This window comes from Plecotus auritus (genome assembly GCF_963455305.1).
Source record: "Plecotus auritus genome assembly, chromosome: 6".
NCBI lineage: Eukaryota > Metazoa > Chordata > Mammalia > Chiroptera > Vespertilionidae > Plecotus > Plecotus auritus.
In genome coordinates, this window is record NC_137773.1 from 116,266,855 (window position 1) to 116,338,943 (window position 72,089).

Below are 72,089 nucleotides of genomic sequence, written 5' to 3' on the forward strand. Positions count from 1 at the left end.
GGAGGTCCAGACTAGAATCCAGTGCCTAGTACTTTACTGGGGTCCAAATATGCAGGCTAGTCCATACCACCATTTCATATTCCAGAGGTGTGTCCCTGAACCAAACCTTCCTCCAGGGCCCAGAGTGCCTCCTAGTGAACAGACTTCACTCCCAGCGCCCAGACCTACAGCTGGGGCTCAATCCTACATCCGAGTCCCAGACCTTCATGGCAGGGCCCAGAATGCCATTCCGGGGCCCAGACCTCGAACACAGTGTCCAGTCCTATAATGGGGTCCAGACATCCACAATAGTGCAGACCACCATTGCATGATCCAGAGGTCCTGCCTGTGACCCAAACCTCCCATCTGGGCCCAAAGTATCCCCTAGTGACAAGAGCTCCCTCCCAGCACCCAGACCTACATCTGGGGTTCAGAATAGCATGGCGGCGCCAAGTAGGCCATCCTGGGGCCCAGGCATCAAACACAGAATCCCGTCTTGTATCAGGGGACCAGATCTCTATCCGTAATCCAGACCACCATTCCATAACCCAGATGTCCAGCTCAGGCACTTCCCCCTGGGTCACATACCTCCCTCCCGGGCCCATACTGCCCTCCCAGGTCCCAGACCTCCATCTGGGGCTCAAATCTACATCCGGGTCCCAGACCTTCATGGCAGGGCTAATAAGGCCATCCCGGGGCCCAGGCCTCAAACACAGAACCCAGTCTTCTATCAGGGGACTAGCTCTCCATCCATACCCCAGACCACCATTCCATAATGCAGATGTCCAGGTGAGGTACAAGATCTCCCCCTCTGGGCCCAGCCCTCTCTCTCTCTCTATGTAATTTTTATACACCAATAGTGAACTTACAAAAAGAGAGGTTTAAAAAATCCCATTTACCATTGCACAAAAAACATTAAGATACCTAGGATTAAACTTAACTGAGGAGGTAAAAGACCTGTACTCAGAAAACTACAGGACACTGAAAAAAGAGATAGAGGAAGACATAAACAAATGGAAGAACATACCGTAGAATCACCATCATTAAAATGTCCATACTACACAAAGCAATCTATAGATTCAATGCACTCCCCATTAAAATACTAAGAGCATATTTCACAGTCCTAAAACAAACTCGCCAAAAATTCATCTGGGAAAAAAAAAGACTCCAAATAGCTGCAGCAATCCTGAGAAAGAAGAACAAAGTAGAAGGGATCTCAATACCAGATATCCAGCTGTATTACAAACTCACTGCTCTCAAAACTCCCTGGGACTGGCACAAGAACAGACATAAAGATCAATGGAACAGAACAGAGAACCCAGAAATCGACCTAAGCCATTATGTTCAATTAATATTTGACAAAAGAGGCAAGAGCATACAATGGAGTCAAAACAGTCTCTTCAATAAATGGTGTTGGGGAAATTGGACAGATAAATGCAAGAAAATGAATCTAGACCACCAACTTACATCATACACAAAAATAAACTCAAAATGGACAAAGGACTTAAATGTAAGATAGGAAACCATAAAAATCTTAGAGGAATCCACAGGCAGAAAAATCTCAGACATATGCCAAAGCAGTATCTTCACTGATTTAGCTCCAAAGGAAATGGAAACTAAAGAGAAAATAACAAATGAGACTACATCAAAATAAAAAGCTTCTGCACAGCAAAAGAAACCATCAACAAAATAAGGAGAAAGCCCACTGCATGGAAGAACATATTTGCCAATGTTATCACCAATAAGAGTTTAATCTCCAACATTTACAGGGAACTCATAGAAATTAACAAAAGGAAGACAACCAATCAAAAAATGGGCAACAGATCTAAATAGATATTTTTCATAACAGGACAGAAGGAAGGCCAAGAGATATATGAAAACATGCTCAAAGTCACTAATAATCCGAGAGATTCAAATCCAAACAACAATGAGGTACCATCTCACACCTGTCAGAATGGCTATCATCAACAAATCAACAAATGACAAGTGTTGGCGAGGATGTGGAGAGAAAGGAACCCTCATGCACTGCTGGTGGGAATGCAGACTGATGGAGCCACTGTGGAGAACAGCATGGAGTTTCCTCAAAAAACTAAAAATGGAACTCCCATTTGACCCAGTAATCCCACTCCTAGGAATATATCCCACGAAACTAGAAACACCAATCAGAAAGGATATATGCACCTCTATGTTCATAGCAGCACAATTCACCATAGCTAAGATTTGGAAACAGCCTAGGTGCCCGTCAGCAGATGACTGGATCAGAAAACTATGGTACATCTACACAATGAAATACTATGCTGCTATAAAAAAGAAGGAATTCTTACCATTTGCAGCAGCATGGATGGAACTGGAGAGCATTATGCTAAGTGAAATAAGCCAGGCAATAAAAGAAAAATACCACATGATCTCACTCATTTATGGAAAATAAAGAACATTATAACCTGATGAACAAAAAGATAGATACAGAGGCAGTAAAGCATCGAACAGACGGTCAAATTACAGTGGGAAGGGTGGGGAGTATTGGAGAGTGGGGGAAAGAGATCAACAGAAGGACTTGTATGCATGTATATAAGCACAACCAATGGACACAAGACACTGCGGGGGGCCGGGGAGGTGGGATGAAGGCATGTGACAGGGGTAGGGGAGGCTGGCTGAAGGTCAATGGGGGCAAAAAAGGAGGTATATGTACTACTATGTGTAATACTTTAAACAATAAAATAAAATTTTTTAAGAAAGTCAGTGAAACCAAGAGCTGGTTCTTGAAAGAATAAACCATATTGATGAACCTCTAGCCAGACTCATCAAGAAGCAAAGAGAGAGGACCCCCAAAAAATAATAAAAAATAAAAGAGGTGAAGTAACAACTGACCCCACAGAAATACAATGGATAGTGAAACAACAACAACAAAAAACAACCTGTAAGTGACTTTATTCTAACAAATGGGACAACTTGGACAAAATGGGCATATTTCTAGGAAAATGCAACCTTCCAAAACTCAATCAGAAAAAATCAGAAAACCTAAATAGGCTGATAACTACTGATGAAATTGAAGCAGTAGGAAAAAACAAAAACAAAAACAAAAACTCCCAGCAAAAAAATCCCTAGACCAGATGGCTTCACAGGGGAATTTTACCAAACATTCAAAGAAGAACTAAAACCTACTCTCCTCAAACTATTCCAAAAAATTCAAGAGGAAGGAACACTTCCAAAATCTTCCTATGAGGCTAGCATTACCCTAATTCCAAAATCAGACAAAGACATGACAAAGAAAGAGAACATCAGGTCAATATTCCTGATGAACATAGATACTCAAATCTTCTCCATAATGTTATCAAATCAGATCTAGCAATATATTAAAAGGATCATACACCATGACCAAGTGAGATATATTCCCAGGATGCAAGGCTAGTACAATATTCCCAAATCAATAAATGTGATACATCACATAAACAGATTAAATGACAAAATCACATGATCATATCAATTGATGCATAGAAAGCGTTTGACAAAATCCAACACCTTTCTTGATAAAAACTCTCAGCAAAGTGGGAATAGAGGGATCATACCTCAACATACTAAAGACCATATATGATAAACCTACAGCCAACATCATACTCAATCATCAAAAACTAAAACAATTTCCCTTAAGAAAAGGAACAAGACAGATATGCCCTCTTTCACCATTCTTATTTAACATAGTACTGGAAGTCCTGGCCATAAGTATCAGACAAGAAAAAGAAATAAAAGACATCTACGTTAGAAAGTAGGAAGTAAAACGCTTATTATTTGCAGATGACATGATACTGTACATATAAATGCCAAAATACTCCATCAAAAAACTACTAGACTTAATAAATAAATTCAGAAACATAGCAGTGTACAAAATTAACACCCAGAAATCTATCATATTTTTATACACCAATAGTGAATGCACAGAAATATAAACTAAAACAACAATTCTATTTACCATTATAACAACAAAATTAAGATACTGAGGAATAAACTTAATCAAGGAAGTAAAAAAACTGTACTCTGAAAACTATAGGACATAGAAAAAAGTGATAGAGGAAAATATAAACAAGTGGAAGAATATACCATGTTCATGGATTGGTAGGATCAACATCATTAAAATGTCCATATTATCCAAAACAATCTGTAGATTCAATGCAATATCTATTAAAATATCAACATGTTTCAAAATTCTAGAACAAACACTCCAAACATTTACATGGAACAACAACAACAACAACACCACCAACAACAACAAAAGACCCTGAAAAGCTACAGCAATCTTGAGAAAGAAGACTAAAGTTGGAGGAATCACAATAGCAAATATCAAGTTTACATTACAAAGCCACTGTAATCACAGAAATCAACCCAAGCCACTATGCTCAATTAATATTTGACAAAGGCGGCAAGAGCATACATTGGAGCAGAGACAATCTCTTCAATAAATGGTGTTGGGAATATTGGACAAGTACATGCAAAAAAATGAAACTAGACCACCAACTTACACCATACAGAAGAATAAAGTCAAAATGGATAAAAGACTTAAATGTAAGATGTGAAACCATAAAAATCCTAGAAGAAGCCCTAGGCACCAAAATCTCAGAGATCGCTCATAGCAATGTGTTTACCGATACATCTTCTAGGACAATGGAAACGAAGGAGAAAATAAACAAATGGGACTACATGAAAACAAAAAACTTGAAGGGGCTGCCAAACCAGGAAGTCTTAGACAGCAGAGCCCTGCTCCCAACATGGACACTCCGGGGCGGCCAGCTTGGGCACAGAAACCACGCCATCTTGAGAAACAGAGCTGCTTGATATTTTAATAGATATTGCATTGTATCTATAGATTTGTTCTGATGTTGATCCTACCTGGCCTCAGCACCACCCAGTCTGGTCTCAGTCATAAACCAGGACCCTGCAGCCATTGTGGACAGAGACCTGTGACCACAGCTGCAGACCCACAGACACCAAGAATCCAGACATCCTGGCTGCAGATTTCTGTGAGTCACGAACCCTATCTCCTCCCTGCAGGCTTGCGGGCAGCACCATAGTAACTAATAGACCCATCCCTTACACAGGCCGCAGATCCGCTACAGGAATTTGAGCCTGGGAGCGTGCAAACACTGGGAATATGTTTGCCACAATCAGGCGACCAAACCCAAAGCCCACGCAGGGCGGCAGAGCCACCTGACTTCGATTCTGGGAAAGCACACACAGAAGTCTGTTTTCTGCAGCGCAGGAGCGGACCTCCTGCTTACACAGTGCTACTGTGCAACCCAGTCCCCCAAGCTGTCCAGGACTCTGATTCTCCAGGTGGGAGGCTGCACTAAGCACCAGTGACTTGACTCTGTTTTGTATCGCGTGCGCCTGGGATCCCTGACACCCAGTGCATTCACACTAAGAGCCAGTGACTCAAATACTTGGAGCATGTGCACAGGGACCCTGATTCTCAGTGCGAGGCCGCACGAAGCAACAGAGACTCTGATACTGGATTCTTGTTGCAGGCACAGGGGAACTCTGACTCCTGGCATGTGCTAGGGGGCTCTGATTTTTGGCACACGACAGTGGGATCTCTGTTTCAGCGTGGTGCAGGCAGGGTCCCTGATTCTAGGTGCGCACACGAGGCAACACTGAGCACTGGTAACGCTGACTCTCGGCAAGCTGGGTTCCCACCAATCCACGGCAGCCACACATCTTAGTATTGGAGCTCTTCAGTGACACTCAGGTGGTGCGAAGCTCCCACTGCACACAGCCGAGGCCCACGAAACTCGACATTTGAACTTTCTAGTGATAGTCATAATGGGGAGACAACACAATCCCCAGAGGAAGGAAAACGAGGAGTTGCCTAGAAAGGATATTAATGAAATTGAAGCATGCAACATGACAGAAAAAGAATTCAGGGTAATGGTTGTACAATTCATTCACTGGATGGATGAGAAAATCAACAACCTATGCAAGAATCAGGAAGAAATGAAAAGCGATACAGCTAAAATCAAAAACACCATGGAAGCTTTCAACAGTAGACTAGAAGAAGCAGAGGACCGAATTAGTGAGTTAGAAGATAAGGTAGAGAAACAAGCTCAATCTGAACAGCAACTGGAGAAAAAAATTCAAAAGCAGGAGGAGAGCCTAAGGGAGCTTTGGGACAACACAAAATGAAGTAATGTACATATAATAGGGCTGCCAGAAGGACAAGAAGAGCAGCAAAGATTAGAAAATCTATTTGAAGAAATAAGGACAGAAAACTTCCCAGATATGAGGAAGAAAAAAGTTACACCAATACAGAGAGTCCCAAGCAAGATAAATCCCAAAAGACCCATACCAAGACACGTCATAATTACAATGGCAAATGTTCACGACAAAGAGAGAATCTTAAAGGCTACAACAGACAGAGAGTTACCTACAAAGGATCCCCATCAGATTATCAAGTGACTTCTCAACAGAAACACATCAAGCTAGAAGGGAATGGAAGGAGGTATACAAAGTGTTGCAAAGCAAAGGACTGAATCCAAGAATACTCTATCCAGCAAGACTATCAATCAAAATTGAAGGAGAAATCAGGAGCTTCGCAGACAAAAAAAAAATGCTAAGGGAGTTTATCACTACCAAGCCAGCAATGCAAGAAATGCTAAAGGGAATGCTGTAAAAAGAAGAAATAAAAAGGTAAGAAAGAACACAGGCACAAAAATAGAAATAACTATAAACAAGTAGCTTTCAATAATAAGTTTAAACATAAACTGACTAAACTCCAATCAAAAGACATTGAGTGGCTTAATGGATAAAAAAACATGACCCATCTCAGAACAAGGGACTCACACAGACTGGAAGTGAAGGGATGGAAAAATATCTTTCAGGCAAATGGAAATGAAAAAAAAAAAGCTGGGGTACCAATACTTATATCTGACAAAATAGTCCTCAAAGTGAAGGCCATACAAGAGATAAGGAAGGTAATAAATAACCTAACCCTACAACTCAAAGAGTTAGAAAGAGAGCAACAAGAAAGGCCTAGTGTAACTAGAAGGAAGGAAATAATAAAGATCAGATCAGAGATAAATGACATAGAGACAAAAAAAAACAAAAACCAAAAAACAAAAATAATACAAAAGATCAACAAAACCAAGAGCTGGATCTTTGAAAGGATACACAAGATTGATGAACCTCTAGCCAGGCTCACCAAGAAGCAAAGAGAGAGGACCCAAATAAACAAAATCAGAAATTAAAGAGGTGAAATAACAACAGATCCCGCCAAAATACAAAGGATTGTTAAAAATTACTATGAACAACTTTATTCCAACAAACTGGACAACCTGGAGGAAATAGACATATTCCTAGAAAAATACAAAACCTTCCAAAACTAAATCAGGAAGAATCTAAACATCTCAATAGGCTAATAACTATGGAAGAAATGGAAGCAGTCATCAAAGAGCTTCCGGCAAACAAAAGGCCGGGATCAGATGGCTTCACAGGGGAGTTTTACCAAACATTCAATCACCAGTTGAGTGGATTTCTAAACTGTGGTACCTCTATACAATGGAATACTACGCTGCAGTAAAAAAGAAGGAATTCTTACCATTTGCAGCAGCATGAATGGAACTGGGAGGGCATTATGCTAAGTGAAATAATCCAGTCAGAGAAAGATAAATACCTCATGATCTCACTCATTTATGGAATATAATGAACAACATAAACTGATGAACAAAAACAGATCCAGAGACAGAGAAGCAACGATCAGACTGTTAAATCTCAGAGGGAAGATAGGGGAGGATGGGGATATGCGGGAGAGATCAACCAAAGGACAGACAACAGGGGGGTGAGGGCATGAGTGGGGAGGGAGGTTTGGGGGGTTAATGTGGGGATGAGGACACATATGTAATACCTTAATCAATAAAGAAATTAAAGATTGAAACAAACAAACAAACAAACAAAAAAACTTCTGCACAGCAAAAGAAGCCATCAGCAAAATAACAAGAGAGCCCACTACATGGAAGAACATACCAGTATTTGCCAATGATACATTCTATAAGGGGTTAATCTCCAAATTTATAGGGTACTCATACAATTTAACAAATGGAAGACAAAAAATTCTGCTGGAAGCCACCCATTGTCTACACTCGTGGTCAGCAAACTGCGGCTCATGAGCCACATGTGGCTCTTTGGCCCCTTGAGTGTGGCTCTTCCACAAAATACCACGGCCTGGGCGAGTCTATTTTGAAGAAGTGGCATTAGAAAAAGTTTAAGTTTAAAAAATTTGGCTCTCAAAAGAAATTTCAATCGTTGTACTGTTGATATTTGGCTCTGTTGACTAATGAGTTTGCCGACCAGTGGTCTACACTATGAGGAAAGTGTAAACAAGGAACCCAGAAGGCTGATGGATCTTGAACTTTGGAAAGGGCTAAAAGCTTTGCACCGATTGTTTAGTCGAGACAATGTGACTCAAGCAATTTCCTGACCTAATAGTTTCAAAGTAAATCTTTACTAATATTTACTGACCTTTAAGATAGTCTGTCTGCTACTGGAATTGCCTGCCTGAATAAAGGTAATATGTGTATCCAAAATTGAATATAAAGCTGGCAGGGACTGGGCACCAGTGAAGCCCTTCCACTTGAGCTTGGTCTCTGCCTGGCCCCCTGTGCTTTCCAAATTCATATTTCTTGTCTAGTCTCTTAATTTGTGTGCAGCCCTTCTCCAGGCCCCAAATCCAAGCCAAGCAGGATGTGGCTATCACAACTTTCACACAATCCAATTTAAAAATAGGCAAAGGACCTATATAGACACTGGTCCAAAGGGGACATACAGATGGCCAAGGGACATGAAAACATGCTCAAAGTCACTAATCATATGAGAGATGCAGATCAAAGCGACATGAGGTTTCACCTCACACCTGTCAGAATGGCTACCATCAACAAATCAACAAATGACAAGTGTTGGTGAGGATGTGGGGAAAAGAGAATCCATCCTTGTACACTGCTAGTGGGAACGCAGACTGGCACAGTGACTATGGAAAACAGTATGGAGTTTCCTAAAAAAAAATAAATAAAATAAATAAAGGAACTCCCATTTGACCCAGTGATCCCACTTCTAGGAATATATCTAAGAAACCTGAAACACTCATCAGAAAAAATATATGCACCCCTACATTCATAGCAGCGTCATTTACAATAGCTAAGTTCTGGAAACAGCCCAAGTGCCCATCAGCAGATTAATGGATAAAAAAAAACCAACTTTGGTACATATCATTTGCAACAGCATGGAGGGACCTAGAGAGTATAATGCTGAGCGAAATAAGCCAGTCAGAGAAAGATAAGTATTACATGACCTCACTCATATGTGGAATCTAATGAACTAAATAAACTGATGAACAAAAATAGACCCAGAGACACAGAAGCATGAACAGACTGTTGAACCTCAGAGGGAAGGCAGGGTGGGACGAGATCTACCAATGAACTTGTATGCATATATGCATCACCCTTGGACACAGACAATGAGGTGGTGAGTGCCTGGGGTGGGGAGGGGAGTGGCTGGAAGAGGTTAATGGGGGGAAAGGAGACCTATGAAATACTTTCAACAATAAAGATTTTTTTTTAAAGGTGGGATGCAGAGTTTGATAACTTGATAAGGTGGCTCCCACTAGATTTATACATTATTTAAAAATACTTTGAATTTGTTAACAGTCTATTTATTCCCCAATTAACTTGCACTCAATGCTATAGACCCAATGATAATACTTGCCTGAATAAATTATGTTATTAGTGAGTGAAAAAAAGTGATTTTATAATATTATCATTAATTACACATTTTTTTCACCCAACAGTCTTCTGAAAAAGCAGCTTTTACTTTTCCCTCTCTTCTCTCATTTTTTTGTGTGGATTGGTACACTTTTTGTTGTTCAATGTGCTAAAATCCATAGTAAGCAGGTTGTTTTGATGTTTAAATTCCTCGAGGTTGGACAGTAGATTCCCTCAATGCCTTCACCAGTCTCTATGCACTTCCTTGCTTTCTGGCACATTAACTCACCTGTACCTTCTCTCACCCAAAGCTTTATCAGTTCTTTCTCCAAAGAGGCCAGTTCCTTTTACTGCGAAATGAATTAGGAACAGAGAATTATCTAATTCTCTAGCATTCCAGAGAAATTGCTCTACTTCCATGTATTCTCCATCTGTATATTGCCATCCTCCTTTTCTGATGTTTTGTGGTATCTAAGAAAAGGCCACAGGTTGGCCTTTCTGAAAATCGTGTTTGTAATGAGGCTGTTATAATATTTGGGTAGGCCATTAGCTCAAGAATATCGTGAGAGAGGGTTTGGGAGCAGGTTATAGCTTTTTTAAATGTTTGTCTATCTTTTGCCCTGGCCGGTGTGGTTAGGTGGTTAGGGTGTCGGCCTGAGCACCGAAGAGTCACAGGTTCAATTCCCAGTCAAGGGCATGTACCTGGGTTGCGGGTTCACTCCCTGACCCCAGAAGGGGTGAAGGGGTGAGTGGGGGAGGCAACCAGTCAGTCCATGTTTCTGTCTCACATCTGTTAATGTCAAAAAACCATTGAAACCTGTAAAGAATTTTTGTGAGTTTATTTGAGCCAATATGCCAGGAAGCAGAACCTCAAGGAATTGAGATAATGCTCCAGAGAATGGCAGGTTACATTTGTATTTATACATTGCAGCCAAAGGAGGGACATAGGTGGGTTACATGAAATTCATTGGTGATGGATTAAGGAGGTGGGATAAAGCAAAGCGGGGGTGGGAAACCCCTGGGATTGGATAAAAAGTAAAATGATGGACACATACTTAGGTGGGTGCAGGAACAATTAACATGATAATGAAGGAATTTGTGGTATCTGTCCTGGTGCCCACCACATTTGGTTGTGCCCCAGGGGCTCCAGAAAAAGGGAAGTTACAAGTTACTCAGACATTTCAAGGGTATGTTATCATAGATGCAAAAAGACAGATAGGCTCAGTTAAGGTAAAGGTTGACCTTGTCAGTGAAGATACCGGCCTAGGATGTAACTGCCCACCATAACTGCATTTAGTTAAAGTTTAATTTCAGACCATCCTTTGTGGTGACTTTAGGTCTCTGCGTTTGCAAGACTGTCATGCAGGCCTCCCCTGAGCTTGTCAGGTCAGCATGTGGCCCCTTTCGTCCACATATTAATATTTCTCCCTCTCCCTCTCCCTCTCCCTCTCCCTCTTCCTCTCCCTCTCCCTCTCTCTCTCCCTCTCCCTCTCCCTCTCCCTCTCCCTCTCCCTCTCCCTCTCCCTCTCTCTCTCCTCTCTCCCTCCCAACTCCCTGAAAAGCAATGGGAAAAAATATCCTCTAACAACAAAAAATGTTTATGTTTATGTTTACTCCACACCCAGTCTATTTCAAAAAAGCATTGAGGTGCCTTAAAATGTACAAGAGATTGTAAAAATGTTTTTACACAATGCAAAGAGCACTAAAGGCCAAAGAGTGAAATAGAAGCTGAGATAGGTTGTTCCCTGATGTTCATGCCCAGAACCCTTCATCCCACTGCAGGTCAAGTGCATCATCCCAGCTGGCTCGTAACTGTCAGGAACAGGGAGGCAGGGCTCCTTAATCCAGTGTTACAGGCGAGGAACCTCTCAGGAGCTTCAAGATTTTCCCAAGTAAAGAGGCGGCAGATCTACTAGCAAATGTCCCACCTTCTGCCCGCCCCAGGGTTTCCGATGCCCGGACCTCAGCAGGGTGACCCTGGAAGCAGGGGTGGCTCATGAACTCTGTTCTGACTTGAGGTCCAGCCCCTGTGCTGTTGGGGCTCCCAGCGCCCCTGCCAACACCGAGGCCACCCTCCCCTCCGCCCTCACCCCACTGGTCCCGCTGAGCCTGTTCCCCCTAGAGCAGTCACTCCAGGCCTGAAGCACAGCCTGTTGTCAGGTCCCTCGGGGCTAATGCTTGGCCTGAGGCCCTGAGGAGTGGGGCGCTGAAATTCTGTATTGTTACCCAAGTGCCCAGGCCAGAACCTCAGGGCTTGTTCTCAGGTCTAGACAGAGAAGTAACTGGGGAGACAGGCAGTGAGAGGGGGCAGTAGGGCCCCCGCTCTCCAGGGGAGGGGGCAGTAGGCCCCCAGCGCACCCAGGTGGCACCCTGTGATGTTCCTGTGGCACCTGCTGCCAGTCCCACCAGCCTCCCTGCTTCAGTGGGCGGGTGGGAGGGAGGGGCCGCTCCTCAGGCTTTCCAGGTGCAGGTGCCATAGGAAACAGGGAAACCAGGCTTGCAGTGGAGGGCTCCCGAGTCTGAGGCAGGGTGTGTCCCATTCACTGTGTGTGTGTGTGTGTGTGTGTGTGTGTGTGTGTGTGTGTATTAATGCAAATCATGAATCAAAGGCCATAATGATAAGGAACAATGCCTTGGTCTCAATAAAATAAAAACCCTTCTAATAACAGGGCTGTCTATGCCCTGAATGGATTGGTCACGTGTGAGGAGCAATGGGAGAGGGGGGGCTCCCACCCCTGCAGCAGCCCCCAGACAGGCTGGTGCCCACTGGTGCCCGCCTGCCAGGGGCGCCGCGTGGGGCTCCTCAGCTCCACTGGCTGGTAGAGGCTCTGCCTCTGCTTCCAATGCCTCTGGATGCAGGGAGGCCCCTTGTGTGCCTGCCCCATGCAGACTTGGCTACGTGTCCCAATAGTGGGGCGCCTGTTCACTCTCCCTTCAGCCTGAATGAAACATCAAGCAGGGCAGCCCTCCTGTGAACATGATCTCCTTTCTGACATTTCTCACCTCTCCTCTCCTCCTGGGCCTTGGGGGATAAAGCTTTAGGCCTTTGGAGAGACCGCCGTCTCAAAAAGATTGCTGTTGGGAGGCAGAGGAGGCAGCCTTTTTGCGTTTTCATCTGTGCTGTAGTTTAGACAGTTGCTATTTCCATGTCTCCCAGTTCACAAATCTCTTGTTTCCACAACACGCAACTTATTGTTGAGCCCATCAACAGGCATAAGGTTTTGGATTTTATATTTTTCACACATACATTCTTCTTTTCTTTCATTTTTGTTTATTTTTATGTTTGTTATAAACACCTGAATGTACTTTTAAAATGCTGGGGTGGTTTATCATCAAACCTGTCATTCTGTGTTGATTTCTACTATTTTCTCTTGATGATCAATCACATGTTGGCTTCTTCGCGTCTAGTGTTTTGTTGGGTGCTGGACACCACGCTTTCCATCCTGAGGCAGCCGTATCTGGATGGGTTTCCATAGATCTTGTGCTTCATTTGGCAACAACTTATTAAATTTCAGACAGATGTGGTCCGTCTGAGGCTTGCTTTTAAATAAGTCCAGGTGTCTCTCTAGAGCAGCCATGACCAGTCCCAGCTCTCTTCTGGGGGACTCGTCTTCAGGGAGTCTCTGCGGCCGGGGCCCGCAAGGAGGGATTCCCGAGCCTGAGGGCTCCCGCCTCCCAGAAGAGGCTCGGTCTTCAGTCGTGTCCTTCCAGGCCTCTTGGGATCTCATCCATGTATGTGCAGCTTGGTGCTCAACCAAAGAATCAAGAAGAATCTTCATGACATTTCAGAGACTTTTTCTGCTTAAAACCCTCCTCTCTGGTGCTCACCCCGCAAACACCAGCCATCTTACCATTACCACTCCTACTCCCTGCCTCCAGCATGTTTTGTTTTGTTATGTTTTAAGTGATTTTAGAGAGAGAGGAAGGGAGAGAGGAACATCGATAGAAACACCAATGCGCTGCCTCCCATACGCCCATACCGGGGACCAAGCCTGAACCCGGGCCATGCCCTGACCAGGAAGGGGACTGGGCTCCTGATGACAGGACGATGCAGCTCTTGAGCCACGGGCTAGGCTCCTCCGGGGGTTGGAATCCGTGCTCCTGGCCACAGCACGGGTCTCCTTCCGCCCAGCCCCTTCCTGAGGCCTCACCTACCCAGAGCTTCCTGGCGGCTCCAAGTGGAGCCCAGGCCCTTACTGGGCAGGGCCTGAGCCCGACAGCACAGAGCCCGCTTCTGGCCCCACCACCTCCCAGCTGTGCAGCTTCAGGCAGAGAAACGGAGCCTCAGTCTCCCTGTCAGAGGGGACAAAGCTCCCTCTGGGCGGCTGGTGGGACGCAGTGAGGTGGTGCCTTTGGCTGCTGCCCAGCTTGCGACCAGCACTCTCCTCCCCTCCCTTCTTAGTCCTTCCTTCCTTCCATGGCAAATAAACCCAGAGGTTAGCAAATAGTCTCCTTTCAGCAGAATGCACTCTCCTATTGGGGTCCGAATGGCCAGTTCCCCTAGGCACCAGCTCCCATACCCATGCTGACTCCATCCTCAGGACAGTGCTGACCATGCCTCTCTGGTCCTCACACCCTGCTCCTCTGCCCACCCTGTCCTGCCTCAGCTTGGCCAGCACCACGCTTGCCAGCCATCCCACTGCCCGGCTTCCTGTCCCCTCTGTCCAGTCCCACCTCCACACTGTGACCAGCCGACCTTTCTAAGTTAGGATCGACTCCTGTCACTTTGCGTGTGTAAGAGCTGCCCACATGCAGTCCCTGCGGGCTGCACAGCATGGACCCTGGCAGCACATTTCTCCCCTGCTCCCATGTCCTAGCATCACACCCCAACCAGTTGGAAGACTGGAGAGTAATTAAAAGAGGTGTCAGGACTGAGACTGAGCCTTGACTGTGGGAGCCTAAATGAAATGTAGACTTAAGTTGACAATAATGTACCAATATTTGTTCATTAACTGTAACAGTTCTGTAGAAAACTAGAAAGAGGAGAAATTAAAAGTAAAATAAGAGAAACCTATTGCATAAACCTGGAAACCTGGAGGACTTGGGTGATTTCCTAGTAAAAATACACATTAATAAAACAGAACATAAAATGAAGACACTACAAACAGACCAATTAGCTACCTGGACAAAGCTGTATCCTCTCCTCCTTCCTCTGCTCTCACCCCCTCAGGCCTACAGGACACAGAGCACCAGGGAGCTCTCTGTACTCTCAGGGGATGGCGGGAGGGTTTAAGCTGACCAGCCTCTGGGGTTCACCTGATGCACGCATGTGGCCGCGATGGAGGTGCGGCTGGAATTGGGCAGTACAGCCTGCTCACCGGCCCTTGAGGAACAGAGAAAATAGGCTCTACTCACAAACATACTGCACTTACACTCTCACTCCCTTTCTATTCCTTTAGAAACATATTTTCTTAGAGATATTTATACCAAAGTGTCTTCTGCAACACAGAAGTTCAGTAGTGAGATTTCTCCAAGTTTACTTTGTGTACATGGTGTGTCCTTAAAGAGGGCTGTGTGTGAATGCGATGTGTGGTTGGCCATTTCTGTGAAATCAGAGGCACAGAGGGCAGAGCAAGCCTGTATTAGTGCGACTGCCACAGTTCCTGGAGTTTTCGCACCTTTATCTCCAGACTCAGGGCCAGGAAACAAAGGAACACGGACTTCACACTCACAATGACCGCAGGAATCTGCAAAACCACGTTCTTATAGGAGCTAAAGGGCAGGGACATGGGCAACCAGAGGGAGGCTAACAGCTCACCAGGAGCAGGTGCACGGCCATGTCTGGGCAGCCCACCTTCTCCACCTGCAAGAACCAGCACCACCACAGCCTGTCCCCCAGTCCTGATGCTTTAAGCCACGGCTTTGGTGTGGTTTGTTACTCAGTAGCAGGTAACTGGAACTGTAGCTTCAGTAGGTAAGGAAGCAAGAAGAAATATTTTACTGGCTGACACATTACCTGCTTATATTGTGCTTTTATTCTAAAGGGCGTATTAGCTCATCTGAAAAGAGATGGCAAAATATCATAATCATTAATGCCTTGGATTGATGAGTATTATTTAACATATGTTGAATAACCATAAACTATGATATTATCTTTAAACTAGATAAAGTGATACTTATCTAATAAACCTTTTGAAATTTTTATAAAACTCAACATTGCTACAAATATAATCTCAGTAGACACACTACCTTTTATAGTATAAGACGAGTAATTGCGATCAGCTGTAATACCCTCAAATGAGGTCTAAAACAGATAGAGAAGCCATAAAAAGAAGTAAAGCAAGAAAAAAAGTATACTAATAATTTTACATAGACAATAAAGAAACCTTACTTGTCAAAAATATATTCCTATCTAATAAAAGGGTGATATGCAAATTAACTGTCACTCTGTCACAAAGATGGTGGTGCCCATAGCCACAAGATGGCGGCGCCCAGTTCCCTCAGCCCTGCCAGAGTCCCCGGTCCTGTCAGCCCCATTGCTGGAGTCCCCGGTCCTGTCAGACATACCGGGGGTGGGGGTGGGTTGGGGGGCGCGTGGCAGGTGAGTGGCGCAGCTGGATCCATCCTTAGGCAGATCCAGCCACGCTGCTCATCCCCCGCTGGACAGAGAACAGACAGCAGGGCGTGGCGGCTTTGCTCCCATGGTGGTGGTGAAGCCCCCAGGCCCTGCAGACAGAGAGAGGACAGCAGGGCGTGGTGGCTTCGTTGCAGCGGCAGCAGCAAAGCAGCCAGGCCCTGCAGAGAGCAGAGAACCGCGGGGAGTGGGCCTAAGCTATCAGTAAAAGGGCAGAGACTCCATTTTTGTGCTAGGCCCTTCCTCCTGTCCCCAGAATAACCTCCCTTCCGAGAAAAACTACAAGAAAGCAGCTAGGCCCAAATTGGGCTAATACTGTAGCATGCTCCTTCACCCATCAGGTGCCAGGGCCAGCCTGACAGGTTGAACCGGGCTGAGGTAGGGAGGTGGGAATTGAGAAAAGAAAGAAAGACAGGAGAGCAGGATCGGGAGGACTACAGAGACTGCAGCAAGTTTATTAACTGCGTAATGCCTTTTGTGCACAAAACACTGAATAGGAGGTCTGTCAAGAGAAATGTATTCTTTGTTCCTCTTAATCTCTAAGGGAGAGACAGAGCAGAAGGACAAATTCTCAGTACAGCAAATCTCAGTAAATAGTTACAGACTTCTTGGTAAGCTATGAAAGGTTGCTCTCATTCTACTGATAACCGCCATCCAAACAAGCCTGGGAAAACTGTGTGGGTAGGGGACAGCCTTGCTAGTCCCTTCAGGTGACCTGGAACTGACCAATCGGGGTCAGCCAACTCAGGGGACCCTCCCCCTGCCCCAGACCCCTATAAAACCTTTGTCCTGTTGAAGCTCTCTCTCTCTCTCTCCACCTCGCCGCTGCGCCAGTGTGTGTGTGTGTGTGTGTGTGTGTGTGTGTGTGTGTGTGTGTGTGTGTGTGGACTGAGCTCGAGCTATAGCTCTAATAAAGGCTCTTTGCTTTTGCATTGTACTCGGCTCCCTGGTGGTCTTTGGGGATCACGAAATCTGGGCATAACATCAGTAGGACATCCCCTGATGGCTCCTGGATTGGAGAGGGTGCAGGTAGGGCTGAGGGACCCCCGCCCCTCCCATGCACAAGTTTCATAGCACCAGGCCTCTAGTGAAATAAAAAAACCATTGGTCAGTCCCATGTCAAAACTGTCATCTTCATCCAAAAATCAAGAAATGTTCTTAACTTTTCTTTTTTTTTCTCTTAACTTAGACTTAAATTGTCTAAGTCAGTGGTTCTCAACCTTCCTAATGCTGCGACCCTTTAATACAGTTCCTCATGTTGTGGGGCCCCACAACCATAAAACCATTTTCATTGCTACTTCGTAACTGTAATTTTGCTACCGTTATGAATTGTAATGTAAATAAATATCTGTGTTTTCCGATGGTCTTAGGCGACCTCTGTGAAAGGGGTCGCAACCCAGAGGTTGAGAACTGCTGTCAGGGGTCGCCCAAGACCATCGGAAAACACAGATATTTACATTATCATTCATAACAGTAGCAAAATTACAGTTATGAAGTAGCAATGAGAATAATTTTATGGCTGTGGGCCACCACAACATGAGGAACTGTATTAAAGTGTCGCGGCATTAGGAAGGTTGAGAACCACTGACTTAGACAATTCTTTTAGTGAGATTCTATGTCTGTGTGGGATTTGTTCATATACTCCTTTGCTTATTGATTTGGCAAATAGTTATTAATCACTTATTACTGTGCCAGACATTGTGTTAGGTGCTGGAGATGTCCTGGTGAATTAGGCGTGGTTTCTGTCCACAGTCAAGATTGGTGGGTAATTAAAATGTGGACACACTGTTACCAAAGAGTGTGACTGATGACAGGACAGGACACTATAGTAATATGATTTTGTTGATTCTTCTTAAAAGTTTCTTTAGCTCAATAGATTCCAGGCTGTGGCTGTTAAAACATTGCTGTTTATTTTCTAAATCAAGCATGTCAAACTCGCGGCCCACAACGAATATTTTTGCGGCCCAGCCAATATAACAGTATGTAAGAAATGTTTCAATAAAAATTTCGTAATTTAATTTTTACAATATCCTATTATACATAATTAATAACAAACTACCACATTCACTAATGACTAATTACTACAATCGTGTTGCATTCATTTCCCTTACGTGCTTAAGTGCAGGCGCACCATTTCTCTCCACTAATACTAGCAGTGAATATTTTAGCAGCCGATGGCCACGTCATTAGTCTTGGATTGACTTGTTTGGTGTGCGCAACAGGAAATATTTTGCTTTTGGAGAACAAGAAAAATAGTTTTATTTGTGTTACGCTTATTAATTTGTGCAGTTATTCAGTGTCTGGTAAGTTAATGTTCAAGAAAAATATTAATTTTTATTAAAATGTTCTATTATTTTATGTTAATGATGACTCATTTATTTCAGCCCTTTGTATTCAGTATGTCTCTATCGGAATAAACTTATTTTCTATGGAAATCAAAGCTTTTAGCTTTTGTTTGTTTGTGGCCTGCATAAACTTACACCTCGTTTATTTGGCCCCTGTTAGTCTTTGAGTGTGACATGCTTGTTCTAAATAGTTCGCTTTTGCTGGGTGTGCTCGACTTGACCCCTCACTCCCTGTGCCATTGGCCTTGCACCGTATCAGAGGAGGACCCTTTTGTTACACTGTGTCCTGATGCTGCTGACCCACAAAAGAGAACACATGAGAAACACCATGCATTGCCTTTCCTTTAAGGCTTCAAGCTGATGCCTAAGTGCACTTTTTGAAAGAAAGAGTATCTTCAGAGAGCAACATGAAGACCATTCTTTTTTTTAAATATATTTTTATTGATTTCAGAGAGGAAGGAAGAGGGAGAGAGATAGAAACATTAATAATGAGCGAGAATCATTGATGGCTGCCTTCTGCACATCCCCTACTGGGGACCGAACCCACAACCTGGGCATGTGCCCTTGATTGGAACCGAACACGGGACCCTTCAGTCCTCAGGCCAACACTTTATCCACTGAGCCAAACCAGCTAGGGCTGAAGATGCTTCTTAACAACACAGAAGTAATTTCAATTGTCTACAGTCTGCTTTTCCTCACACAGCTTTAGATCTATGGCTGGGACTTTGACCTGCCTTATTCACCTTTGTAGACCCTGTGAGCATATAATACATGTTTGCTGAATGATTCACTGAAGAAAAAATGACTATTCAAGATCATTACTATGTTCCAATTGTGTGAGGTTTTTTTTGTTGTTTGTTTTTTTTTTAAATCTGGGCATGTTCAAAACTTTGATTTTTTCCAAAATATATTTTTATTGATTTGAGAGAGAGGAAGGGAGAGGGAGAGAGAGAGAGAAATATCAATGATGAGAGAGTCCCCTGAATATAGAATTGAACTGTGACCATCCTGGTTCATGAGTTGATGCTCAAACACTGAGCAACACTGGCCTGGCCAAATCTTTGATTTTTAAACCACTTTAGCAAACTACCAAAAAAGAAAAAAAAATAAAGACAGAAAGCAGGACAAGCATGGTGCCCAGCTGTTTTGTTTTGTTTTGTTTTTTTTACTCTTTTACATGTGAAAGATATTTTAAAGCATTATCTCAAGAAAATAGTTTTTCATTTCTTATTCATAAACTTCATTATTGTCTATGTGTCAGGCACAATTTAGTACAAGAACAAAACTAAATTATTAACCTATTTTGTGAAATGAAACCTAAACCAATTTGCATTTTTTCAATAAGCCATTGTTAGTAGAGTGCCAAACAGATATTAAACAATTAACAAAACATTACCAAAAATTTATTTCCCTTTAGATGACAGATCATCATTGAAAATGACTGGAAAATGATTTTCTAGCAAAAGAAGCGGCCCCAGGAAAAAAAAAAACGATCGCTGGAGGAATAAGCTGCGAAAGTGACAGCAAGGACCCCTCCCAGGAGGGCTGAGCTGACCCCTGAGCACCGCCTCCTGGGGTCCAGACTGAGGCTCTCCTCTGACCCCCAGGTCTCTCTACAGGAGCCACAACTTGGGGAGGAGGGCTGCAGCCCCTCCTTCCCGCCCCACCCCTGTGGGTCACTGCTCCCGGCCCCCGCCTCCCGGGTCCCGCCTCCCTCCCTCCCAGCGGCAGGTGCCTGTCCAGCAGCATGGCCATGGCCATCACCTCCTCGGGCGCCCCAGCAGCCATGGCTGCAGATGGGAGGGATGAGCGCTCACCTCTGCTGTCCGCCCGCCACTCGGGACACGTCACCCCCACCGCCCTGCCAAGCTTACCGGAAAGCAGCCCGCGAGGTGAGACTCACATTGCCCTTCCCACCCGCGGGCCCAGTGGGAGAGGGCGCTGTCCCCTGGGGGAGAGGAGCATTGTCAGGGAGAGGAACGGAGGGGGGGAAGAGGGACTCTGTCCGGGGTGGGGGCGGGGGGGTGGGAAGAGGGGCGCTGTCCGGGGTGGGGCGGGGAGAGGGGGGCTGGCCGAGGGGGGGTAGGGGAGGGAAGGGGGGAGGCGCGCTGTCCCGGGGTGGAGGGGGAAGAGGGACACTGTCCCCAGCGGGAGAGGAGCTCTGTGGATGGGGGGCAGGGGCGCTGTCCCAGAGGGGAGAGGAGCATTGGGGTGGGGGAGGGGGGAGGCGCGTTGTCCCGTGGTGGGGGTGGGGAGAGGGGAGGGGGCGCCGACTGCTTGTGGCTGCAGGCTTTCTGGTGTGTGTGAGAGTGTGTGCGCGCCCCCGCCCTCTGACCTGGGTGCGGGGCGCCATGGGCATGGGGAGCCGGCCTCTCTGATTCAGAGTGAACTCAGGCCATGGGGAGGCGGGGCGCTGCGGGTTGGCACAAACCCTTTCAGCTGAGGAGGAGCCTGGGCGCGCTGCTCCACCTTGGCTTTTATCCTTGAAAAGCTTAATTTGAAAAAGGTGCGTCTGCTAGATTCACCCACCAATACTCGGGTCAGTCCGGGGAATTGCCTTAACAACGGGACAGAGTTAATCAATTTTCCTGTTAGGCCCAGGATTCCTGCCTCTCCTTGTTACTGCTGCTTGGGAATGAGGAGGGAGAGACGGAAGATGGGGTGTTTTTGATGTATATCTAGGTGAGATTGAAATTAACTTTAATAAGTAACCCAAGTTAATACTGTGTATATGTCTATCCATTTTTCTTCTCTAGATAGAATCCAAAAAGAATTGATAGCTGTTTGGGAACTGGAGAAAGAAGGAGCTATTTACCAAATTATCAAATTTATTCAAAGATCTTTGTTGTAAGCCTTTTAGTTCACTTGTGTGGGTAAAATAAGGTGGGGTCAGGAGTATAGAAAATGGAAGGCAATACTTAAAAAAAAAACACTTAAGAGTAGTGAAATTGGTCAAAAATGGCTCTTGCAAATGTAGCTTAAGTGCATCTGTCTTTTCCAGATGAATGTGAGAGGTTTAAAAACCCTAGGAGGTACATGTCAATGTTTTTGACAATCTGGGCAGATCGTGTTTCTTGTACACACTTTTTCCAAGTCCCAGCTGGAATTGGAGCGGCTGTGGAGCAGGTTAGACTTGTGTAGTATTTAAACATTTTTACTTAACACATGATAGCTTGAAAAGCAACTACTGAGATCTTAATCCACACTTAGCAAGAAGCAGGAAAGTGAAAAGAAGTTTAGCTGTGAATATTTCAACGTGATCAATGAGTGAGAAATAAGGTACAAAATCGAACAGAAACTCACCCGAGAAAGCACACGGTCCTGCTCTGGGTCAGCATTAAACTCTGTCAGAGGATGCCAAGTGGAGAACTTCCTTAAATGGGCACATTTGATATTAATATCTCACTGTTAGCTAAATATTATGGTCTAGATCTAGAATATGTTTAACTACTTACCAATTAATGTTTCAACTTTATCAAGCCACCCTTTTAACACAAAATATTTGACAGTTTGTTAAGAGGAGGAGTTTGGGTTTAATGAACTTCCTATAATATATTTCATGTCCTCTATGTCGCATCTATGTTTTTGATCAAATACTGGCGAGATTATTCCACCAAATGGTCATACTCATAGATCTGCCTGTAGACTTCATCATTTGTCATATATTTGTTTAATCTGATAAGGCTCCTCAAACTGCAAAATAAGGTACAACTTTCAGTTCAGCCACTGAGAAAAAGAAGTTTCATTCCAGAAACTTTTAAGAACCAAAGAAATTCAAGTGTTAAAAAACAGAATTGGACTGAGTACATTTTAAAGATACTGGCTTTATTCAATGATTCTGGCAGCATCCCATCCAGCCAATAGAAGGGAGTTCTGAGGAGCTGTGCCAATGAGAGACTGTTCTAGGTAGAAGGAGGCAGGAACAAGGAAGTCATATAGCAAAGCGTGGACTGGCTGTGACCTGGACACTTTCCTCGGGGATGACAGATGACCTCACAGTGCTGGCCCGGCAGCTCCGCAAGGACTAGTTAACCCTCCCATTTCCAGGAGAGGCTGCACATGTGATTGTCTCCTTTTGGTGACATGGGGCTGACCATAAGTTGCTCCATGTGGGGCCTGTTGTCTTGTTTTTAATAACTGCAACAGACAGCCCACTTTACTGCAGATCACCTACTTATCCACTAATGGGAGAGCAACCCCAGCTGTAATAAGCATTAGTATAACCAGCGCCCTCATGACATTGATTGTTCTTATCCTATTAACTATTCTAGAATTTGCGAGTAGCTCTAAATATGTATTCACCTTACTGGTTAGTCTTCATCTACATGACAATGGTTAGTGACCCACCAAATGCACGCATACCACATAGTCAACTCAAGCCCCTTATGACTTACAGGAGCCCTATCAGCCCTTGTCATAACAGCAGGCTTAGTTATATGATTTCACTTTAACTCACCATTATTATTAAATGTAGGCCTGGTTACTAATATATTAACCATTTACCAGTGATGATGAGATATTGTTTGAGAAAGGACATTTTAAGGCCACCATACACCCATTGTACAAGAAGGACTCCATTATGACATAATTTTTTTATTTATCGTCTCTGAAGTATTTTTCTTTTCAGGATTTTTCTGAGCTTTCTATCATTCAAGGCTAATCCATACTCCAGAACTAGGTGAATATTGATCCCCATCAGGCATCAATCCTCTTAATCCCTTAGAAGTACCTCATCTAAATACATCTGCTCTGGCATCTCTATCACTTCAGCTCATCATAGTTTAATATTAGGGAGTTGCAAGCACATGGTTCAAGCACTAATCATTATGATTTGTGTAGGCTTGTAGTTCACATTACTTCAAATCTCAGAATATCACGAAACATCATTTTCTATATCAGACGGTGTCTACAGGTCAACGTCCTTTATAGCCACAGGATTTATTGGCTCTACCTTCCTTATTGTATGCCTCCTATACCAACTAAAATTCCACATCACATCTCATCATTTTGGATTTGAAGCTGCTGCCTGATATTGACACTTTGTAGATGTCATATGACTATTCTTATATGTCCCTAGCTATCGATGAGGATTTATTCTTTTAGTATTATTTAGTACAACTGACTTCCAATAAGTCAGTTTTGGTAAAATCCAAAAAGGAATAATTAATCTTGTACTTACTTTATTTATCAATACTAGCATCTTTACTTGTAATAATCACATTTTATCTTCCCCAAACAAATGTTTATGCCAAAAAATCAAGCTGTTATGAATGTGGTTTTGACCTAAGAAATGCTAAAGGGGCTACTGTAAAAAGAAGAAATAGAAAGAGAGGGAGGAACACAGGCATAAAGAATAAAAATGGCAACAAACAAGTACCTATCAAGTACCTTAAATATAAATGGATTAAATGCTCCAATCAAAAGACACAGGGTAGCTAAATGAATACAAAAACATGACCTACACATATGCTGTCTACAAGAGACCCCCCTTAGATAAAAGGACTCCCACAAACTGAAAGTGAAGAGATGGGAAAAATATTTCCAGGAAAATAGAAATGAAAAGAAAGCTGCGGTAGCAATACTCATATCTGACAAAATAGACTTCAAAGTGAAGGCCATAATAAGAGATAATGAAGGCCACTTCATAACACTAAAGCGATTGATGCAACAAGAAAATATAACTCTGGTAAACATATATGCACCCAATACAGGAACACCCAAATACATTAAAAAAAACAAAAACACTCCTGGATGAGATCAACAGTAATACAATATAGAAGGGGACTTTAACACCCCACTGACATCACAGGATAGATATTCTAGACCAAAAAAATCAATAAGGAAATAGGACCTTAAATGACACACTAGATCAGATGGAATTGATTGACATTTTCAGGACATTTAATTCTAAAGCTAAAGAATAAAAAAAAATAAAGCTAAGGAATATACATTCTTCTCAAGTGCACATGGGACATTTTCAAAGATAGGCCACATGTTAGGACACAAGCTAAGTCTCTACAAATTCAAGAATACTGAAATTATATCAAGCATCTTCTCAGACCACAATGGCATGAAATTAAAAATCAGCTACAATAAAAACACTAAAAAACAATCAAACACATGTAGACTAAATAGCATGCTATTAAACAATAAATGGGTTACCAAAGAGTTCAAAGAAAAAATAAATCATACTGGAAACAAATGAAAGTGAACACACAACAAACCCAAATCTATGGGACACAGCAAAAGCAGCCTTGAGAGGAAAGTTCATAGCACTACAGGCCAACCTGAAAAAAAAAAAAAAAAGAGAGAGAAAAAGAGAGAAGGAAAAATTAGTAATCAATTCTCTAACCCTAAAATTTAAAGAATTAGAAAGAGAACAACAAGAAAAGATCAGAGTAAGTAGAAGGAAGGAAATACTAAAGACCAGAGCATAAATAAATGACATAGAGACTAAAACAAAACAAAACAAAACAAACAAAAGATCAATAAAACCAAGAGGTGGTTCTTTAAAAGAATAAACAAGATTGATGAACCTTTAGCCAGACTCATCAAGAAACAAAGAGAGAGCCCAAATAAATAAAATCAGAAATGAAAGAGGTGAATTAACCACTGACCCCACATAAATACAAAGAATCATAAAAAATACTATGAATGACTTTATTCCAAAAAATGGACAACCTGGACAAAATGGACATATTCCTAGAAAAATTCCAATCTTCCAAAACTCAATCAGGAAGAATCAGAAAATTCTGATAGGCCAATAATGACTGATGAAATTGATGCAGTAATAAAATAAAAATAAAAAAAAACTTCCAGCAAACAGAAGCCCTAGCCCAGATGGCTTCACAGGGGAATTTTACCAAACATTCAAAGAAGAACTAACACCTATACTCCTCAAACTATTCCAAAAAATTAAAGAAGAAGGAACACTTCCAAGCACTTTCTATGAGACCAGCATTACCCTAATTCCAAAACCAGATAAAGATGCTACAGAGAAAGAGATCTACAGACCAATATCCCTGATGAACATAGATGCTAAAATCCTCAACAAAATATTAACAAATTGGATCCAGCAATACATTACAAAGATCATACACCATGACCAAGTAGGATTTTTCCACTTAGGTATGCAAGGTGGTACAATATTCACAAATCAATAAATGTGTTGCATCACATAAACAGATTGCAAGACAAAAATCACATGATCATATCAATTGATGCAGACAAAGCATTTGACAAAATCCAACACCCTTTCTTGATAAAAACTCTTGGCAAAGTTAGAAGAGAGGGATCATATCTCAACATAATAAAGGCTATATATGACAAACCTACATCATACTCAATGAACAAAAACTAAAACCATTTCCCCTAACAACAGGAACAAGATATGGATGCCCACTTTCACCACTCATAGTATTAGAAGTGCTAGCCATAGCGATTAGACAAGAAGAAGAAATAAAAGGGATCTAAATTGGAAAGGAGAAAATAAACTGTCATTATTCGCAGATGACATGATATTGTACATAGAAAACCCTAGACTCCATCAAAAATGACTAGATTCAATACATAACTTCAGAAATATAGCAGGATACAAAATTAACACCCAGAAATTGATGACATTTTTATACACCAACAATGAACTCTCAGAGAAAGCAAGAAAACAATCCCAAAAAATTAAGATAATTAGGAATAAACTTAACCAAGGAGGTAAAAGACCTGTACTCAGAAAACTATAGGACATTGAAAAAAAAAAAAGATATAAACAAGTGGAAGAATATACCATGTTCATGGATTGGTAGAATCAACATATTAAAATGTTCATACTACCCAAAGCAATCTGTAGATTCAATGCAATTACTATTAAAATACCAAATACCTATTAAAATACAAAGAAAGTGAAAGAGAAACAGCACGAGCCCTGGCCTGGTGGTTCCACCGCCCCCTCCGCCCTCCCACTGCAGGCAGGAGCAGCGCCTCTCCAGTACTAATAATTTTTTTATTTTTTATTTTTATTTTTTATTGATTTTACAGAGAGGAAGGAAGAGGGATAGAGAGTTAGAAACGTCAATGAGAGAGAAACATCAATCAGCTGCCTCCTGCACACCTCCGACTGGGGATGTGCCCGCAACCAAGGTACATGCCCTTGACTGGAATCGAACCGGGGACCCTTCAGTCCACAGGCCAACGCTCTATCCACTGAGCCAAACCAGTTAGGGCTCCAGTACTAATTACTTTTAAAACTCTTTTTGTAAGGACAGAGATTAAATTTTGGAGGTATTTCAGGATCCATTGGATTAACTTAGTCATTTTTTCGTCAATTAAAAAGTCTCTTAAACTTTCAATTTGGAAAGGTTGTAAAACAAGCTTCTATAATAATAAAAGCTTCACATGCTAAGTAGACCAGATGTCCTTCCAGACAACCTTCCGGATGAAGCCAGGGCTGCAAGGGAAGTCTGGGTTCCAGGTGCCACAGGGAAGCCAGTGATGGCAGCCAGGAGAAGAAAGGCCTACTCTTGCATGAATTTCGTGCATTGGGCCTCTAGTAATTAATTATTATGATATACATTTTGTAAAAACTGGGTAAGACACCAATTAAACTTTAAAATAGTGTGAGTATTAAATATTTTATCCAGACTACAAGATTTTGTTTAATTTACATAAGTATTTAATTTTTTTAAGCCAGTAAATTATTATATCCTGTAATGCCATCTGGAGAGAAAAAATGCACAACACATAATACAAAGATGAATACATATCATACAAACACTACAGACCATGTACATAATTCAAGAGTAACTCACCTTTTTTCCTTAAATATATATTTCCATTATTTTTTAATCCTCACCTGAGGAGTGAGGATATTTTTTCCATTGATTTTTAGAGAATGGAAGGGAGAAGTGAGGTGGGGAGAGAGATGGGAGAGAGGGAAACATCAATGTGGCAGAGACACATCTCCCACACGTGCCCTGACTGAGAGTGGGATCGGACCTGCATCCCAGGTACGTGCCCTTGACTGGGAATCAAACCTGCAACCCTCTGATGTATAGGACAATGCTGTAACCACTGAGCACAACCAGCCATGGCTGTATTTTCATTTTTTAAATTAAAAGTAATTTAGTGTATGAGAATTTTTAATTTTTGGAAACCTCAATTTTCAGTGATAATGAAAAATTAAGCAATCAGTATTTCCTACAACTTTTATTAACATATTTTATTATTTTAAATTTAGGCACCCAAAGACCGCTGCAATCTGGCCATTTTAAAATGAGATTTCTAGAGAGATCTTCCTATTTCTGTAAAGCAATTACCAGTAACAGGATTTCTATCAGGAGTATTAATGAGAGCTGGGATCTGGAAGTTTCTGGCCTTGGAGACACAATTTCCCATGTTAACTGTAGTGGGGTTTTTTGAAACATTGGCAGGCTGAGTAAATTCTCTAGGGAGGTAATGTTAGTGGGTCAAAGTCTGCTGCTTATGAGTACCATGGGGCTCTTAGTCCTCAAGTGTCAGTCAACCTTCTTACATGCCTTGGTTTCTCTCTCTGGCTGTCTCATACAGCTGTGAGTGAGGACTCGGAGCACTAGGTGACCAACATTTATACGGCCATCACTGGATTAATCAATTTCTTAATTACAGTTGAGTTGGGGACCCTACACGTCATGGGGAATGACCTCTGACGCCTCCATAAAGATTCTTAGTCATCTAAGAGCACCTGAGATTTGTGCTGGAGGGATGACTTACCCCTTATCTTTAGACCTGAATGAGTTCAGCTCTCATTTATAATGCAAAGGCATTTGCTCAGATTCCCAGAAAGCAATTCCAATGGAAAAGGGAAATTTAAATACCAGCCAACCATTTTTCCTCCTGTCTCACCTTGTAGACTGGGTTCTGTTAACCCTTAACCTTGTCAGGTTAGCATGTGGCCCATTTTCATCCACATAGTGAAACAAAGGAGGAATTAAAATAGAAGAAACAAGATCAAGGGGGCCCTGGAGACAGGTTCAAGGGTTAGCCCAGGACAAGCTGCCACTGCCCACTGATCCCCTGGTTGCAAGTCTCCTAGGGACCTTTATAGCTCAGGAGAAACAAAGTAAAAGTAGGAAATAAGAGAAAGGAACACACCGGTGTAAGGAGCAACACACCTTTGTCTTAAGGTTTTACCTGTTTCATTTGTTTGACTTTTTAAATATTATTTTGTTGATTTTAGAGAGAGAGGAAAAAAGAGAGAAACATCATTGATGTGAGAGATATATCAATCAGTTGCCTCTTGTTGAACCCACAACCTGGACATGTGTCGAAACCTGGAAATGAACATTTGACCTTTTGATGCATGGGACAACATTTAGTGAAGGGAGTCACAATGGCCAAGACTAAGATTTTACCTGGTGTTTAACAGTGGCAATTTTAGAGGAGGTCTCAATGGAATATCTCAATAGAATATTCATCAACTCTCCAGGTGTGTCATTTGATATGCTGATGTATTACAATGAATCTATACAGTGATGTGGGTCATTCTCTGATCAGTTTCAACTTAAAAAATATCACTGGAAAGGGATTTGAACCAACATTGGTCTGCTGGGCATGGTCTGGAACATGTAACCCCTTTGCTCCTAAGCAGCCTAGGTTAGGGAAGATAAGTTCTTGTGATTTAGTAGTTGTGCCTATAAATTACTAGTCCCTGTTAGAGTCTCAGATTTCCCATTCCACTTGTCAAGGAATTTTCCTAGCTTTTTAGTAACATGCCTCAACTCTATAAACTTGGGGACTCTTGTTAGTATTGAATTCATCACAATGACCATCAGTTGACAGACACTAGACACCAGAGCCAAAATTAGGACCCCAAACACACACCCTGGACTCCAGAAGCTGTACCCTACAGCGAACACAAACCAAAAGCTGGACCCTGGCCCTGGGAATCAAACTCGAAGCGATTCCCCTGACTCAAGCATACTATGCAGCACAAAAGCCAGAAACCAGATGCCAGAAACTGATAGCTAATTCTTAAGAGCAGATTCCATACACCAGAACGTGAATCTATAGCTGCACTTGGACCCCACACAAGAACCCAGGAAACAAAGTCATACCCAAAAAGACCCAAAACACCAGACACACAGCCGAATACATATTTGATCCAAAACCACAGAACCTGGACATATAACAGGGTTCTATAACTAAGAAGCCATAGCCACAATGTGGAATTGGAGACAGACCCTCACGTTGTACACAAATCCATGATTCAATAAAGAGAACCCATGTCACTCTAAGCCCAAGCAGCTAGTTTCACAAATACTTTTTGTATGCCAATGTGAATGTATAAGAGGAAAAAGTAACTTGCAGAACTTCAAAATTCTACCAAACCCTGCAGTACTACACACAAAAAAGGCTAACATAATTGAAAAATAATAATACTGCTTACCTTTGCTGGCAGGTGTCCATGATCTCTCGGCTGCAGTGGTGCCAGAAGTTAACCATATCACAGCTGATAATTTCACAAGTCAGGCTCTTCACAATTGTGGGGGATTTTAAAAGCAATTATTTACCTCATACCTTGTAAATTCTAACAGCTGGGCTAATAACCAAATTGACATCATCAAATTAACAAGAGATGTACAATGCTTAATCCATGCACAAGGAAAAGTCACATACTTATGAATACCAAAGACAATGAGGTAATATTAGGAACAGAAAATGTTGGAAAATGGGGAAACAGGGTCTTAGATTGTAGAGGTGAAATGGGTAATATTTAGGAAAACTACAGGATATGTGGCATGTTAATTTTAGTTAGGTAATCCCAAAAAGTATATGATGAGGGGGATAAAATAGGCATATCAAGAAACTCCTGGTAGCCTGGCTGGTCTGGCTCAGTGGTGGAGCATCAACCCATGAGCCAGGAGGTCATGGTTCGATTCCCTGTTAGTGTACATGTCCAGGTTTTGGGCTTGATCCCCAGTGTGGGGCATGCAAGAGGCAGGCGATCTCTCATCATTGTTTCTACCTGTCCCTCTCCCTTCTCTGAAATCAATAAAAATATATTTTTTAAACAAACTCCTGACCTCCCCCACACACAGACAGCACCTTTGCTCAGGATGCGCTCCACCCCCAGCTTCCGCACAGAGCTGTCACACAGCACATGCCATACCCTGAGCCCAGGTCAGAGCTGCTGGTGTGACCTGGTATGCTCAGCCACAGGTCACAGGACCATGCTGCATGTGTACTGCGAGAGGGTCCTAGGGCACCATCCTGCCTTGAGTGCTGGGGCTACATAGTGAATTGCATGCCACCGGGCTCTGGGCCCTCACGGGGATTTGCACGCCAGAGGAACTGTGCATGCACCCCGACCATCCCGAGAATCTGAAGTGGACAACTGAAAGACCAGAATCAAGAGAAGGAAGTACAACTCAGAGCGGACGATCAAGATGTGAAACTCAAGGCACACCCAGCCTCTGGTCTAGTGAGTGCCAGATCATTGGACCACTAGGGGATTCAACCCCTTGGATCCCAAGCAGGGATCCAGGGCCAGAAAGAGGAGACAGCAAAAAGGAGGAGACAAAGAAAAACCCTCAATGGAAAGAAAAGGAGAAATGACCAGAAAAGGCACTAAATGAAATGGAGGCAAGCAATATGTCAGAGAAATAAATCAGAGTAAGGGTCATGCAGTTCCTAAACCAACTGGATGAGAAAATTACCAACATATGTAAGAATCAAGAAAAAATGAAGAATGATATAGCAAAAATAAAAACCACATTGGAAGGTTTCACTAGTAGACTAGCAAAAGCAAAGGACTGAATCAGTGAATTAGAAGACAGGGTTTAAAACATACCCAATCAGAACAGCAATTGGAGAAAAACTATTAGAAATCAGGAGAAGAGCCTAAGGAAGATTTGGGACAACATGAAATGAAGCAACATCTATATAATAGGGGTGCTAGAAGGAGAGGAAGAGGAGTAAGGATTAGAAAACCTATTTGAAGAAATAATGACAGAAAACTTCACTATCTTAGGGAAGAAAAAAGACACACAAACAAAGAGAGTCCCAAACAAGATGAACCCCAAAAGACCCACACCAAGACACATCATAATTACAATGGCAATTGTTAGAGACAAAAAGAGAATCTTAAAGGCTGCTAGAGAGAAAGAGAGTTACCAACAAGGGATCTCCCATTAGACTATCAACTTACTTCCCAACAGAAACACATCCGGCCACAAGGGAATGAAATGAAGTATACAAAGTGATACAAAGCAAGGGATTGACTCCGAGAATACTCTTTAAAGTGAGGCTATTATTTAAATTGAAAGGGAAATCAGGAGCTTCACAGACAAGAAAAGGCTAAAGAAGTTTATTACTACCAAGCCAGCAATGCAAGAAATGCTAAAGGGACAAAGGAAGATGGATGCTGATGGGAAGGCAGACTGCAAGATAGTGCAAGAGTGAGAGAATGAAGGGACAGTGTGTGGACACACGGGGAGTGTTTGTGAGTTGAGGGACAGCTATTCTCCAGGGGACTCTGGGGGATTGCTGAACAGGGTTCCCCTGACCGGGCAGCCTCCACTGCTGCTGGGATCCCTCCCGGAGCTACTGGCTCTGATGTGGAGACTGCGCCATCTTGAAGGGGAAAGTGGATGTTGTCCAAAGCCTGAAATTCCTGGGAATATACAACTGCAACCAGTGAACAGCTGCAAACCCGGGAACACTGGTCCCCAAGGTGCGCGACCACATGGATTTGGAGGAGCTTGGGGCCTCCTCACGGAACGGTCATATTTTGCCTGGGATAAGGTAAGGTCTGTGGTCCGGGCAGGAGAGGGAAATGCGCATGCGGTAGCCGGAGAATCTGGGGAAGTCTGAGCCCAGAAAAGTCCGCGGCCGTTGGGGCTGGCATGATCCACGAGTGTGGAAGGGGATCCACAAGGCTGCTAACAGAAGGGAACTCTAAAAATCAGACCTTAGTTGAACTGGGCGAAAAAGGCCAGCCTAAAAATTTTAACATTGTGCCGGCTGCTTTGACCCAAGGGGAAAAAAGACTGCACAGACTTGTACCACAGCACGGAGTTCGCCACTTACTCTGGCTCTTTTTTCTTTTTTTTTTCTCTTTAAATCCTTGGTTTTGATTACTAAGCCCAATACATGGGATCACCCAATTGGGGACATTCTAAGAGACTGCAGGGGAAAGTTGTTTTTGTGGAACCTGGGGATCAGAGTGGGGAATAACCATCAGAGAACCAGCTCTGGGGCAGCCTATTTCCCCAAACCGGTATTATGTGCCACAGGGACAACAAAAACTAAATGTTAACTAGAGAGGACCTATAGACCCGGAGGTCAATCCAGAAACACTGCCTTCTATGGGTTAAAGCACAAATTGACTCTTGTGTAAACACAAATAAAGGAGTGTAAGAAACAATGAAGTACTGCCTGCTTAAAAATCAGGACTGTGGCCTACAACACTGAGGAGCAGTGGAACGCAGGGAACTTTAATACTGTCCTGACTAGGAAACAGGGGACCCAAACAGAACAGTAGAAAAAGTGAATGACCTCGGCTTCAGGCTCAGACGCGGAGACCTCGCCATCTTGAAGGGGAAAGTGGAGGTTATAGGAAGCTTGAAAATCCACAACTGCAGCAACCACCGAACAGCTGCGAGCCCCAGAACACCGGTCCCCAATTGCTGCAAACACGCGGATTCAGAGGAGCTCTACACTCCACCACAGAAAGGTCAGATTTCGCCTGGGATAAGGTGAGGTCTCTGGTCCCAGCGGGAGAGAGAAATGCGCACACTGCAGGAGCTGGAGGACCGGGGGGAAGTCTGTGCCTAGAAAAATCCATGGCTGTTGGGGCTGGTGTGATCCGTGAATGTGGAAGGGGGTCCTCAGAGCTGCTAACAGAAGGAATCTCTGAAAAGCAAACCATTTTGATCTGATGCAAAAGGACAGCCTAAAAATTTTAAAAGTGTGCCAGCTGCTTAGACCCAAGGGAAAAGGGGGACTGCAAAGATTTGCCTGTTGCCCCGTTGTTCGCACACTTGGGCTTTTTCCTCTTCAAATCCTTGCTTCTGATTACTAAGCCCAATACACAGGGTCACCCGGTTGGGGACACCCTGGGAGACTGCAGGGGAAAGTTGTTTTTCTGGAACCTGGGGATCGGAGCAGGGAGTGACCGTCGGAGAGCCAGCTCTGGGGCAGCCCACTCCCACAAAATGGTATTGAGTGCCACAGGGAAAGCAGGATCCAAGCACAGGCTAGAGTGGCCATATAGACCCAGAAGTCAATCCAGAAACACTGCCACCCAGGGGCTGAATCACAAATTGACTCTTGTGTAATCAAAAATAACGGAATACAAGAAATTAAGACACTGCCTGCTTAAAAATCAGGACTGGCTTACAACACTGAGGAGCAGTGGAACACAGGGACCTGTAATATTATCCTGACTGGGAAACAGGCATTCCAAACAGAACAATAGTGGAAGTGAAAGACCTTCACTACTGCACATTTTATTTTTTTATTTTTGTTCATCTTTTACTTAAGAAACTAATTTTTTTATTTTTTTGTCACTTGATTTTACCTTTTTAATTATTACATTTTTATTTTCAATCAGTATTATTACTATTACTATTTTACTTTTTTTTAAAGTGTCATTTTATTTTTTCTTTATTTTACTTTGGGATTAGTGTTCTACATTCTATTTTCATCTTTCCTTTAGCATCATTTTACTCTATCTCAACTCTACCTTTATGCCATCACTCTCTTCCTAACTTTTCCCCTTTTGGTGTCCTATTTCTCTTACCCTTTTCCTGCTTTAGATTTTCTGTATTCTTTCTGTTTACCCCTGTTAAAATTTCACCCTACTTATATATCTAATTTCCAATCCCCTGCTCCAAGTCCATACACACCTCTCCCTTCTCTGTCTCACCTATCCAAAAAATTGTTTTTCTCGCTGTCCTTATGTTGTTGTTTGCTTGAATGTTGATTATATCGATTCTTTATGCTTTTTTGGGAGATTGTTTTGCTTATTCTTTTTTTGTTTTGTTTTTGTTTGCTTTCTTTTTGTTTGTTTTTTGCTTCTGTTTTCTCTTGCCATTAGTTGTTGTTTGTAGTTTGTATTAATCTCCAGGTACTTGTTGCTGGCATTTGCTGGGATTAGTGGCTATTCTCTTGGAGTTTTCTCCCCATATATATAGTTTGTTCCCCTTTTCTTTCTTAGTCTCGTTCTTTTCTCTCTTACTTTTTTAAATTTCCTTTTCCCAATTTCATTTTGGCACTCCTTTTTATTTATTTTTAGTTTTTCTCTTTCTTTTATCTCTTCTTCTTTCTCTCCTATCCCCTAATTTGCCTGTCTCTAGTGGTCACCTTTAATGGGGGTTATTAATATTGTGAATACATTTCTGTTCAGTGCCTTGTGTGTTGTACCTGGTTGTGTTGTATTTTGTGCCTTTAAATCAACGCAGGAGAGAGAGAACTACATAACCAGACATCCGAAGAAGAGAGACCATGGGGAGACAAAGAAACAGCCTACCTATGAAAGAAACGCAGGCATCACCAGAAAAGGAAGTAAAGGAAATAGAGGCAAGCAACCTGTCAGAGAAAGAATTCAGAGAAATGGTCATAAGATGGATTAAAAGAATGGGAGACAAATTTGACAATATGAGTAAGAACCAAGAGGAAATGAAAAATGACATTGCTGCTGTAAAGAACTCAATAGAAAGCATCAAGAGTAGACTAGAAGAAGCAGAGGACTGCATCAGTGAGCTAGAAGACAAGGTGGGAAAAAATACCCAAGTGGAGCAGTTTCTAGAAAAAAAATTAAAAAGCAGGAGGAGAGCCTAAGAGAACTTGGGACAACACGAAACAAAACAACATCCACATAATAGGGGTGCCAGATGAAGAGGAAACTGAGCAAGGAATAAAAAACCTGTTTGAAGAAATGACAGAAAACTTCCCTGATAAAGGGAAGAAGAAACTCACACAAATCCAAGAAGCTCACAGAGTCCCAAACAAAATGAAGCCCAAAAGACTGACGCCAAGGCACATTATAATTAAATTGGCAAACACCAACGATAAGTAAGAATCTTAAAAGCGGCCAGAGAGAGACAGAAAGTTACCTACAAAGGATCCCCCATCAGACTAATGACTGATTTCTCAACTGAAACACATCAGGCAAGAAGGGAATGGAATGAAATATACAAAGTCATGCAAAGGAAGGGTCTGAATCCAAGAATACTGTACCCAGCAAGGCTATCAATCAGAATTGAAACGGAAATAAGGAGCTTCACAGACAAAAAAGGACCAAGGGAGTTTATTACCACCAAACCAGCAATGCAAGAAATGCTAAAGGGTCTGCTGTAAAAAGAAGAAATAGGAAGCGAAGAAGGAACACAGAGGTAAAGAATAAAAATGGTGACAAACAAGTACCTATCAATAATAACTTTAAATGTAAATGAATTAAATGCCGCAATCAAAAGACATAGGGTAACTGAGTAGATAAGAAAACATGACCCATATATCTGCTGTCTATAGGAAACCCACCTCAGAAAAAAAGATGCACACAGACTGATGGTGAGGGATGGAAAAAAGTTTTTCAGGCTAATGAAAATGAAAAAAAAGCTGGGGCAGCAATACCTATATCTGACAAATTGGATCTCAAAGTGAAGGACATAACAAGAGATAAGGAAGGCCACTTAATAATACTAAAGTGAGCAATCCAACAAGAAGAAATAACTGTTAAATATATACGCACCCATTACAGGAGCTCCCAAATACATAAAAAAACTTCTGGAGTATATCCAGGGAGAGATTGACAGCAATACAATCATAGCAGGGGACTTTAATACCCCACTATCACCATTTGACAAATTATCTAGACAAAAAATCAGCAAAGAAACATCAATCCTAAATGACTCACTATATCAGATGGAATGAATTGACATCTTCAGAACATTTGACCCCAAAGCCACAGAATATACAGTCTTCTCAAGTGCACATGGGTTATTTTCAAAGATAGACCATATATTGGGTCACAGGCAAAGTCTCTTCAAATTCAAGAAGATAGAAATCATATCAAGCATCTTCTCAGATCACAATGGCATAAAACTGGAAATCAACTACAATGAAAACAATCTAAAAAAATCAAACAATTGGAGACTAAATAGCATGCATTAAACAATGACTGGGTTAGCAGAGCGATCAAAGAAGAAATAAAAAACATCATGGCAACAAATGACAATGAAAACACAACAATCCAAAATCTATGGGACACAGCGAAAGCAGTCTTGAGAGGGAAATTCATATCGCCACAAGCCTACAGCAAAACAACTTAGAAACAATGGTAATAAATTACCTAACCCTACAACTCAAAGAGTTAGAAAGAGAGCAACAAGGAAGACCCAGTGTAAGGAGAAGGAAGGAAATACTAAAGATCGGAGTGGAGATAAACAACATAGAGATTAAAAAAAAACAATACAAAAGATCAACAAAACCAAGAGCTGGTTCTTTGAAAGGATAAACAAGAGTAATGAACCTCTAGCCAGGCTCACCAAGAAGCAAAGAGAGAGGACCCAAATAAACAAAATCAGAAATGAAAGAGGCGAAAGAACAAAAGACCCCACAGAAATACAAAGAATTGTTAAAAAATACTATGAACAACTCTGTTCCAACAAACTTGACAACCTGAAGTAAATGGACATATTCCTAGAAAAATACAACCTTCCAAAACCCAATGAGAAAGAATCTAAACATCTCAATAGGCAGATAACTATGGAAGGATTGAAGCAGTCATTAAAAAGCTTCCAGCAAACAAAAGGCCGGGGCCAGACAGCTTCACAGGGAAGTTTTATCAAACATTCAAAGAAGAACTAAAACCTATCCTCCTTAGACTATTCCAAAAAATTCAAGAGGAAGGAACACTTCCAAGCTCATTCTATGAGACTGGCATTACCCTAATACCAAAACGAGATAAAAACAACACAATGAAAGAGAATTACAGGCCAATATCCCTCATGAACATAGATGCCAAAATCCTCAACAAAATTCTAGCAAATTGGATTCAGCAATACATCAGAAAGATCATACACCATGACCAAATAGAATTTATCCCAGGGATGCAAGGATGGTACAATATCCACAAATCAATAAATGTGATACATCACATAAACAAATTGAGAGATAAAAACCACATAGTCGAGGACGGAAGATGGCGACCGGCAGGAGGGTAGCGAGGGAGAGACTGTGAGAGAGTAAGGAGCGATAGAGGAGTGTGTGGACATGTGTGGTGTGTATGTATAAGCTAGGGACAGTTAGATTCTGCAGGTCTTCCAAGGGGCTGCCAAACTGAGCAGTCTTAGACGGCGGAACCCCGCACACAACGTGGACACTTCTGGGAGGCCAATGTGGGCACAGAGACCTCGCCATCTGCTGAGATGCTTGAGTCTAGGATCCTGGCCTCAGCACCACCCAGCCTGGTCTGAGACACAAACCAGGACCCTGCAACCACCAGGGACAAAGACCTGCGACCACAGCTGCAGACCAACAGACAACAAGAATCCAGACATCCCAGCCACAGATTTCTGTGAGTCAAGGAGCCTATCCCCCTCCTTGCAGGCTCGTGGGCAATGCCATAGTAACTGATAAACCTGCCCCTCACATGGGCCACAGTGACGCTACAGGAATTTGAGCCTGCATGCACACGGACACTGGGAATCTGCTCCCCGCAATGCAATTGGGCAACCAAAACCGAAGCCCACACAGGACGGCAGTGCCACCTGACTTTGATTCTGGTCAAGCGCACACTGAAGTCTATTTTCCGCAGTGCAGGAGCAGACCTCCAGCTGACGCAGTGCTACTGTGCAACCCAGTACCCCCAGGTGACTGGGACCCCGATTCTCTGGGTGGGAGGCAGCACTGAGCACCACTGACTTGACCCTGTTTCTTATCGCATGCACCTGGGATCCCTGACTCCCAGTACACTCCCACTAAGAGCCAGTGTCTCCAATTCTTGGTGCATGTGCACACAGGACCATGATTCTCAGCAAGAGGCCTCACGAAGCAACAGAGACTCTGCTACTCAATTCTTGGTGCAGACAAAGGGGAACTCTGACTCCAGGCACGCGCTAGGGGACTCTGATTTTTGGCACATGCCAACAGCGCGGTGCAGGCAGGGTCCCTGCTTCTAGGTGCACACATGAGACCACACTGAGCACTGGTTACACTGACCCTGGGTGAGCCTGGTTCCAACCACCCCACGGCAGACACACGTCTTAGTGTCAGAGCACTTCAGTGACACTCAGGTGGTGTGAAGCTCCCACTGCACATGGCCCAGTCCCACGAAACTCAAAGTTTGAACCTTCTGGTGATAGTCAGAATGGGGAGATGACACAATCCCCAGAGGAAAGAAAGTAAGGAGTCATCAAGAAAGAAAATTAGTGAAATTGAATCATGCAACATGACTGAAAAAGAATTCAGAGTAATGGTCGTGCAATTCATACATCAGATGGATGAGAAAATCAACAACCTATGCAAGAATTGAAATGAAAAGTGATACAGCTGTTGGGAGCGACCTCAGTTGACAAAGTCCTGAGAGAGCAGGTTTCACAAAGTGGCCTGCCTGTTCCCAAGGTTAGTCATGCATCCTGCCCCCCTTAGGCTTAGAGACCTTTAAGCACAATAGTTTATTAATCACACATTCTGCCCCCTAGAGTTTTTTTAACCTTCATTCACAGTTGATTTATAAGCGTAATTGTCCTTCAGCAAGAAGCATAGCTAGATCATCTCATGGAAAGGAACTTAGGTGGCGTCAGAGGTGTTATGTATAGGTATAGCCGTTGGAATCTTAGCCAAGATAAGGAGCTTTGTGTAAAGGTCAGTAGGAAACCTGAAACAAAGGGGTATAATTATGTTTACCACATTATAGGAACTGAACCTGTATAAAAGTATGGTGAAAAATAAACTCGGGACTGTAAGTGGGAAATGCTACAGTCCTCCTGATCCCATTCTGTTTTCTGTCTGTCTTTTCTCATCTTCTCCCCCCCTTGCAGGTACTGTTCGACTGATGCCGGCAGGCTCCGGCATTTTCTGGTGCCCGAACAGGAACCTGATATAGGGGGAAACGGTGAAGGACACTGCAATTTAAGAAGAAGGTGCACCGAGTAAGGTAAGTGGAGCAGTGAGTTTATAGTCGGGAGAGATAATGATGGGACAAAGTAATAGTAAAGAGTTGTTTGTGCATGTGCTTAAAAATATGCTTCGCGCTCGGGGAACTAGGGTAGGGCATAAACAGCTTGAGCGCTTTCTGGCTTTTGTGGTAGAAGTTTTGTAAGGTCCTTGAAGACCCCCGGTGGGTCCTTTGGCAGAGCGACGACCCCAAATCAAACGCAGAACTTGAGTCTCGATGCAAAAGCAAGAGGTTTCTTTATTCAAGCGCGGCGCAGGGACTCACAGGCAACAACTCCAACCAGAGGCTGCTGACTGGAGCCCCGAGCCAGGGGGGCTACAGACTTTTAAAGGCAAAAACCACACGCAGGTGGGAGGCAAGATAGGTTGTTTACTTATTCTCACGGGAATGGTATGTTTTATCTCAACAGAAGACTTTGTGAAAACAGGAACTTTAACAGAAACCAGAAGCTAGGATGTTTACTGATAAGCGCTGAGGGGGAGGTCAGCCTGCTCTTCTCTGGGAGCAGAGCTGTGCCTGCTTACTCTTATCTATTCCTGTCTCCCAGAACAGACTCAGGGGCGCCTGTTCTGAGAGTGCATTCTTTCATTCCCCCCTTTTCGTTTTTGGGGAGTTCCAATCCTGGGACTACAGACCCTCATTTTGAGAAAGCGGTTGGTATCTCTGTTGGAGTACCATTACCTGGACTGCACTTATTCTATCCCGGATAAAAGCCACTAACCTGTTAAGGATGCAGGGGCTAAAAGTCAGGAGCATCAAAAGAATTATTAGGGGCCCCACCAAGGTAGATATCAGGGTGGTGAACCAGGGGGAACGATTATACCAGCCTTCAAACCATCCCTGGTTAGTTTCCCGTTCTCGTCGCCGGGTCTCAAGTCTCTCTCTAAGTTTGGACATTGAGTCTTTTACAATCCCAGAATGGTCTGCATAGAAACAACACTGTTCCCTCAAAGCGGCACAGAGTCCCCCTTCCTTCAGGAACAGGAGGTCCAATCCCCTCCTATTTTGTAAAACTACTTCAGATAGAGAAGTTAGGGATTCTTCGAGTTTGGTGATGGACTGTTCTATAGCCCTGAGATCCTCATCTATGGCCATACGTAGTTCCTCAGTGTAGCGAGGAGCTTGGACAAGGGCAGCTGCCCCTGTCCCGACCCCCGCAGCTATCCCTAAACCTAACATTACTGCCAGAGTAAGTGAGACCGGTTCCCTTCTATACCAGCGAGGTTGTAAGTCAAACTCATCCTCGAAGGAGGTAGCCTGGTGGTACAGGATTCTGGGAATTATTTGGACTAGGACACAATAATCCTGAGAGCTGTTAAAAACTGAAGTAGATACACAGGGAGTCAGTCCTGTGTTACAGGCCCACCATCCCCCTGAAGAAGGGACTAAGAGGAAGTTAGTAGAGGTCTGAGGGCTCTCTAGGGTTTGGTTGCAGAGCTGCTTTCGGTCTTCCGGGACTTTTCCTAGGCATGTACCTTGCCCGGAGACTTCCGTCAGGGTCAGTTTGCCATGGGCTCCCCAGCTGCAAGAAGCATGGTTGGTAGAGTTACTGAAATTACCGAGAAAGGCAACTCCATCATAGTAAGGTGGTCCGGAGGCTAAATATAGCCAGCAGGAGGCCGTCAGAGAGGGGTTGGAAGAGTTTAGAAGGCTAAAAGTCCCTTGGATGATCCCGAGCAGTCTTTGGCTAGTATTCAGGACGGGGCGGGTGGAATGCAGGGATTCGCTTCCTGCGGGAGCAGGGGGGGGATATGCTTCCCCTCTTCAAGGATATGCTGCTCGAGGACAATATTGGGCCCTACTACCATTGGGGCAAATGATTCGATCCGAAGCCTGACAGTGAATGACAGACCTAGGTCTCGTATGGTAGGGCCTAGATAGATACGTACTCCCCAGGACCGTCCCGCCACCCATAGGTTGGCTTTCCGCCCCGCCGGGAGGAAGGTAATGTTCAGGGGATTGCACCACCCAGATACTGAGCACGTATTGGGTCCCTGAGTACGGTTCCTTTGTACCCAAAGGAGGTCCCATGAATCAGAGGGGCGCCAGAGCCACCAAGCGTCTCCAGATGTTTCACATCCCCATCTATAACAATAATAATGCTCTACCCCCCCCACAGTTCCGCTGCCCCTGGGGGCATGCATAAATAGGGGTCCTTCATAGTCTCTCACGACGCACTCCTTCACTGCACCCTATTGGGGCTGCGGGTTCCCCCTCGTCAGCCTCCCATGGAGGCTTGGATTCCCCCCATACTCCTGGAGATTGGGAGTCCCTTACTGACTTGTCTGGGATATCCCAATAGTCTGAGCCCGCCACCAGTGCACAGATGTCTGGGGTGAGAGTAGGCCACCAAGTTCCAGGGACCTCAACTTGGGTGGTGCTCCATACTACTTCTCCTGTCTGAGAGAGGACTTGCCATGTGAGTTTCTTTGGGGCATGGGGGTTGCTACTATTACTTATCGGTAGGCTTAGCAGGAGGAGCAGACTGACGGCGAACGCGGAGCTTGAGAGGGTGATCAGTCCTCTCCACTGTCCATTCATGGTCCTGCGGGGGCGCTCGTTTAGCGTGCGAAGCGTGGATCCAGGTGGCGATGCCATCTACTTTAACAGCCGTTGGAGTCGTCAGCAGTACCAGGTAGGGTCCCTTCCACCTTGGCTCGAGGTTGGCAGCGCGGTGGCGTCAGACGTAGACAAAGTCCCCAACCTGGAACTGGTGTGGCACTTGAAGATCCCCTGGTTGATAGAGGGCAGCCAAGGGGGTCCACACTTCCTTCTGGACAGTATCTAGCGCCTTCAACCTGGCAAGTAGGGATTGGGGGGTATGAGTACCAGTTTCAACCGACCAGGGGTCTGCGGCCAGGGGCGGAGGGGCCCCAAACAAGATCTCGAACGGAGTTATTCCTAGGGGGCCAGGAGTGTTTCGCACGCGAAAAAGGGCAAAGGGAAGGAGGACTGTCCAGTCTGCCACACCAGTCTCTATGGATAATTTTGTCATGGCCTCTTTTAATGTTCTATTCATCCTTTCTACCTGACCTGAGCTCTGGGGCCTGTATGAACAATGTAATTTCCAATCCGCCCCCAGTATCCTGGCTTACCCTGACTTACCTGGGCAACAAAGGCTGGTCCGTTGTCTGACCCAATTACCTTTGGTATTCCAAACCGGGGGAAGATGTCCTCTAAGATCTTCTTGGCCACCACGGTTGCGGTCTCCTTCTTAGTGGGGAAGGCCTCTACCCAGCCTGAAAAGGTATCTACAAAGACTAAGAGGTATTTATAGCCATATCAGGCCACCTTTACCTCTGTGAAGTCCACTTCCCAGTAGCTTCCTGGACGGTCGCCCCTGAGTCTCTGTCCAGGTGGGAGTCGGGAAGGGTGTGAGTTCACCAGTTGGCACGCTTTGCACCGACTGACCACCCTTTCCGCGAGACGAGTGAGTCCTTTGACGAAGTATCCGGAGGCCTGACAGGTAGTGCGGAGGTGCTTTGCTCCCAGATGTGTGAGCCGGTGCAGCTGCTTAAGATAGGCTTTGGCGGCTTCCTCAGGTATTACTATCTTCCCTTCTACCGTCCTCCAAATTCCTTGCTCGTCCCTTATATATTTCTCTGGCCTTTTGACCAGTTCTTCCTCCTCTTCCTGGGAATATTTGGGAAATTCCGGCAGGCTCATTGGGGCCTCAGCTAGAGCTAGAATATTCAGTCCTAGAGCCGCTCGTTTAGCCTCTGTATCCGCCCTCCGGTTTCCTTCTGCTACATCTGAGGTCCCTCTTTGGTGGCCAGGGCAGTGGATAATAGCTACTTCCTGGGGAGCGTGTATGGCCTCCAGAAGGGCAAGTATTTCTTGCTTATTCTTAATTTCCTTGCCTGCTGAGGTAAGGAGGCCTCTCTGGCGGTAGATGGCCCCATGAATATGGGCAGTGGCAAAAGCATACCTGCTGTCAGTGTAAATGTTGATTCTTTTTCCTTCTGCCAGTCTGAGGGCCTGAGTTAGAGCTATCAATTCAGCCTTTTGGGCTGAGGTCCCTTCTGGTAAGCTACTAGCCCATACTATCTGATCTTTACTGACTACGACTGCTCCCGCCACCCTTTTACCTTCGAGGATGTAGCTGCTGCCGTCCGTGAACCAGGTGAGCTGGGCACTGGGTAAAGGTGAATCCCGGAGGTCCCTCCGGGGCCCAGTTTCCTCTGCCAGTATCTCGTGACACGAGTGGAGCACTTTCTCTCCGTCAGGGCTCATCTCAGGCAGTAGAGTCGCTGGATTTAGAGTCACTGGTGCCCCGAAGAGGACCCGATCTTCATTCAGGAGGAGGCTCTGGTAGTGGGTCATCCTTGCGTTGGACATCCATCAGTCTGGTGGTTGTCGGATAATGCTCTCCAGGGTGTGAGGCGCCACTATAGTCAGCTTCTGCCCCAAGGTAAGCTTGTCTGCATCCTTCACTAGTTGAGCTGTGGCCGCTATGGCCCTCAGGCAGGCTGGCCATCCCCTTGCCACCGCGTCTAGTCTTTTTGATAAGTAAGCTACCGGTCTCTTCCATGGCCCTAAAGCCTGAGTCAGGACCCCCCGGGCAATCCCTTTCCTCTCGTCTATGTAGAGGGTGAATGGTTTGGAAACGTCCGGCAGGGCCAGGGCTGGAGCTGAGAGGAGGGCTCTTTTAATACTGTCAAAGGCCTTCTGTTGGGCCTCTCCCCATTCAAAGGGGCTCCCCTGTTTGGTTAGGGGGTAGAGTGGTTCGGCCATTGTTGCGAAACCAGGAATCCAAAGGCGGCAAAACCCAGCGGTCCCTAGGAACTCGCGCACTTGCCGGGGGGTCTGGGGCTTTGGGATCTGGGTGACCGTATTCTTGCGTGCCTCTGTGAGCCACCTCTGTCCTCCTTCTAGGGCATACCCTAGATAAGTCACCCTCTGCTGACAGATCTGAGCTTTCTTTGCCGATGCCCGGTACCCCAAGCGAGAGAGTTCTGAGAGTAGGGCCCCGGTACCTGTTTGACAGTCTTCTTCCGTGGCTCCGGCCAGGAGGAAGTCATCTACGTACTGGAGGAGGGTGATCTGAGGGTGCTTGGCACGGAAGGGCGCCAAATCCTGGTGAAGAGCCTCATCAAAAATAGTGGGAGAATTTTTGAACCCCTGTGGGAGGCGAGTCCAAGTTAACTGTCCTGTAGTCCCCATGTCTGGGTCCCTCCACTCGAACGCGAAGATACCCTGGCTAGCAGGGTGTAACCGGAGGCAGAAGAAAGCATCTTTTAAATCCAGGACTGTGTACCAGGTATGGGACGGTGGTATTGAACTCAGGAGGTTGTAGGGGTTGGGGACTGTAGGGTGAATGTCCTATACCCTCTTATTGACCTCCCTCAGATCCTGAACTGGTCGATAGTCATTAGTACCTGGTTTCTTCACCGGGAGGAGTGGAGTGTTCCATGGTGAACGGCACTTGACCAGGATTCCTAGTTTTAAGAGGCGCTGGATATGGGGCTTAATCCCTTCCCAGGCTGTCCTTGCCATGGGGTATTGCCTTACTGCTATCTGGGTAGCGGAGGACTTGAGCTCTACTACCACTGGAGGCTGCCTATCAGCTAGGCCCATCCCAGCTGTCTCTGCCCATGCTCCCGGGTACTGATGAAGCCATTCGGTTGCCATCCCCCCCGTTTGTAACCCTGTTTCAAAGAGCCGATGTTCATCCTCTAGGCGGAGGGTTAAGAGGGTGGCAGTTTCTGTCTCGCCCTGGGTTACAACAGGGCCTCGGGGAGTGAAGGTGATTTGGGCCCCCATCTTGGTTAATAAGTCTCTTCCCAACAGAGGAGCAGGGCACTCAGGTATCACAAGGAAAGAGTGGGCGACTTTCCCGGATCCTAAGTCTAAGGTCCGGTCAGTAGTCCAAGGGTACTGTTCATTGCCGGTGGCCCCAATCACCCAGGATGTTTTCTTAAAGAAATTGGCCCTAGTGGCCTCTTTAAAACTGAATATTGAGCTCCCGTATCTACTAAGAAGTCGACCGGCTTCCCCTCCACTTGAATAGTTACCCTGGGCTCAGGGAGGGGTTCCGAGCCCCGTCCCCTTCAGTCACTGTCCTCATGAAGTGCCAGCACTTGCTTTGCTGCCTTATCTGGTTTCTTAGGGCATTCCCGCTTCCAGTGCCCCTTCTCTTTGCAGTAGGCACACTGATCCTTGTCCAACGGTGGTCTGTTGCCCAGGTTCCCTGACTGCCTCCTCTTTTCCCTTGCCAGTGGTCTGCTTTCTCCTACCACTGCGGCCAGAATACGTGTTAAGTTCTTCTCCTGTCTCTTTTCCCTTTTATCCTCTCTCTCTTCCCTCTCTCTCTCTTTCCTTTGTTCTTTCTCCTCTTCTGTTTCCCTCTTATGATAAACCTTTTCTGCCTCCTTAACTAGATCCTGGAGGGTATAATCCTGTAACCCTTCAATCCGCTGAAGTTTCCTTTTTATGTCTAGAGCGGACTGACCTATAAAAGCCATAGCCACTGAAGCCCTCTGTCCCTCCGACGCGGGGTCAAACGGGGTATATCTCCTAAACGCCTCCATTAACCGCTCGAGGAAGACAGAGGGGGGTTCAGCTGGTCCTTGAAGGACCTCTCTTACCTTAGCCAAATTGGTGGGCCAGCGCGCTGCCCCCCGGAGGCCAGCCACTAGAGTCTGGCGGTAGACTGTCAGTCGCTCCCTACCTTCCGCCGTGTTGAAATCCCAGTCCGGTCGGGCCAAGGGAAAGGCAGCATCCATCAGGTGGGGGAGTTGGGTAGGTTGCCCGTCGGGACCGGGGGCATTCTTTCAGGCCTCTAGAAGGATTCTTTCCCTCTCTTCAGTAGTGAAGAGGGTCTGGAGCAGCTGTTGACAATCGTCCCAAGTGGGCTGGTGAGAGAACATAAGGGACTCCACCAGCCCCGTCAACTTCTGGGGATCCTCTGAAAAAGGAGGATGGTTAGTTTTCCAGTTATAGAGGTCAGCAGAGGAGAAAGGCCAATACTGAAGGGGCTGAAGTGGTGCCGGTCCCCCATCGTCCGACGGGGGAGGCGGAGGTCCGTATGCTCGGAGGGGGCACGCAACGGTGGAGTCCGGGGAAGGGGGCAGTCCCCTTCGGCTTCGGGTGCCCTGAGCCGGTCCCTCAGCAGGGGGAGGAGCGGAAGCAGAGGGGACCGCCGGCCCTGGGTCCCTTTGTAGAGACGGCTGGAGGGAGGGAGGATAAGGCGGCGGAGAATCGAGAAGGAGGAGGTCGGCCTGAGGGTCGACCAGCGGCTTCTTGGTCGGCTCCTGTGGGGGAGACTGGACAGTTAGAACCCGCGAGGCGTTCCGGGGCAACCAGGGTCGGACCCACGGGGGAGGATTTTGCACGAGATCCTGCCAAACGACGATGTAGGGCTGCTGGTCGGGGTGCGACCTGGGTCCGGGCTGAAAAACAGTGTCTTTTACTGCAAAAATGACAGAAAGGTCAAAAGTGCCCTCTGGTGGCCACCCGACATTGAGCCGAGGCCATTCAGAGGAGCAGAAAGTCTGCCAAGGTCCTTTTTTAACATTCACAGAGAGATCAAAACCTCGTCCCCGCACGTCCTTCCAGTTAGTGAGAGTCAGAGACAAAGGTGTACTCTTTCCCTGTCCCATTCCGTCCGTGTCAGGGTGAAAAGAGAGAAGCAAACAAAAAGAGACGATAATGAACAAGACACTTAGACAAAGGGCCCAACGAGACTGAAACAATAACCTGATATAACCAGACGGACGGACACCCGTCCTACAGATTGCCCGGCCGGACTTTGACTCACCCGTCGCCGGACACCCGACGACGACCAAGTTTACTCGGTCGTCTCCTGAATCTGGGGCATCCCCCAGTTTGACAGTTTTTCTGACCGAACCCTAATCAGCCAGAGGAGCCCTCTCCTCACGGAGAGAACAACCTGTCTTTACCAGAACCAGAAACCAGAACCAGAAATCCTGAAACAGTTAACAGACGAACCAGACAACAAGCAACAAGACAAAATCTTTTCGGGGGCCCCCTTACCTCCAAGGTCGGTTCTGACGCTTGAGGGGTGGTCGCTTCTTCCCGGCCAATGCACCAAATGTAAGGTCCTTGAAGACCCCCGGTGGGTCCTTTGGCAGAGCGACGACCCCAAACCAAACGCAGAACTCGAGTCTCGATGCAAAACAAGAGGTTTCTTTATTCAAGCGCAGCGCAGGGACTCACAGGCAACAACTCCAACCAGAGGCTGCTGACTGGAGCCCCGAGCCAGGGGGGCTACAGACTTTTAAAGGCAAAAACCACACGCAGGTGGGAGGCAAGATAGGTTGTTTACTTATTCTCACGGGAATGGTATGTTTTATCTCAACAGAAGACTTTGTGAAAACAGGAACTTTAACAGAAACCAGAAGCTAGGATGTTTACTGATAAGCGCTGAGGGGGAGGTCAGCCTGCTCTTCTCTGGGAGCAGAGCTGTGCCTGCTTACTCTTATCTATTCCTGTCTCCCAGAACAGACTCAGGGGCGCCTGTTCTGAGAGTGCATTCTTTCAGTTTGACCTTGGTTTCCAGAAGAAGGGACTGTGAATCTTGAGACTTGGATTAGGATTGGAAAAAGAATACAAGATTACTATTCTGCTCATGGCCCGAAGAAGGTGCCTGTGGATACATTTTCTTTGTGGAATCTTATTCGGGATTGTCTTGACCCCTGCCATGAAGGGAAAAGGTAGAATGAGGGAATGAGGCAAAGAAGTCCATCATGTCCTAGTCTAGAGAGGCTGTCTTTAAAAGACAAGAACCTTTCTTGCCTCAGCCTAGGAAAGTTATCCCTTCCTGAGGGGCTTAATAAATCTCCTGAGCCTTCAGCACTGCTAGAACGGCCGCTGTCTGAAAATCCTCACTTAAAATCAGAGTATAAAGAGCAGGAAGTGCTGCTAGCACAGAAAGAGGAAAACCCGTACAACGACGAGCCTTGGGATCTTCTTCCTCCCGAGAAGAAGAGGCTTTAGAAGATGCAGCCGTTCATTATCAAGATAATGATAACTGTTGGCTCTTCTTTCAGAGGGTGTTAGCAACAGTAACTGAACCAGCCCCCAGTCGTATGGAGAAAATTGAGGAGGAATTAGCTGAGATAAAAGGGGAATTAACACGGCTAAACTGTTCAGAGAAATTGGGAGAGGAGGTAGTAGAAATGAAAGAGGGACTTAAAGGAATTAAGGAAGAACTGTTACGACTAGCCTCCAAGCCAAAGAATTGTGAGCTAATGTCACCACCTGAGGAAAAAACTATTAAGCTGCAAAGTAGATGTCCTATGCCTTCCTCTGGCAGAGGAACGCCTCAGGAGCCCTCCGTCCTAAAAGTAGAAAAACCGGATGAAGGGGAACCACGCCCAATACGGGTCCCTCCATCAGAAAATAAAGAGCTATCCTGGGAACCTAGCAATCTAGGTTTAAATTTCCCTCTGCAGCAGACGTTACAGAGAGCAGCAGAAAAGGATGAGGACACAGGAGGATTTCATATGGCGTTTCCCATACTGGAACGGCCAGATGGTCAGGGGCAAATGCAGAGATATCATTCTCCCATTCCATTTAAACAACTAAAGGAACTTAAAGTAGCTTGTTCCCAGTATGGGCCAACAGCACCTTTTACTGAGGCGCTGCTGGACACTTTAGCTACGGATGCTCTGCCTCCTAATGATTGGAAGAACATGACAAGAGCTTGCTTGGGAGGAGATTATCTGTTGTGGAAATCAGAATTTATAGAACAGTGTCAAGCTACAGCAGAAATAAACAGAGGCCAAAATATTCCTTTTACTTTTGAGATGCTAGCAGGAGAAGGACCTTATGGAGGATTGAACAACCAACTTCAATATTCTCCTGGGGCTTATGCTCAGGTCAATGCAGCTGCCACTAAGGCATGGAGAAAATTGCCTTCTACAGGAAGGCAAACAGAGGATTTATCAAAAATCAGGCAAGGACCTGATGAGCCTTTTCAGGATTTTGTATCCCGCCTGCTGCAAATAACAGGACGGCTCATTGGTGATGGAGAATCAGGAATGTTACTGGTGAAACAACTGGCATTTGGGAATGCTAACACGGCCTGCCAGGCTGAGATACGACCTTTTAGGAAGAAAGGAAATTTATCAGATTACATCCGGTTGTGCTCAGACATAGGGCCATCCTATGTTCAAGGCTTAACTATAGCCGCAGCACTCCAAGGAAAAACTTTAAAGGATGTCCTCTTCAGACAAGGAAAGGCGGTAAAAAGGGAAGTTGTTTTGGTTGTGGACAAATGGGCCATCAAGTTAAACAGTGCCCTCAGAGGCAAGGGAATTCCAGACAGCCAGGTTTATGTCCCAGGTGTAAAAGAGGAAATCATTGGGCCAGAGAATGCAAATCTAAGAAAGATATTCAAGGGAACATGCTGCCTCCCCAGCAGGGAAACGGGAGGTGGGGCCAGCCCCAGGCCCCTCAACAATGCTTTGGGGCACTACAGAACGGACCCAACCAACAACAGGGAAATCCGTTCAGGACTTATACAGAGCAACCTCAGGGAGCGCAGGACTGGACCTCTGTGCCGCCTCCTACACAGTATTAACACCTGAAATGGGAGTACAGGCTCTGCCTACAGGGGTTCATGGGCCTTTGCCTCCAGGTACTATGGGACTAATTCTGGGACGCAGTAGCTCTACCATAAAGGGTTTATTCATAGCACCTGGAGTCATAGATGAAGACTATACAGGAGAAATAAAAATCATGACTCATTCACCATCTACTATTTCTGTGATACAATCCGGACAAGGGATTGCTCAATTAATTCTATTGCCCTATGTCAGGACAGGTCATACAGCCACTAGCACCCAGAGAGGAACAGAGGGTTGCGGATCCTCTGACTTATCCTGGGTTCAAGCTATTAAGGCTCAACACCCAGAGCTAACACAGTAAATGGAAGAAAATTAACAGGGGTACTGGATACCGGAGCAGAATGTTTCAGTTATTACCCAAGAACAATGGTCTTTATCCTGGCCAAAGCAGCCCGCTCTTACACAGCTTCAAGGCATTGGCAAAGCTACTAGTCCAGAACAAAGTAGTAATCAATTACATTGGCAGGATAATGAAGGTCACAAGGGAATATTTCAACCATACGTTATTCCTAAGCTCCCTGTGAACTTATGGGGTAGAGATGTCATGCAAGAAATGGGAGTTTATATTTATAGTCCCAGTGCCCCCGTAACAAAGCAAATGTTTAATCAAGGACTGCTGCCAGGCCAGGGGTTAGGAAGAGAGGGCCAAGGAAGAATAGAACCAACCATGCCAGAGCCCAGACCTCTTAGAGCAGGGTTATGGTATTTCTAGGTGGGGGGGGGGGGGGGAGCGGTTTGATTATCCTGCAACCCATGCAGATCCAATTCAATAGAAATCAGATAATCCAGTGTGGGTTGATCAATGGCCCCTAGCATCTGAAAATATACAGGCCGCCGAGCAGCTGGTGCAGGAACAGCTAGACAAAGGCCATATAGCACCCTCTAACTCCCCCTGGAATTCTCCTATATTTGTCACCAAGAAAAAATCAGGAAAGTGGAGATTACTACAGGACTTAAGAAAGGTTAATGAGACAATGGAACTTATGGGAGCCTTACAACCAGGACTTCCCTCACCTTCTGCCATTCCAGCAGGTACTTACAAAATAATTCTTGATCTTAAGGACTGTTTTTATACTATTCCCTAGCACCTCAAGATTGTAAAAGATTTGCTTTTAGTATACCATCCACTAATTTTCAGGAACCTATGAGGAGATATCATTGGCTAGTTCTCCCCTAAGGGATGGCCAATAGTCCCATGTTATGTCAAAAGTTTGTTGCTCAAGCTCTTATTAGTACTAGAAAGAAATTTCCTCAAGCTTATATTATACATTATATGGATGATATTCTGTTAGCTTATCAGAATGAAGGCATATTGCTAGCTGCATATGCTCAACTACAAGAAGGGCTTAAAGAAAAGGGACTGGTCATTGCCCCTGAGAAAGTACAGAGCCAGTCTCCTTTCTCTTACTTGGGATATACTTTACATCAGAATTGTATTACCCCTCAGAAAATACAGCTAAGAAAGGATAGGTTAAAAACACTTAATGATTTTCAGAAACTGCTAGGAGACATTAATTGGCTAAGACCTTATCTTAAAATCACCACAGGACAGCTTAAGCCTCTTTTTGAAGTCCTCAAGGGAGATTCTAATCCTAACTCTCCCAGAGAGCTATCAGAAGAAGCCAGACAGGCTTTACAGATAGTAGAATCAGCTATTGGTCAACAGCAGGTTTCATATTTAGACTATTCTCAGCCATGGGTAGCTTACATTCTTGCTAGTCAACACACCCCCACGGCAGTATTATGGCAGGAAGGTCCTTTATTATGGATTCACCTGCCTGTATCACCTGCAAAAGTACTTACACCTTATTATGATCAAGTAGCTACTCTTATCCACATGGTAAGGACTGAAGCTTGCAAATTAATTAGACGTGAGCCGCCTTATATCTGTCTTCCTTACTCCAAACAGCAAGTAGATTGGTTGTTACAACATAGTGACAACTGGGGAGCGGCTATGGCTAATTACCCTGGTCAAACAGATAATCATTATCCTCACAATAAACTTTTGCAGTTTCCAAGCCAGCATGCTTTTGTATTTCCCAAGATAGTACAAAAAGAACCTATTACAGAGGCTTTGTTAATTTTTACTGATGGTTCATCTAATGGTAATGCAGCCTACAGTATTCAGGGTAAAGTAACAACTTTTCAAACTACCTATACATCTGTGCAGGTAGTAGAACTGTGTGCCATCTTAGCAGTATTACAATGTGTTCCAAATCAAGCATTTAACCTGTATTCAGACAGTCAGTATATAGTAAAAGCAATGGAAGTAATTGAAACTGTTCCCTTTATTGGGACAACTAATTCCATAGTACAAAGTATGTTTAGAGACATACAGCGCGCCCTACAGCAGCGCATGCAGCCATGTTTCTTTGGTCATCTCAGAGCTCATACTGGACTACCTGGACCGTTATCAAAAGGGAATGAACAGGTAGACATTGCGACTAGAATAATATTATATATCCAGGAACAATTGGCTGAGCAATCTCACATGCTGCATCATCAAAATAGTAATAGTCTCAGGCAGCAATTTAAAATTACCAGGGAAGCTGCCAGACAAATAGTAAAACAATGTACAAATTGTCCTACTACTCAATCAGTGCCTCATTATGGGGTTAACCCAAGGGGACTAAAAGCTAATCATTTGTGGCAAATGGATGTGACTCATATCTCCAGTTTTGGGCAGGTAAAGTATGTACATGTCACTGTAGATACTTTTTCTGGCTTTATTATGGCTACAGCTCAGACTGGTGAAGCAAGTATAGCCCACTGTTTAAAGTGTTTTGCAGTTATGGGACAGCCCAAATGTATTAAAACTGACAATGGCACAGGCTATACTAGAAAAAGTTTTCAACAGTTTTGCCAGAAGCTAGATATTACCCATAAAACAGAAATTCCATACAATCCCCAAGGACAGGGGATAGTAGAAAGAGCTCATAGCACTCTAAAGCTACAATTACAAAAAATAAAAAGGGGGGAGTTATATCCCCTGACACCACAGAATTTATTACATCATACTCTATTTATTCTTAATTTTTTAATTTTGGATGTGCATGGGCGATCAGCTGCACAGCGTTTCTGCAATACAGGAATTGCATCCACCTATGCTCAGGTCAGGTGGAAGGACCCTTTAACCGGACAATGGCATGGACCAGACCCCGTGCTCATTTGGGGACGAGAGCATGTTTGTGTTTTCCCCCAGGATGCCGAAAGTGCGAGGTGGCTTCCGGAGAGGCTGTGCGCTTCGCAGGAGATGGGCGAGCTGGTCAAGGGAGTTCGACAACTGACTATCTAAGAGCGACCCTACAACCTGGCTCAGATGACGCGAACAGCGGCGGTGCCCACCTGGGGACTGATGAAGAAGTTGGCGGTTGAAGCAGAACAGACGCTGAAACAGACTTCTATTCCAAAGACAGGAGTCTCAGTGTTCCTGGCAATGATGGCTATCCTAAGCTGCCAAGTACCGAGCGTCCAAGGAGACATCCACTGGGCCTACGTTCCTGACCCTCCTTTATTTCATCCAGCTGAATGGGGCGGACCATCAGTTCTGGTATATGTGAATGACACTCACACCCTGGGGATGCCTTCTAATGGACATGTACGACCAGAACTACATGTGGGTTTTAACTATTTTGGATAAGGGAATGGAATGCCTATTTGTCATTAGAGGGTGATGTAACGGGATGTCTACAAATGGACTCTGTAGCAATGGATAGTGTTTCTTAAAGGACTGAGCAGAAAGAAGGGAAAGGTAATCAACATCACTCCACCCCAGGACTTGCCCCCTTGTGAAAAAGAATCCCTGACTGCCAAGTACGCTATGCCATGGAAACGCTGTCATGGTACTCAGGCAGTACAGTATGTACTCCCAGGAACTAATTTTTCCATTTATGACTGGTCTCAACCCAATAGGACAGACTCCTTAGAACTGGGAATGTATAAGGGAATATGGGGATTAAGTAATAGGAAATTCCAATATAGGTTATGGAAGTTAGGAGCAAGTATGGGTACTCCTCTGGTTCAGAAAGATAATAAGGACATCTCTCACGTTAGACCAGAGTCATTACTTTATACTAATCTGCCTGAAAAAAGACCTGTCATTGCCTGTGTACCTGAACCTTATGCTCTATTAGTAGGAAGGATTAATATCACATTTTCTGGAAATAGATACCAGTTACAGTGTGTCCAATGCAATTTGACCAACTGTGTCAAGAATTTAGAAAATGGGAAACAAGTTGCTGTGGTACACCAACCATCCTTTGTAATGGTGCCTGTCAATCTTACTGGCCCCTGGTATTCAGACAAGGGGTTACAGGTTTGGCATGAGATCACAGGGGCACTATCCAGGCCAAGGAGATTCATTGGCTTGCTGGTAGCAGGTATCACAGCTCTCATCACCTTGATTGCCTCTGCTACTGCAGCAGCGGTGGCATTAACTCAGCAAGTACAAACAGCGCATTTTGTTAATAACTTGTCTAAAAATGTTTCCCAGGCATTGGGCACTCAGGAAAATATTGATAGGAAAATAGAGGAGAAACTGAATGCTTTACATGACACGGTACTGTACCTAGGAGAAAAGGTACAGAGTCTCCAAATAAGATCTAGATTAGACTGTCACGCAGATTATAGTTGGATCTGTGTTACATCTAAGAAATATGAGAGTGTACATACCTAGAATAGAGTAAAGAACCACTTAGAAGGCATATGGCATAGTGCGAATGATTCTTTAGACTCATTAGCTTTGCATAAAGAGATTCAAGTTTTACAAGAAGCAGGACCCTTGCGTTTTGATGCCAGTGATACCGCTAGGAATTTTCTTGATCAATTTCTTAAGATTGTTCCCTCTGTAGGAGATTTTCAGCATTTAGCTTTAGGAATTTCTGGATTAGGAGGTTTAGTTCTAATACTGTTTTGCTTATTTCCTATCTTAATGCATAGAGTAGGTAAAGGCATTCTTGCACTGTGCACTGGACTGCATAAACTAAAATTAAAAGCCCAACCTGCTTAATTTTTAAGGAGGGGGAAATTGTTGGGAGCGACCTCAGTTGACAAAGTCCTGAGAGGGCAGGTTTCACAAAGTGGCCTGCCTGTTCCCAAGGTTAGTCATGCATCCTGCCCCCCTTAGGCTTAGAGACCTTTAAGCACAATAGTTTATTAATCACACATTCTGCCCCCTAGAGCTTAGTTAACCCTAGAGCACAGTTGATTTATAAGCGTAATTGTCCTTCAGCAAGAAGCATAGCTAGATTATCTCATGGAAAGGAACTTAGGTGGCGTCGGAGGTGTATGTACAGGTATAGCCATTGGAATCTTAGCCAAGATAAGGAACTTTGTGTAAAGGTCAGTAGGAAACCTGAAACAAAGGGGTATAATTATGCTTACCACATTATAGGAATGATGTATTGTATGGAATGTAACTGACCCTGTATAAAAGTATGGTGAAAAATAAACTCGGGACTGTAAGCGGGAAGTGCTACAGTCCTCCCGATCCCATTCTGTTTTCTGTCTGTCTTTTCTCATCCTCTCCCCCCTTGCAGGTACTGTTCAACAGATTCCGGCAGGCTCCGGCATACAGCTATAATAAAAAACACCATAGAAAGTTTCAACAGTAGACTAGAAGAAGTAGAGGACAGAATTAGTGAGTTAGAAGATAAGGTAGAGAAACAAGCTCAATCAGAACAGCAACTGGAGAAAAAAATTAAAAAGCCGGAGGAGAGCCTAAGGGAGCTTTTGAAACGAAGTAACATACGTATAATAGGGCTGCCAGAAGGACAAGAAGAGCAGCAAGGATTAGAAAATCTATTTGAAGAAATAAGGACAGAAAACTTCCCAGATATGGGGAGGAAAGAAATTACACAAGTACAGAGAGTCCCAAGCAAGGTCAATCCCAAAACACCCACACCAAGACACATCATAATTACAATGGCAAATATTAACGATAATGAGAGAATCTTAAAGGCTGCAAGAAAGAGACAGAGAGGTACCTACAAAGGATCCCCATCAGATTATCAAATGATTTCTCAACAGAAACACATCAAGCTAGAAGGGAATGGAAGGAGGTATACAAAGTGTTGCAAAGCAAAGGACTAAATCCAAGAATACTCTATCAAGCAAGACTGTCAATCAAAATTGAAGGAGAAATCAGGAGCTTCACAGACAAAAAAAGGCTAAGGGAGTTTATCACCACCAAACCAGCAATGCAAGAAATGCTAAAGAGAATGCTGTAAAACAAAGAAATAAAAAGGTAAGAAAGAACACAGGCACAAAAATAAAAAATGACTACAAACAAGCACCTTTCAGTAATAACTTTAAACGTAAATGGACTAAAAGCACCAATCAAAAGACATTGAGTGGCTGAATGGATAAAAAAAATGACCCATAAATATGCTGTCTACAAGAGACCAACCTCAGAAACAAGGGACTCACAATACTGAAAGTGAAGGGATGGAAACATATCTTTCAGGCAAATGGAAATGAAAAAAAAGCTGGAGTAGCAATACTTACATCTGACAAAATAGACCTCAAAGTGAAGGTCATAATAAGAGACAAGGAAGGCCACATCATGATACTAAAGGATCTATACAATAAGAGGATATAATCCTGATAAACATATATGTACCCAATGCAGGACCACCCAAATACATAACAAAACTCCTGGAAGATATCAAGGGTGTGATCGACAGCAATACAATCATAGTAGGGGACTTTAATACACCACTGACATCACTGGATAAATCCTCTAGACAAAAAAATCAGCAAAGATATAGCAATCCTAAATGACTCACTATATCAGATGGACTTAACTGACATCTTCAGAACATTTCACCCCAAAGCCACAGAATATACGTTCTTCTCAAGTGCACATGGGACATTTTCAAAAATAGACCACATATTGTGTTACAAGCAAGGTCTCCCCAAATTCAAGAAAATTGCAATCATATCAAGCAACTTCTCAGACCACAATGGCATAAAATTAGAAATAAATTACAATAAAAACAATCCAAAAAACTCAAACACTTGGAAGCTGAAGAGTTTGCTATTAAATAATGATTGGGTTACCAATGAGATCAAAGAAGAAATTAAAAACATCCTGGAAACTAATGGCAATAAATACACAACAATCCAAAATCTATGGGACAGAATGAAAGCAGTCCTGAGAGGGAAGTTTATAACTCTACAGACCTACCTCAAAAAACAAGAAAAAATGGAAGTAAATCATCTAACTCTACAACTCAAAGAATTAGAAAGAGAGCAACAAGAAAAGCCCAGAGTGAGCAGAAGGAAGGAGATAATAAAGATCAGAGCAGAAATAAATGACATAGAGATAAAAAAACAATACAAAAGATCAATGAAACCAAGAGCTGGTTCTTTGAAAGGATAAACAAGATTGATGAACCTCTGGCCAGGCTCACCAAGAAGCAAAGAGAGAGGACTCAAATAAACAAAATCAGAAATGAGAGAGGTGAAATAACAAGAGACCCCGCAGAAATACAAAGGTTTGTTAAAAAAATACTATGAACAACTCTATTCCAACAAACTAGACAACCTGGAGGAAATGGACATATTCCTAGAAAAATACAACCTTCCAAAAGTCAATCAGGAAGATTCTAAAAATCTCAATAGGCCGATAACTATGGAAGAAATTGAAGCAGTCATCAAAAGCTCCCAGCAAACAAAAGCCTGGGGCCAGAGGGCTTCACAGGAGAGTTATACCAAACACTCAAGGATAAACTAAAACCTATCCTCCTCAGACTATTCCAAAAAATTCAAGAGGAAGGAACACTTCCAAGCTCATTCTAAGAAGCCAGCATCACCCTAATACCAAAACCAGATAAAGACAACACAATGAAAGAGAATTATAGGCCAATATCCCTCATGAACATAGTTGCCAAAATCCTCAACATAATTCTAGCAAATCGGATCCAGCAATACATCAGAAAGATCATACACCATGACCAAGTAGGATTTATCCCAGGAATGCAAGGATGGTACAATATCCGCAAATCAATAAATGTGATACATCACATAAACAAATTGAGATATAAAAATCACATAGTCATATCAATTGATGCAAAAAAAGCATTTGACAAAATCCAACACCCTTTCTTGATAAAAAAAACTCTCAGCAAGGTGGGAATAGAAGGATCATACCTCAACATAATAAACACCAGATATGACAAACCCCCAGCCAACATCATACTCAATGGACAAAAACTAAAACCATTTCCCCTAAGAACAGAACAGGATAGGGATGCCCACTCTCACCAGTCCTGTTCAACATAGTACTGGAAGTACTAGCCATTGCAATTTGACAAGAAGAAGAAATAAAAGGCATCTAAATTGGAAAAGCAGAAGTAAAACTGTACTTATACGCAGATGACATGATGCTGTACATAGAAATCTCTAAAGACTCCATCAAAAAACTATTAAACTTAATAAATGAATTCAGCAATGTAGCAGGATACAAAATTAATGCCAAGAAATCTATGGCATTTCTTTACACCAATAGTGAACTTACAGAAAGAGAAACTAAAAAAGCAATCCCATTTACCATCGCACCAAAAATATTAAGATACCTAGGAATAAACTTAACTAAGGAGGTAAAAGACCTATATGAGAAAAACTACAGGACACTGGATAAAGAGATAGAGGAAGACATAAACAGATGGAAGAACATACCGTGTTCATGGACTGGTAGGATCACCATCATCAAAATATCCATACTACCCAAAGCAATCTATAGATTCAATGCAATCCCCATTAAAATACCAATGGCATATTTCACAGACCTAGAATGAACATTCCAAAAATTCATCTGGAATAAAAAAAGACCCCGACTAGCCACAGCAATCCTGAATAAGAAGAACAAAGTAGGTGGGATCTCAATACCAGTTATCAAGCTGTATTACAAAGCCACTGTTCTTAAAACAGCCTTGTACTGGCACAAGAACAGACATATCGACCAATGGAATAGAATAGAGAACCCAGAAATCGACCCAAACCACTATGCCCAATTAATATTTGACAAAGGAGGCGTGAACATACAATAAAGTCAAGACAGTCTCTCCAACAAATGGTGTTGGGAAAATTGGACGGATACATGCAAAAAAATGAAACTAGACCGCCAACTTACACCATACACAAAAATAAACTCAAAATGGATAAAAGACTTAAACATAAGATGGGAAACCATAAAAAATACTAGAGGAATCCACAGGCAGTGAAATCTCAGACGTATGCCAAAGCAATTTCTTCACTGATACTGCTCCTAGGGCAATGGAAACTAAAGAGAAAATAAACAAATGGGACCACATCAAAACAAAAAGCTTTTGCACAGCAAAAGAAACCATCAACACAACAACAAAAAAGCCTACTGCATGGGAGAACATATTTGCCAATGTCATCACCGATAAGGGTTTAATCTCCAACATTTACAGGGAACTCATACAACTTAAAAAAAGGAAGATAAACAATCCAATAAAAAAATGGGCAACAGACCTAAATAGATACTTTTCGAAAAAAGACAGAAGGAAGGCCAAGAAACATATGAAAACATGTTCAAAGTCACTAATTATCAGAGATGCAAATCAAATTGACAATGCGGTATCACCTCACACCTGTCAGAATGGCTATCATAAATCAACAAACAACAAGTGCTGGCGAAGATGCGGAGAAAAAGGAACCCTTGTGCACTGCTGGTGGGAATGCAGACTGGTGCAACCACTGTGGAGAACAGGATGGAGTTCCCTCAAAAAACTAAAAATGGAACTCCCATTTGACCCTGCAATCTCACCTCTAGGAATATATCCCAAGAAGCTAGAAACACCAATCAGAAAGGATATATGTACCTCTATGTTCATAGCAGCACAATTCACCATAGCTAAGATTTGGAAACAGCCTATGTGCCCATCAGCAGATGAGTGGATTAAAAAACTGCAGTATATATACACAATGGAATACTATGCTGCAGTAAAAAAGAAGGAATTCTTATAAGTACCGCGTGCTAAACGGTTACGCCACTGGAACTCCAAGAAGGAATTCTTACCATTTGCAATAGCATGCATGGAACTAGAGAGCATTATGCTAAGTTAAATAAACCAGTCAGAGAAAGATAAATACCACATGATCTCACCCATTTATGGAATAAAATGAACAATATAAACAGATCCAGCGATAGAGAAGCATTGATCAGCCTGTCAAACAACATAGGGAAGGTAGGGGAGGGTGGGGGTAAGGGAGAGAGATCAACCAACGGACTTGTATGCATGCATATAAGCCTAACCAATGGACACGAACACCAGGGAGGTGAGGGCATGTTTGGGGGTGCGTGTTGGGGATTAATGGAGGGATGAGGACACATATGTAATACCTTAATAAATAAATATAAAAAAATAAAAGTGACAAAGAAAAAAAACACACCACATAGTCATATCAATTGATGCAAAAAAAGCTTTTGACAAAATCCAACACCCATTTTTGATAAAAACTCTCAGTTGTTAACTGAGTTCTATGAACATGAAATTCTTAGGTTTGTAAAAAACTCACGTTGAAAAACGCCAACTCATTGAGACTGACATATAAATTCATCTTTGATCACGAATTCTCAGTGTTTCAACATTGCCTCACAGATATTAAGGTTCTACAAACATGTATTCCAAGTGTTGAGTCTGAATTATAAATATTGTAAACATGATCCTAATCAGTTAACAGCTCTTTGAACACTGTCCCACAGATATTAAGGTTTTGTGACTTTCAATGTGCAGCATGACATCATTAAAGGCAATGCTAGCCTCAAAGTCTAGCCTAGAATCACAGCCTCTGAGCCAAATCTCCACACTTAGAGAGCACAGCCTAATAGCCCCACAGCTGGGCCTATCACCAAAGGGCCGAACCTCGCTCAGGGAGAATACAGGCAAAGTCTTAAACAATGATAGACTGTGCCCTGGGCCTCTCTCTCAGTGAGTCTTAGGAGGCCCTTGGCACACTACTCCCTTGGTCTCTCTATCAGAGATTCCTAACACGGTCCAGGACCCTGGCATCCTTGGCCCTGGGCCTCTCTTAGAAACTTCTAAAGAGTCAGTAAGTTTTTAGGGGCCAAGCCCCATAGAGATCCAGGGTCCCTAGACGACTGAAAGGGCAAGATTTCTGGCTGAGGTCCACTTGGGTGTCACTGGTGGCTTCCATCCCCTCCTTACGCCTAAGCAGTCCTAGCCTTAAGAGGCAGATAGTGAGGGTAAGGTGCTGTACTCATGCTGATGATGGCCTGTGACTTTTCTGAAAGAGTTATCTGGGTTTCAAAAAGGAAGTGCTTAACTATGGGCCATTAAGTTACCATGCAACCTGGCTGTCTGTTGTGACCTGGGTGAGATGTCACTCACAGAACCCAAAAGAGGCCACACACAGAAAGACTACATGTATTTAAAATAGTACATGCATGACGGGACCTTGGAGGATCAGAGCTGTTATATTTGAGGTGGCCCAATTGCTCTTGGGCTCTACTGCCCAACAACAATTCCTTCTTTCAGCCTAGATTTGTGGGCTCATGGAAGGCTCCCTATGACCTGCTGACAGAGGAAGGAAAGTTGTGGAGTGGCTTTGCATGATGTCAATATCCAACCAGAAACTGCACTGCTGCGATACAACAGGCTATTCTGGATATTTGAGAAGGACAGTGGTAATGAAACCATAGCAATGGGCAGAGCTTGGGGCCTCATTCTCTTTGTTTGGATGACAAACAACCAGATTTGCAATCAGATTCTGATTCATGGCTCCAGCCATGATCTTGCAATTGTAGTCAGAGACATGAAAGACACATTATTGGAAGATCATTCCTAATGACATTTGGGCAGAAGTTTCTTAGTTCTCAAACAACGGGCATGAAATACAGATATTTGTCTCGCATATACTGTTTATAACAGTGAATTCTCACAGTTGAGCATTTCATTAATCAAGAATATAAAGTGGTCCTAGAAGGTTTGGCTTAGTGGGTAGAGCATCGGCCTGTGGACACAGGGTCCTGAGTTCGATTCTGGTCAAGGGAATATGCCAAGGTTGCAGGCTCAATCCCCAGTAAGATGTGTGCAGGAGGCAGCAAGTCAATGATTCTCTCTCATCTTGATGTTTCTCTCTCTGTCTCTCCCTCTCCCTTCCTCTCTGAAATAAACAAAAAATATATCTATTTTAAAAAATAAGATAAAGTGGCACATTCTATATATTCCCTCATATATGGAATGTAAAACCTCAAACAAACAAGCAAAACCTCTCACATAGAGATGAAATCATGGTGGGTACAAGAGGGGAAAAACATGAAGGAGGAAAGGAGGTAAAAGGGTCAAATACAAGAGGACAGAGGAGGCTAGACTTGGGGAGGTGAGCACATAATAGATTATGCTATGTCGTACTATAGAGTCATAATATGACATTTATTTAATATTATTAACCACATTGCCTCCCACTCTTGTTCCTGAAAAGAAGATATTTTTCTGTTTTTGGATAAACATATTTTTGTTTATCTACAATTTGTTCAACCAGAATGAAGAAAATCATCTGAGACTTGGTAATAGAACATGGGCGGCATGGTGTTAGCCATCAGATGGTTAGTGAGGAGTAGTGCTTAGAAAAATAAATAAAAAATGTGAGTGTCCCCCCATGTCCCACGTGGTTCAGGGTTCAGGTACAGAGTTCGGGTTCTGGAGGAGGCCGCACACAAATGAAAGAGACTAGACAAGAGAGTATAAATTTGAGAATTGGGGGCCAGGCGGAAGCCCAAGAGAGGACTCCACTTTGCTCTGGCCTTGGCATCCTTTTTATTCAGGTTTGGAATACACCCATAGCCCTTAGGCAGGCAATTCCAGTAACAGGCAGACTATCTTATTGGTAAGGATTTACATGATTGTTTGGTATGGAAGTTGCTTCAGCTACCATTATCTCAATTAGATAGGGAGTGGTTGGCTCTGACCTTTCAGAGCTTCAAGGTTGACCAGCCTTCCAGGTCCCTTGTCCACACCTTTCTGCTAGTGAGGACAATGGTCGGCTTCCGACAAAAAAAGATTCATAACGTTATCAAACCCAGCTCTGAATCCAGACTCCTGCCAAGCAAGGCAATTTCCAAGTACTGGGCTACAGCTTCAGTAGCTGGGGAGTGAAGAGCACTGGACAATCCAAAGGGTTTCCTGCCTTCTAGTTCCCATGTCTGTGTTGATAACATAGATTCTGAAAAATTTCCAGCTGGTCCCCTGCAGCAGACATGGATATGCTCTTGCTCATCACTTAATTTATATCCAGAATCAGATTGAAGAGATTCAGGACATGAACAGATTATTCTTTTTCAATGGCTCAACAAAATATGAGGAAAATTGCAAAGGTTTCTAGTACAGTTGTAACTGATAAGGAAGGAAACTAGAATAATTCATGATTTGTCATGGACAGGAAAAGTGTGCAAGAAAGAGGAAGCACACAAGGGTAATAATGGCAGTGACGTCTCCTGTGGCAGTTGCCAACTTGAATAGATGCAACTCTCAGCAGGACATTAAAGGTGAAGGATGAAATGTGAGCCTTGAGGAAATGTGCTACTCGTTGGAAGAACTACACAAATACAGTAATTTACACAAGCAGAAAAGTATAGAATATGTGTGGAAATAATTAATGTTGGGAAAAATGTTACAAGGTACATAAATTTGGATGAGAGGGAATGCATTAATTTTAGCTCATCAGACACAGACTCTGCATTTAAATTTTCAGTGTGTGATTAGAAAAGGCTCTAAAAGCTTATAGGGATGATTGGCTGACAATTGCATTGAATCATGGCCCAATAAATGTGACATGGAAATGCCCACTGTCTCTTGTTTTAATAAAGAAAAAGCAGTTCAAAATTTTATGGAGGAGAGAATGTTAGAGTGGATTGGTCATAAGAGTCCTATTGCAAACTCTGTGCATGTACACCTGGCATAACTTTCACCAATACATTGCAAATATATTTAAAAGTGGAAATGGCATGTTTGAAGGGCTGTGTGTTGACACTTCTATGAAGGCTAGACATTGGAAATTGAAAACTCTCAATGGAAAAATCTAAATGTGATGGGGTCTATGGATACCCAGGTGATGCAGGGAATGCAACCACCAAACTCATGGTAGATCTGATCACACTGAAAGACTGCAAGTCAAAGCAGCATCAATGAGTCAGAACTCTCCAAAAGATAATCCTATTTACCACTGCAACAAAAAAATTAAGATACTTAGCAATAAACTTAACCAAGGAGGTAAAAGACCTATCCTTGGAAAACTACAGGATGTTGAAAAAAGAGAGGAAGATATAAACAAGTAGAAGAATATATCATGTTCATGGAATGGTAGAATCAACATCATTAAAATGTCCATACTACCCAAGGCAATCTACAGATTCAATGCAATTCCTATTAAAATACCAAGAGCATATTTCAAAAGTCTAGCACAAACAGTCCAAAAATTATATGGAACCAAAAAATACCCCTAATGGCCATGGAAAATCTTGAGAAAGAAGAACAAAATTGGAGGAATCAAAATTTCAGATATCAAGTTTACTACAAAGTCCCTGTACTCAAAACAGCCTGGCACTGGCACAAGAACAGGCATATAGATCAATGAAACAGAACAAAGACCCCAGAAAATCTACCCAAGCCATTACACTCAATTAATATTTGACAAAGGAGGCAAGAGCATACAATGTAGTAAAGACTGTGTCTTCAGTATATGGATTGGGAAAACTGGACAGGTATATGCAAAAAATAAAAATAAAAGTAGACCACCAACTTACACCATACACAAGAATAAACTCAAAATGGATAAACGACCGAAATGTAAGTTGTGAAACCATAAAAACTTAGAAGAAATGATAGGCAGCAAAATCTCAAGACATCTCTTGGAGCAATATGTTTACCGATACATCTCCTAGGGCAAAAGAAACTAAGGAGAAAATAAACAAATGGAACTATGTCAAAATAAAAAGCCTCTGCACAGCAAAAGTAACCATCAACGATATGAAAAGGGAGCCCACTGCATTGGAGAACATATTTGCCAATGATAAATCTGATAAGGGGTTAATTTCAAAAATATATAAGGAACTCATACAACTTAACAAAAGGAAGACAAACAACCCAATTAAAAAATGGGCAAAGGACCTAAACAAAGTAGACATACAAAAGGCCAAGAGACATATGAAAAAGTGCTCAAAGTCACTAATCATCTAAGAGATGCAAATTAAAAGAACAATGAGGTGTCTGTCACCTGAAACCTGTCAGAATAGCTACCACCAACAAATCAACAAATGACAAGTGCTGGCAAAGATATGGAGAAAAGGGAACACTGCTGGTGGGAATGTATACTGTTGCAGCTACTGTGCAAAATCGTATGGAGTGTCCTCAGAAAATTAAATATGGAACTGCCATATGAGCCAGTGATCCCATTTCTAGGAATATATTCTAAGAAACCCGAAATACCAATCAGAAAGCATATACCTACACCAATATGTTCATGGCAGCACAATTTATAATAGCTAAGATTTGAAAACAGCCTATGTGTCTATGAGTAGATTAAAAGCTGTGATACATCTACAGAATGTAGTACTGCACCGCTGTAAAAAAGAAAGAACTCTTACCATTTGCAGCAGCATGGATGGACCTGGAGAGCATTATGCTGAGAGACATAAACCAGTCAGAGAAAGGTAAGTATCACATGATCTCACTCATATGTGGAATCTAATGAACAAAATAAACTGATGAACAAAAGTAGATCTGGAGACAAAGAAGCATCAAACAGACTGTTAAAACTCAGAGGGAAGGCAGCGGAGGATGGGTGGGTGTGAAGAGATCAACCAAAGAACTTGTATGCATTATATGTCTAACCCATGGACACAGACAATAGGGTGATGGGGGTGCGGGTGGGCTGGGAGAGATCAACGGGGGATAAAGGGAACATAGGTAATACTTTCAACAAAACCGTAGTGATTTAAAAAACAAACAAATAGTGGAGTTCAGCCTCTCTCTTTGAGAATGTTAGTAAAGCTCAAAGGATTAGCAGGCAAGTCCCTTGGACTCTCTCTTAGAGAGTCCGAGCAAGGCCCAAGACCGAGGCAGCCTTAGGCCTGGGCCTCTCTCTTACAGATTTTGAGTAAAGCAAGAAGTAACACTAGAAGCTAAGCTCCGTAGAGACTCTGGCTCCCCAAAGAACTGGGAGAGGCACCATTTCCAGTCTCTGATTGAGGTCCATCTGGGCATCACTGGTGGCTTCCATCCCCTCTTTAGACCAAAGCAGCACTAGCTAAGGTGAGCTAATATTTATGGCACGGGGCTGTAATTGCCCTGAAGATAGGCTCTAATTGGTCACAAATTATTATCTCAGGTGCTTAACCATGGGATATCAAGTTACCATGCAACCTGAACTATGCATAGTGACCTGGGTGTGATGTCTACCATGGGGGTCACAAAGAGGACATGTATAAGAAGACAACATCAGCTTAAAGTAGCCCATACAAGATCAAACCTGGGGGAATCAAAGCAGTTATATAGAGGTGGTCCAAATTCCCACCAGCCCTACTGCTAACAATGAATCCTTTTCTCAGCCTAGACCTGTGGACTCATGGAAGGCTCCATATGACCTTTTGGTAGAGGAAGGAACATCAAGGCCTGGGTACCAATGATTTTGCATGAATTTGATGACCCACCAGAAAGTGCGCTACTGCCTCATCGCCAACTCTCTGGACATTTGTGAAGGATCGTGGGTAATGAAACCTTTACAATAGGCAGATTTGGGGGCTATTCATCTCCACATTCACTTTGCAGGGATAACAAATGACCAGATGTGTAAGGAGATACTGATTCATGGTGCTGGCCATTATTTTGCAAAAATAGGGACGTGAAGGAAACATGATTGGAAGATCCTTCACAATGATATTAGGCATAAGTTTGTTGGACAGTTCTCACTTAATGGGCAAAAATATACAAGGATATTTGTGTCTCATATACTGTTCCTCACAGTAAATTCTCACAGTTGAGTATTTCATTAATCAAGAGGATAAAGTGGCACATTCTATATTTTTCCTCATCTATGGAATACAAAATCACACACAAAAGAAAGAAAGAAAGAAACAAATAAAATATCTTTTATACAACCCAAATCATGGTGGTTACAAGAAAAGGAAAAGCCTGAGAAAGGATAATGACGGTCTTGAAGAAGACAGAGGAGACCACACTTTCCTGGTGAGCACATAACACGGTGTGCCATGTTGTACCATAAAGTCAAACAACTGAAATTTATATAATGATGTTAACTATGTTACCCCCCAAATTGTAATAATGAAGTAATACTTAAGCAACTCTCTTAGTCCCACATGTGCTTAAGAAAAGAGGAGACACTTTTTTCAGGTTTTGAATAATATAAATATATTTTTATTTACCTACCCTTTTTTCAACAAGGGTCAGGTAAGTCATCTGTTGAGACTGGGCAGTAGATGGTGTGCTTTAGGGTGTCAGCCAGCAGGTAATTATGGTGGAATCCTGTCTAAGAAAAGAAAAAAAGAACAAATAGCTAAGGGTTACCAAACCCAGCTTTGATTCCAGACTCCTACCAAGCAAGGCAGTTTTTAAGTCCTGGGCTACAGCATCGGTAGGTGGATAGTGCAGAGCACTATAATTGCCCCTGGTTCTATGCATGACTGAAATAGCCAGGACGCCAGAATGATCTCCCATAATCATTACTGCTGAGTGAGGGCTACTATGAGAGAGTCTAATCAGAAGCCATTAGAACTGCCTATAACTAGTAAGTAGGTAAGTAGTAAATGAAAAGCTGTACCACATACCTGGATGACTAGAAGAGATTTGTGCCACCAGAAAAGTTTTCAAAGATGCAGGAAGTGTTGATTGCAACACACTCTCAGTAAGGTTTTGATTTGGCTTGTGCAAAAGGAGAAAGAAAAATGAGGAGAAGGAAGAAGAGTGGTAAAGGGAGGGGAAGAAGAAAAATAAATAGAGGAAACAACATAGAAAATGGTTGTTTATTCACTCAGACTGTAACTACAGGTGACCTGAACTGCTGCTGCTGGACCAATGTGGTTACAGTGCAGAGGTCAGAGACAAAATGTAACAAATGGTCTTGTGGAAGGGAAAGAAAACCTTTCAGTTTTTTTTTTTTTCTAGAAAGAAATCTGGAGCTACTTTATTTTTTATTTTTTATTTTTTTAAATAAATCTTTATTCAGATTATTACAATTGTTTCTCCTTTTTCCCCCCATAGCTCCCCTCCACCCGGTTCCCACCCCACCTTCTGCCCTTACCTCCCTGCCACTGTCCTCATCCGTAGGTGTATGATTTTTGTCCAGTCTCTTCCTGAACCCCCCAAACCCCTCTCCCCCTGAGAATTATCAGTCCACTCCCTTTCTATGCCCCTGATTCTATTATATTCACCAGATTATTCTGTTCCTCAGGTTTTTAATTCATTTGATTTTTAGGTTCACTTGTTGTAGATATGTATTTGTTGTTCATAATTTTTATCTTTACTTTTTTCTTCTTCCTCTTCTTTCAGAATACCTTTCAGCATTTCATATAATACTGGTTTGGTGGTGATGAACTCCTTTAGCTTTTTCTTATCTGTGAAGCTCTTTGTCTGCCCTTCAATTCTGAATGATAGCTTTGCTGGGTAGAGTAATCTTGGTTGTAGGTTCTTGCTATTCATCACATTGAAAATTTCTTGCCACTCCTGTCTGGCCTGCATAGTTTCTGTTGAGAAATCAGCTGACAGTCGTATGGGTGCTCTCTTGTAGGTAATTAACTGTTTTTCTCTTTCTGCTTTTAATATTCTCTCTTTGTCTTTTGCTCTTGGCATTTTAATTATGATGTGTCTTGGTGTGGTCCTCTTTGGATTCCTTTTGTTTGGGGTTCTGTGCGCTTCCTGGACTTGTAAGTCTATTTCTTTCACCAGGTGGGGGAAGTTTTCGGTCATTATTTCTTCAAATAGGTTTTCAGTATCTTGCTCTCTCTCTTTTTCTGGCACCCCCATAATTCTGATGTTGGTACGCTTGAAGTTGTCCCAGAGTCTTCTTACACTATCTTCAACTTTTTGGATTTTTTTTTTTCTTTTTGCTTTTTCGGTTGAGTGTTTTTTGCTTCTTTGTATTTCAATTCTTTGACTTGATTCTTGTGTTCCTCTAGTCTGTTTTTGGGTCTCTGTATAATATTTTTTAATTCAGTCAGTGTATGTTTAATTTCTAGTTGGTCCTTTTTCATATCTCGTTATATTTATCGGCCTTTTCTAGGATGTTCTTGAAAAGCCTTATAACCGTGGTTTTGAATTCTGTATCCAGTCATTTGTTTTCCTCCATTTCTTTCGTTTGTGTTCTGTTTCTTTCACGCCGCATTTTCACTGCTTCCCTGAGTTGGTAGGGTAGATTTGTGTGCTAGGTTTCCTGTATGGCCCAGTAGGTCGGCCTCCCGAGTTAACCTGAGGTGGACACTCTTGGTGCACCCCTTTGTGGACTGTGTGTACAGCCTTGTTGTAATTAAGTCTTGATTGTTGCTGGTATCACTGGGAGGAATTGACCTCCAGGCCAGTTGGCTGTAAGGATCAGCTGTGTCTATGCTGGGAGAAGTTCAGTGCTGGAAACAGCCTTATAGGATTAGACTTGCCAAATTGCAATAGCCTCTGTGCTCAGCTTGGATGGGGTGGAGTCTCAGGGCGGAGCAGACAGTCTTGGCTTCCCGTCAGCCTTGACCTTGCACGAACGCGCCTTCAGACCTCTGCCTTCCCCTGCTCCAGAGTCTCTGCCCGAGAGTCCAGACTCCCCCCACAAGAGCGTGGGCACCCAGGGGCTCGCCTGGAACTGGGGTTCAGTGCAGTCAGAACTGGGGCTCAGTGCACTCAGGAGCCTCTTTTCCACTAGGGAAAGCCTGTGGCAACCTCCGCAGCCTTTGTGTGCACTGGCACGCATGCGCCTTCAGACCTCTGCCTTCCCCGGCTCCAGAGTCTCTGCCTGAGAGTCCAGACTCCCCCTGTAAGAGCGTGGGTCCCTAGGGGCTCGCCCGGAACTGGGGCTCAGTGCAGTCAGAACTGGGGTTCAGTGCGGTCGGGGGCTTCCTTCCCCCTTCCGCCAGAGAAAGTCAGCCAGGCTCTCAGCCGCCCTTCCTCTCTGCGCGCAAAAAGACCCTTTGCCGTACCTCCAGTTCTCTGTGAGCTTTTCTCTTTCCTTCTAGTTGTAGAATTTTCACTCAGCCAGCTTTCCTGTGGTTCTGGATGGTGTCCATTCTGTCTTTTAGTTGTAGTTTTGAAATTGTTGTGCGAGGCAGCAGTTTAGGTGCTTACCTATGCCGCCATCTTGGTTTCTCCTCAAAACCTTTCAGTTTTAATAACTTCTATTGAAATAGAATTTTTCTCCTCAAAATTACTCCATGTTTATCAAAAGAGCCAAATCAAGACTAATTTATCTATTTTATTTAATTTGGCCTGTTTGTTTGCATAAACATAACAAGAATGGTAACTGACTACCTTTGCTGGAATTTCATGATTGAATCTTAATGTGCCCCATAGGGCCAAGAAGCCAAGCCATCTAGCTGCCATCAGGCCTGCCTGTAGTATCTGCTGAGTTAGGTGAAGTCCTCACCTGTAGTGGCTCTACCCCGGGCCCATGCCCTAGGCTTCAAGGCCCATCTCAGCCCTCCTACTCATTGTGGCTCAGAGTGCGTGGGGATCCCGCAGGGATGCAGAGGTGCCCTTATTGCTCCCCTTCTACTCTGACCAACCACCAGTGATGGTAGGGTATGGGCCTGATGCTCCAGCACCAGGTATTTTCAGGGCTACCAAGCAGGATACCAGACTTTCTCTATGGCACTCTTATTGGCTTCAAGTCTTCAGAGTTCAGGCAGGGCTCTTTAAAACATGATACTCCAGTCAAAGTTTCTGGTTAACAAAACCACTATTGGAAACCGGTCTTATTGAATTTATGCAAAGAAATGTATTGCCATTATTTATTTATTATTGCCAAATTTTGGAGGAATTGTATAAGGAGAAAAATATACTGACCTGCTTTAAGATAGGATTTTCTTTGCCAGTCCTTTTTATGGACTTTCCAAAGTAATATTTTCTGAACAAACAGTAACTGTTAGATTTCTTTTATTAGTCCCTCCATAAGTACTTTGGCATAAGCTATTTACCCTCTATTTAGGGAGGCAAAATGCAAATTATTTACTCTTCCTGCTTACTGGCCTGTATTATTTGATTTCTTTTCAACATGTCTCTTCTTCTTATCACATACACAGCCTTTATAAATTTTATACTTCCAAATTAGCCTTCAAACCTTCTTTCTATGTCCTTTAAAAATGCATAACCATGCCTCAGACCTTCTACTCAGTATTCCTTATTCTTTGCCTAAAAAGTAAACAGCTAGAATTTCTTAGATTAACATTTATGACTTAGACCTTCTTTGATAAAACTAAGAGTAGGTAAAAATATTTCTTTTTGAGAGACAGAGATTTTTAAAACTTAGATTTTCTTTATGTGTATTGGAAGGGTTAAAGAGAAGAAAACAGGGCAGAGGAAGATCCACTGTGTTTTGCAGAAAGCCTTGAAGCCAAAATAGTTCAGATAAGACACCAAGGATGCCAGCAGAGCAGGTTGTAGCTAGCAAAATCAACAAAAACCTATCTCTCCCTTCTCTCCCCGCCGACACCCCCCCCCCCTTTTCTGCATT

At 43.5% G+C, this 72,089-nt stretch overlaps 1 long non-coding RNA gene across 1 annotated transcript; it reads left to right on the forward strand.

Annotated features, from left to right (window-relative positions):
* The first annotated feature begins 20,201 nt into the window (after positions 1-20,201).
* LOC308251185 lies at positions 20,202-55,868 on the forward strand. Its single transcript, XR_013960906.1, has 3 exons — positions 20,202-20,527; positions 39,653-39,768; positions 53,584-55,868. It is a non-coding gene; the product is annotated as an uncharacterized lncRNA (long non-coding RNA).
* Positions 55,869-72,089: the final 16,221 nt, after the last annotated feature.